The sequence below is a fragment of the Bos grunniens genome, chromosome 8, assembly GCF_055505025.1.
Source record: "Bos grunniens cultivar Pamir isolate PY7600 chromosome 8, Bosgru_T2T1.0, whole genome shotgun sequence".
In the NCBI taxonomy this organism is placed as follows: Eukaryota; Metazoa; Chordata; class Mammalia; order Artiodactyla; family Bovidae; genus Bos; species Bos grunniens.
In genome coordinates this window covers 18523149-18595237 of record NC_141172.1, presented here as the reverse complement: position 1 = coordinate 18595237, position 72089 = coordinate 18523149, and the positions used below count along the sequence as shown (strand labels likewise).

Below are 72089 nucleotides of genomic sequence, written 5' to 3'. Positions count from 1 at the left end.
AAATAGAGTCTTCACTTTGACTGCAAAGAAATGTGTCTAGGAGTGGAATTGTTGATGCTGTACATGAAGTGATACTTTAAATGTGGAGGTGGACTGGGATTTAGAAAGTGATGGAGTTAGGCATGTGTCCTGAAAACTTTGAGGTCCTTTGAATTAAAAATGTAGGTCTCTTGGACTCTGTGGGAGAGGAAGAGGGTGGGATGATTTGGGAGAATGGCATTGAAATACATATAATATCATATATGGAACGAGTTGCCAGTCCAGGTTCGATGCACGATACTGGATGCTTGGGGCTGGTGCACTGGGACGACCCAGAGGGATGGTATGGGGAGGGAGGAGGGTGGAGGGTTCAGGATGGGGAACACATGTATACCTGTGGTGGATTCATTTCGATATTTGGCAAAACCAATACAATATTGTAAAGTTTAAAAATAAAATAAAATTAAAAAAAAATGTAGCTCTCAAGTTAGAATAGGAACGAGGTAAGGCCAGAAAACCTTAAAACGTGCTTGCACAAGAGTGTAACTGTTTCCACACATCTGTTTTAGCACTAACAGTATTAGATATTAACTATACGTTTATAGATCTGCTTCACTCACTAAGTTCTGAGCTCTTGGCTGTCAGTAATGCCTAACGCGGCTAAGTGGCGCCCACAACAGGGGACACTGAAGAGTAAGTAATCTGAGATTGTAACGCGGGACGGTTAGGATTGTACCTGTGGGTGGCCGGCACCCCTCTGCAGTTTAGGCAGGGTGAGGAGGGTACAGGATCAATAAGAATATTCTCTAGAAGAATGGGTTTCTCTGCATCTAAGAATAGACAAATGTTTATTGAAATATTACTTCATATGTTAGCCCATAGAGGCGTTAAAGTAAGCATAGGAAGACTGTCTAAATTTCTACATTTGTTTTATACTTTGCATGGGCCACAAAATGTTCCTGTAGATGCCTTTGCTCTGTGGAATATGATTAGAAATGTCCTGGACCCCCGTCATGAGGCTGTTAGATAGCCTATGGGGGAGGCTATAACGGTGGATGGTGGGTCTCCACCTCCTGCGAAGATCATGTTTTCTGCCATTGACGAAGAAAAGGAGGGAGACTGTGCTCTACCTCCTGAGGAAGGAGAGGGCTTGCAGGATTTTTAAAGGTTTGAGTAGTCGGGGAGGGGAGTCCTGGGGAGCCCCCTCCCCGTCTACTCAAACCTTTAAAAATTTATCCACCACTTTCTGATTTAAGGCGATCGCCGCCACCTCTGCTTGTGCCTCCCAGGGCCCAGGAGCTCCCCACTTTGCCTCCAAAACCTCCCAGAGCATTGCCTAAGGCTGAGAAAGATAAAGAGTTTTTTGAAACAAAGGAGCTTTTAAAGCAGATGCATGCACAATATACAGAGCCTGCTCCTTGGAGGAAACCCCCTCAGGGGGGGCCTCACCCAGGCTAAAAAAAAAAAAAAAAAAGATTAATTCTAATGGAAACGATTCTACAAATAAAAAATGTTTCTCTTGTGGCCAAATGGGGCATTTTTGCCGGCAATGTCCTGCCAAGCAGGGACAACAAGCCGTGCCAATACAGACTAATACCAACCCCCCAAAGGCACTTTGCCCCTGATGCCAGAAATGGCATCATTGGGCAAAGGACTACAGATCTAAATTTCATAAGGATGGGACTACGCTCACCCCTCCAAGTACAGGGAGGTAATTTTTCCCAGTTTCAGGGAAACAGGCGGCAGGGGCAGCCCCGGCCCCGGACAACAGTAGGGGCACCCGCGTTGAATCCCTTTATCCCCTTTGTTCCCTCTCAGAACTCCTCAGAGCAACCCCAGGTAGCACAGGACTGGACCTCAGTTCCACCACCACAACATTAACTTCCGACACTTGGCTATGTGTAGATAGCACTCTAGATAGTCAATGTATGTCTATACAATTAAATAGAAAGGAATTATACTTTATTCTTCCCTCATGCTATAATTTATTTACATTTTGTTTTCTCTAATTTTTGCTTGTAAAGTTTCTTCAAAGTTTTACTGTGTTTTAGTGATTCTCAGTTCAGTTCAGTTCAGTTGCTCAGTCATGTCCGACTCTTTGCGACCCCATGAATCGCGGCACGCCAGGCCTCCCTGTCCATCACCAACTCCTGGAGTTCACTCAGACTCACGTCCATCGAGTCAGTGATGCCATCCAGCCATCTCATCCTCTGTCGTTCCCTTCTCCTCCTGCCCCCAATCCCTCCCAGCATCAGAGTCTTTTCCAATGAGTCAACTCTTTGCATGAGGTGGCCAAAGTACTGGAGTTTCAGCTTTAGCATCATTGCTTTCAAAGAAATCCCAGGGCTGATCTCCTTCAGAATGGACTGGTTGGATCTCCTTGCAGTCCAAGGGACTCTCAAGAGTCTTCTCCAACACCACAGTTCAAAAGCATCAATTCTTCGGCGCTCAGCTTTCTTCACAGTCCAACTCTCACGTCCATACGTGACTACTGGAAAAACCGTAGCCTTGACTAGATGGAAGTTTATTGGCAAAGTAATGTCTCTGCTTTTTTTTTTTTCTTGTAATATTATTTTCTTTCTTTTCTTTTTAATTTTTTTTTTTTCTTTACAATATTGTATTGGTTTTGCCATACATCAACATGAATCCACTACGGGTGTACATGTGCTCCCTGTCCTGAACCCCCCTCCCACCTCCCTCTCCGTACCATCCTTCTGGGTCATCCCAGTGCACCAGCCCCAAGCATACTGTACCAGCCCCAAGCATACTGTATCCTGCATCGAACCTGGACTGGTGATTCGTTTCTTAAATGATATTATACATGTTTCAATGCCATTCTCCCAAATCATCTCTGCCTCTCCCTCTCCCACAGAGTCCAAAAGACTGTTTTATACATCTGTGTCTCTTTTGCTCTCTCTGATCTGATACTGTATTGGTGTTTTTCTTTCTGGCTTACTTCACTCTGTATAATAGGCTCCAGTTTCATCCACCTCATTAGAACTGATTCAAATGTATTCTTTTTAATGGCTGAGTAATACTCCATTGTGTATATGTACCACTGCTTTCTTATCCATTCATCTGCTGATGGACATCTAGGTTGCTTCCATGTCCTGGCTATTATAAACAGTGCTGCGATGAACATTGGGGTACACGTGTCTCTTTCAATTCTGGTTTCCTCAGTGTCTATGCCCAGCAGTGGGATTGCTGGGTCATATGGCAGTTCTATTTCCAGTTTTTTAAGGAATCTCCACACTGTTCTCCATAGTGGCTGTACTAGTTTGCATTCCCACCAACAGTGTAAGAGGGTTCCCTTTCCTCCACACCCTCTCCAGCATTTATTGCTTGTAGACTTTTGGATCACAGCCATTCTGACTGGCGTGAAATGGTACCTCATAGTGGTTTTGATTTGCATTTCTCTGATAATGAGTGATGTTGAGCATCTTTTCATGTGTTTGTTAGCCATCTGTATGTCTTCTTTGGAGAAATGTCTATTTAGTTCTTTGGCCCAGTTTTTGATTGGGTTGTTTATTTTTCTGGAATTGAGCTGCAGGACTTGCTTGTATATTTTTGAGACTGGTTGTTTGTCAGTTTCTGCATTTGCTATTATTCTCTCCCATTCTGAAGGCTGCCTTTTCACCTTGCTTATAGTTCCCTTTGTTGTGCAGAAGCTTTTAATTTTATTTGAATATGCTATCTAGATTGGTCATAACTTTCCTTCCAAGGAGTAAGCGTCTTTTAATTTCATGGCTGCAATCACCATCTGAAGTGATTTTGGAGCCCCCAAAAATAAAGTCTGTCACTGTTTCCACTGTTTCCCCATCTATTTCCCATGAAGTGATGGGACCAGATGCCATGATCTTCGTTTTCTGAATGTTGAGCTTTAAGCCAACTTTTTCACTCTCATCTTTCACTTTCATCAAGAGGCTTTTTAGTTCCTCTTTACTTTCTGCCATAAGGGTGGTGTCATCTACATATCTGTGGTTATAGATATTTCTCCCAGCAATCTTGGTTCCAGCTTGTGCTTCCTCTAGCCCAGCGTTTCTCATGATGTACTCTGCATATAAGTTAAATAAGCAGGGTGACAATATATAGCCTTGACGGACTCCTTTTCCTATTTGGAACCAGTCTGTTGTTCCATGTCCAGTTCTAACTGTTGTTTCCTGACCTGCATACAGGTTTCTCAAGAGGCAGGTCAGGTGGTCTGGAATTCCCATCTCTTTCAGAATTTTCCACAGTTCATTGTGATCCACACAGTCAAAGGCTCTGATGTAGTCAATAAAGCAGAAATAGATGTTTTTCTGGAAGTCTCCTGCTTTTTCGATGATCCAGCGGATGTTGGCAATTTGATCCCTGGTTCCTCTGTCTTTTCTAAAACCAGCTTGAACATCTGGAATTTCATGGTTCACGTATTGCTGAAGCCTGGCTTGGAGAATTTTGAGGACTGGAGTGATTCCAAGTGAACCCAAATGTGAGATCTTTTAGCAATCTTAGTTCAGTGCATAAAAGAAAGAGAAGCACCTCCTTGAATGCTGCTTTTCTGGTTGTAATAATCTTGGTGGGAGAATCCTAAGAGGAAGATGAATCAGAGAATGGAAGCAATGGTCTCTTACCATTTCTAGAGAGAGGCATAATCCTTGTCCACAATCCTATATGGTATCCTTCTGCAATAAGAATTGGGAAAGAAGGGTTCAATCATACATCTGGACAGTTAGAAAACTGTTAAGAACTTTATGACTTTATGTTCTTTAAAGTAACCAATTTATTGTATTGTTGTGACGTTTTACGTGTTCTGACATTTTGACCTTAATATGATGAGCACCTCTGGTGGTGGTTGTAATTAAACATAGACTAAAAGGCTAAAGGATAAACAAGGATGGGTGTCCTCTAATTTTCCTGGAGATTAATCTCTCCCTCTCAAATATATAAAAGTAAACTTTTCCTTGGTTTGATCTTTCCTCCCAAAGTCTTTTCTAAGTTATAATTAGAGATGAAAATTAAGATATCAATGAAAAAATACACTCTGATTTATCACTTTTGACAGAAGAAGTCTTTTCCCCAGGCTGCTTCCCAGTTCCTTATTTTAGAGAAAACAGCAGGTGAGGGTGACTACTTCTCAGCTAGTGACAGCTTCCAAGAGAAGAATTATATTCAGGAAAATATTTGTGATTAAAGCACATCAGAAAAGAGACATCACATCATATCAAGATATTTTACTCAAATCAGCTCACTGCCCAGCTCAAATACCAATGTTTCAAGGTTGGAATGTTAACACCTTAAGCTCCTTAATAGGCAGATGACGTAAATCTCCCAGCAAGATTTCACTTAAATATAGTTCAGTTCAGTTCAGTCGCTCAGTCGTGTCCAACTCCTCGCGACCCCATGAATCGCAGCACGCCAGGCCTCCCTGTCCATCACCAACTCCCAGAGTTCACCCAGACTCACGTCCATCGAGTCAGTGATGCCATCCAGCCATCTCATCCTCTGTTGTCCCCTTTTCCTATTGCCCCCAATCCCTCCCAGCATCAGAGTCTTTTCCAATGAGTCAACTCTTCGCATGAGGTGGCCAAAGTACTGGAGTTTCAGCTTTAGCATCATTCCTTCCAAAGAAATCCCAGGGCTGATCAACACAGGGCACAGCATTTAATGAGCAGTTACAAGTCAAGTGCCTTATAGACTATGTATTTTTGCTACTTTTAATCTTCCCAAGTCTGTAGTGTAGGCATTATTATTTTTTGTTTTGTAGAGGAGGGATTGAGGCTGAGAGAGGTTAGTGCCTTGCCCAGAGACATGTAAAACGTGTGTTAGTTGCTCAGTCATGTCCGATTCTTTGTGACCCCATGGACTACAGCCCTCCAGGCTCCTCTCTCCATGGCATTTCCCAGGCAAGAATACTGGGGTGGGTTGCCATTTCCTCATCCAGGGGATCTTCTGACCCAGGGATCCAGTCTGTGTCCCCTGCTTGGCAGATGGATTTTTACCACTAAGCCACCTAGGAAGCACCAAAAGAGCAGTAGAAGAACCATAAATGTAATGTGGGTATCTTAAACCAATGCTTCTCAAACTTTTTCTTGCTTCCTTCCTAAGGGATTCCAATCCTCCCATGCCCACCTCTTTTTCTCTGCTTAGTTATGAAATATTTCTATTTCTGCCATCCTAAAAGATTGTTTCTGGCCTGCTTTCTTTCTCCCTCCCCTTTCCCCCTCCTTCCTCTTTACTTTCTCCCCTCCCTCTCTCCCTTCCTTGCTCCCTCCTCTTTTTCTTTCTTGTCAAGAAGCCAATAATTTAAAAAAATTTTTCAATATTGAAAAATATATTTTACCCATATTTTAGTAAATCTATGATGCCATTGATTGAAAGATACACAATTGAGCTATGTTCTACTGAGGAAAAAAATGCTATCAACTATGATGTAATGTTTTAAAGACAGTCCGGCATGACACATGAATCATTTACACCAGCCACTCATTGTTTTTCATTAATGCCAAGGCATTTAGCAATTTGTTTTAAGTTCCTCTGCTTGGCATGTCATAGCTAATTCCTTTGTATGCATCTTAATAACAAAACTCAACATATACTTCTGTGTATTTTCTTAGGTCTGTAAACACATGGTTATTATTAGTAAGAAAATATGGGGCTCAAGTCATTCCTGTACATTGAATGTTTGCTTCACTAAATCAAATTTATTCCCACTCTTCTATTTCTGTATATTTTTGTGTATATAATGACTTCTGCTCCGATGCTAAATCATGCAAGCCTATAGAAAACATTTTAAATGGTGAATAAACTAAACACTTGTAGCACCAAAAATACTTAAGACTCAGTGGAAATGAAGGCAATGTGAATAAATTTAATCAAGGCAGTGACCACCATGTCAGAACTGTCACGTGACTGGCAGTGGCTACAACATGCCACTAAGACTCAATTTCAGTGATATTAAAAGGTGACAAACTATACTTCTTAGAGTCAGTGAAATAAAGAAATGCTGAATATGCTTTCTGATAGCCTCTGTTTTCCGCTTTTCAGATCCTGATCAGGCCCCAGCTGTTTTCTTCTTAAGGCATGGCTTCTCCCGTGCTTCTCATCCTTCAGAGAAAGATTGCTGTGCCCTGTGCCTCTATCCACTGTGATTGTTCCTTCCCTACTCTAGGCAGCTTTTTAGTATTTACCCCAAGGCCTGTTATAAATGTTCAGAAAATTTAATTTTACTTTTTCCTCTTAGGGAGAAAAATCCCAACCACGTTTCCAACTTACAGCAGTATATGTTCCCTTTTTCCATTGTACCGTGATGATATGTAAGCCTTTGCTGATAGGTGCAGTGAGCATAAAAGGATTTAATTCACATTGATTAATTTAACTCTTCATGAAACTTTTAAAAGAACTCTATAATTTGGAATTATTTTCCATTGTTGAATATTTTGGAAACATTTTTATATGTAACTAATGAACAGTTCCTTTGTGCCTTGAAGAAAGTACATATGTAGTAGTTGATTTTTATTACATATTCATTTATTTTTCTTCATTCTTAATAATTTTTTCATTTTTGTGTAATGATAATACCTACTCACTGTACTAATCCAAACAATACATAGTCAAAAGTGACATTGAAAGTCTCTTACTTTCCCTTTCTAATCCCATTTTCTAATATAATCACTGTAAACTACTATTTCCTTTAATACAAACACACACACTCACACACACACACACACACACACACATATAGCAACTCCATGTAGGGACTTTGTGTTTCTACATATGTATATACATCTATCTATCTATCTATATATAGCTTATTAGCATATTGTAGGCCTGTTTCTAATTTAATTCATAATGATCTACATTGTTTTTAATAACTGCTTAGTATTTCATAGAATTAATATACCATGATTTAGGCAACCATTTCCCTGTATATGGGCATTCTAGTTGTTTACAGAGATGTTCATAAACATTTTAGAGTTATTTTTGACTAAGGTTTTAAGAATATTTAACATCGCTGATTATTTTCCTTTTCTTTCTTTTTCTCTGCCTTGTCAGTTAGAATCCCAGAAATGAAAATACTCAGGATATATACATATTAAAAAATTTTAATGTCATTATTTAAATTTTTCACAATATAAAAAGACACTAGTAATCAGTGAATATGTGGGTTCTTCTAGGTTTTCTAATGAATGTTATTAACATTGAATGTCATAGATTTTTAATTGTTATCCAATAGGCAAGATTTGATATCTTGTTTTAATGTGCATATTCCCTGTTTACCACTATTGCAGTGGTATAACTTTCATTATTTATTGATCATTTTGATTTCCATTTTTTGTGATTTGCTTACTCCTATTTTAACCCATTTTAGATTATCTTCTTCTTAATGATTTGAAATACTTCTTTACATTTTAATAACAGCAAACATCAAATGCTTACTATTTCAACTGACTTTGATTCTGAGTGCTTCATAAGCGATAACACAATAATTTGCACAACATTATGGGGTAGGCACAAATTATAGGTAAGAAAACTAAGGCAGAGAAAGGTTAAGTATATGTCCTAGGTCACACTGCTAGTGAGTGGCAGAGGTGACATTCAAATGAATGCACTGCGGTATGAAGTCATGTTCCAACTTCTGAACTACGGGCTGCTCAGCCAGAAAGGTAGATCACTTTGTGCTGAATGCACAGATGCGCTGTTGCCACATTCATAGGAGCTAGTGGCAGGCATTTTCAGAACATGTTGGAAAACAAATGTTTCTGTCTAGAGTCTGGTAAGAATGATACTTCTCATGAAGAAAAAATAAAAACTATAATGTTTCAAGGTTGAGTTTTGATGGTATATATTTTTGAAAATGAACTATGGAAAATACCAATAAAGCTGATAAGGTAGAAACTGAACAATGAAAGCAAAGGAGTGGAGGGGAAATTTTCTTAGTCAGACCAGGCATGAAAGGTCATAAATTCTTTAATGAAGTGGGATTAAAAAAATATAAGAAGTACTTTGTAATTTGTAGTTTGCCTAAGTAAATCATTTGTATGTAGTTTTCATTACATTAGCTACTCTTAATTAATCCCTTTGTGGTCTTTATAAAGTTCGTGGTTTAAGAAAACTAACAACAGGAAAAGCTTTGAGAAAATTCAGCACCCATTTATGATAAAACCTCTTCAGAAAGTGGGCATAGATGGAACATACCTCAACATAATAAAGGCCATATATGACAAACCTACAGCTACCATTATCAATGGTGAAAAACTGAAAGCATTTCCTCTAAGATCATATCTCTCACACCTAGAATTGTCAAAATGGATAGATTATGACTGTTATGATATTTATTTCAGCAAATTTAATAGTGCCTGGATTGTAACACCTTTTATTTTTTTTTAATTTAAATTTATTTATTTTAATTGGAGGCTAATTACTTTACAATATTGTATTGGTTTTGCCATACATCAACATGAATCCGCCACGGGTGTACATGTGCTCCCCTATCCTGAACCCCTCTTCCACCTCCCTTCCCGTAACACCTTTTAAAAATACCTCCATTTAGTTTTATTTTTGGAACCCTCATAGTACCTGATTGCAGCAGTGAAAAATAATCTTAATTCAAGATAAACACAGGCATGTTAGGGTTAAAGTCTTTTAAGTAAGGATTTCCTCTTTAACTTCTCCCCTTTTTTTCCCAAGAGTTAGTCTAAGTTCTAGAGGCTCTGGGGCATCAGATTTGGGAAAGATATTTGGTTCAGGGCCATTTGTCTTCTAAGTGGGTATCCGCAAGATGCTACAGTCCTGTAGGGTCCTGGAAAAGTGAAAAAAGTCAAAGTGTTAGTCACTCAAGTCATGTCTGACTCTTTGCAACTCTGTGGATGGTAGCCTGCCAAGCTCTTCTGTTCATGGGATTTCCCAAGCCAGAATATTGAAGTGGGTTGTCATTTCTTTCTCCAGGGGTCTTCCTGACCCAGGGGTGGAACCTGCATCTCCTGCATTGCAGGCAGATTCTTTACTGCCTGAATCACCAGGGAAGCCCTGTTTGGTCCATGGTCATGGCCAGACCTCCTCACTGGAATTTTCTGGTGGCATCACTTATAGATTGAATTTTTTCCTAAAAGATGAGTCGAAGTCCTAACCCCCACTACCTCAGTATGTGACTTTATTTGGAAATCGGGTCGTTGCAGATGTAATTAATTAAGAAGAGGTCATTCTAGAGTAGGGTGAAACCCTAATCCAGTATGACTAGTACCTTCTTAAAAGTGAAGACAGGAGAGGAGAAAGTCATGTGTCAATGGAGGCAAGAGATTGGGCCTATGCAGCTATAAGGCAAGGGATGCCAAAGATTGCTGATGACATAGAGGCTAAGAGAAAGTTATGGAACAGACTCTCCTCCAGAACCTTTGAGAAAGGATAGCTCTATGACATCTTGATTCTGGACTTCTAGCCTCCAGAACTTTGAAGAAATAAATTTCTGTTGTTTTAAGCTACTAGGGTTGTGGAACTTTATTATGGCAGCCTTAGGAACCTAATACAAAATCCAAACTCATGCTACTTCTGTGTTGTCTTCTTAGCCTGCGGGTCCACTTGCATTCAGAGGTGTATCCACTCAACTCATTTGGGAAAATGTTTGGCTACTTCCCATGCCCTGTCAAACTGCCCATCTGCCATAGAACTTCTTGTAGCTTCTCTGTACTATTGAAGGGACAGGTTGTCATGGACACTTTGTAGTGTTTGACAACTTCCAGGACAACCACAGAGGAAACCAGGCTTACATACTGTCTTACCTGAATCCCATAACCTTTCTGGGGTTGCTATAATTCTCTTATGCCTTGAGCTGACCTAGGAGTGAGGACATGGAGCAGGATTTCATGCACAGTTCCTACATCAGTGTGTCCTTCTTTCTAAGCCTTCCCATTTCCTACTTACAATTTCTACCCAATTCATTTTCCTACAGTTTCAAACTCCTGGGATTTCTATCTAGTTTGGGTATACAGATAATAATTGTCTCTACAACCTGAGTCTATCACTATCTATTCTTGAATTTTCTGTCTGACATCTAGGAGGAGTAAAAATTTAGAATTGACCCTCTTTTTCCCTCTGGTTTCTTTATTACATGCTCTCTTTGGACAATGAAACACTTTAGTCTTTTGGTTTGAATGGAAGTGAGTCACTATTAAAGGAAAAATGCAGATGCATAATGCTGGAAACTGTAAACTCCTAGAAGAAAACATGGGGGGAAGCTTCTTGACAATGTTTTCATAGAAATGACATCAAAAGCACAGGCAAGAAAAACAGAAATAAACAAGTGGGACTACTTCAAACTAAAAAGTTTCTGAACAACATAATAAACAATTAGCAGAATGAAAGGGCAACCCACGGGATGGGAGGAAACATTTTCAGACCATATATCTGATAAAGGTTAACACCAAAAATATATAAGGAACTCCTACAATTCAATAGCAGAAAAACCACACACACACACACACACACACACAATCCAAAACCAAACTGATATTTCAATTATAAAATGGGCTAAGGACTGAATAGATGTTTCTCCAAAGAAGGTATACAAATGGTCAACAGGTATATGAAAGAAGTCTCAATGTTACTAATCATCAGGGGAAAAAGTGCTAATCAACACTACAGTGACATATCACTTTACACCTTGCAGGATGGTTATTATAAAAAAACAAGAGCAAGAGATAACAAGGGTTGGCTAGGATGTGGAGAAATTGGAACCCTTGTGCACTGTTGATGAGAATGTAAATTGATGCAGCCACTTTGGAAAACTGTATAAAGTTTCCTTAAAAAATTAAGACAAAACTACCATATGTCCTAACAATCCCCCTTCTAGGTGTTTATTGCAAAATAAATGAAATCAGGGTTTCAGAAAGATATTAGCACTTTCTTTTTGACTGCACCATTATCCATAATAGCCAAGATGTGGAAACAACCTAAGTTCATCAATGGATAAATGAATAAAGAAAATGTGATATATAATGGTATATTCAGTTCAGTTCAATTCAGTCGCTCAGTCGGGTCCGACTCTTTGTGACCCCATGAATCCCAGCACACCAGGCCTCCCTGTCCATCACCAACTCCTAGAGTTCACCCAAACTCATGTCCATCGAGTCAGTGATGCCATCCAGCCATCTCATCCTCTGTCGTCCCCTTCTCCTCCCGCCCCCAATCCCTCCCAGCATCAGGGTCTTTTCCAATCAGTCAACTCTTTGCATGAGGTAGCCAAAGTATTGGAGTTTCAGCTTTAGCATAATTCCTTCCAAAGAACACCCAAGACTGATCTCCCTTAGAATGGACTGGTTGGATCTCCTTTCAGTCCAAGGGACTCTCAAGAGTCTCTCCAACACCACAGTTTAAAAGCATCAATTCTTCAGTGCTCAGCTTTTTTCACAGTCCAACTCTCACATCCATACAGGACCACTGGAAAAACCATAGCCTCGATTAGATGGACCTTTGTTGGCAAAGTAATGTCTCTACTTTTGAATATGCTATCTAGGTTGGTCATAACTTTTCTTCCAAGGAGTAAGCATCTTTTAATTTCATGGCTGCAATCACCATCTGCAGTGATTTTGGAGCCCTCAAAAATAAAGTCTGACACTGTTTCCACTGTTTCCCCATCTATTTCCCATGAAGTGATGGGACCGGATGCCATGATCTCAGTTTTCTGAATGTTGAGCTTTAAGCCAACTTTTTCACTCTCCACTTTCACTTTCGTCAAGAGGCTTTTTAATTCCTCTTCACTTTCTGCCATAAGGGTAGTGTCATCTGTATATCTGAGGTTATTGATATTTCTCCCAGCAATCTTGATTCCAGCTTATGCTTCTTCCAGTCCAGCGTTTCTCATGATGTACTCTGCATATAAGTTAAATATGCAGGGTGACAATATACAGCCTTGACGGACTCCTTTTCCTATTTGGAACCAGTCTGTTGTTCCATGTCCAGTTCTAACTGTTGCTTCCTGACCTGCATATAGGTTTCCAATCAGTCATAAAAAGAAGGACATCATTGTCATTCAGGATAACATGTATGGATCTTGAGGGCAGAAGCACTGGATTCGAGTGGTGATGGGAGGTGGAGAGAAGAGTAGAGAGATAGACAGGTTTCATGTATCTCTAAGCAGATAGATGGTGGAGGTCTTTTTAGCTGTGTAAGAAAATTTTAATTTCATTCATAGATAAGGGGAAACTGTTGCAGAATTTTACACAGGCAAATGATTAGATTTTAAAATGTTGGGTCTGTTTTTACTGAGAGAATTGCATTGAAATGATAACAGAAGACTCTGAGAGAAGTTAGTTTCATCATTGAGAGACAATTGTGTTCTAAAGTCATGTAGAAGATGAAGTTAATATCTCTAACAGAGTAGTGAATATCTAGTGGTAGAAATGATTATATTTAAAAATTAATTGGATTGAGGAAAAAGACTGAAAAAAAGTGAAGGATAATCTTGGGTTTCTGGCTAGGGCCACACTGTAGACAGAAATGCCATTCTGAAAATACGCAACGTAAGAGGATAAACAAGTACTTTGGAGATAAGATAAAGTAGTTTTTAGAAATGTAGGGTTTGGGAGTTCTACAGACATTAGAGCATGAAAATTTAGTAGGCAATTTTTTACTTGGACTTGGAATTTGAGGAAAGGTCAAACCAGAGTTTTGGATTTGGAGGCCTTCAGGCAGTGACAGGTACTGAAGCCATGGAAGGGATTGTGATTGCTTATGGAGCTGACTCTTTGGAAAAGACTCTGATGCTGGAAAAGATTGAAGGCAAAAGAAGCGGTGGCAGAGGATGAGATGGTTAGATAGCATCACCGTCTCAACAGACATGAACCTGAGCAAGCTCCCGGAGATTGTGAAGGACAGAGGAGCCTGGCGTGCTGCTGTCCATGGGGTTGCAAAGAATTGGACATGACTTAGTGACTGAACAAGAACAACAGTGGATGGTGTCGCAGTTAACTGTTGTGGCATAACAAGCCACCTCAAAACTCAGTGGTTTTAAACAAGGATGCCTAATCCTGCTCGTATTTCTATGATCTGGGTAGGGCATGGTTGGGCAGCTTGTCTCTGTTTCTATAATTTCTTTAAAATTCTTATTGATGTACAATGGATTTATAATGTTTTGTTAATTTCTTCTGTATAGCAAAGTGACTCAGATATATGTGTGTATATATATATATATATATATATATATGTATATGTGTATGTATATTCTCTGTCTCTGTTTCACATGGTGTTGGCTAGGCTCATTTATGCATTTACAATCAGCTTGTGGTGCATTTGGGACCAAGGATGCAGTGTAGCCTAACTCACGTGTCTGATACCTGTGTTAGGATGGTCGGAATGAATGTGACTGGCTAGACCTTTCTCTTGTCTCATGGTCTTTCATCTTCCAAGGACTTTTTCTTGACATGGCCTTTTATCTTCAAGGAAGATGGCCCCAAATTCCTTTCATGGCATCCCAGGGTAGCAAAAATGGGAAAGCAGGAGCTGTAAGATTATCACTGCTGCCCTAGAATTTGCAATGTCATTTCCACTCCGTTCTATTGTCCAAGGAAATCATAAGCCCATCCCATTGTGGGAGGGGCCTGGAATGTGATTTCACCAATTCACTGGGGGCAATTTTCCAATAATCTATCATAGAAGGTATGAGAGTAGGAAGAATCTAGAGCTCTGAAAGGTACAACATTTGAAGATGGGTGTAGACAGAGAAGCCCATGAGTGTGACAGAGGAGTGAAAAGTAAGGGAGAAGAATAGCATTGTGATAATTAGAAGATTCTACTTCCAGGAGGGAGTGGTCAGTAACTGCTGAAGTTAAGAAAATAATAGCTTAACAACTTCAGATTTAGTAATGAGCAGGTTGTTGGCACCTTTGACGGGAAGAAGTTCAGTGGAACAGAAGAGTTAAAGCCAGGTTGCAGGGTCAAGGGAAGGAAAAACAAGTATCAAGAAGGTGGTCTGTGAAAGGGCAGAGAGAACTAAGGAAATAACCAGGATATGACACATTTCTGTGTTAGTCTGTTTGTTATTAAATAAGGGAGGGATTTGTGCCTGTCTAAATGCTGCCATCAAGGTGGCAATCAAAAGGAAAAGGTTGAAGATATTTAAGAGACTAATATTAGGGAACTGAGTTCTACTTTCTTGAATTTACTGCTAGAAATTTGAACTCATTTTAGCTGCACAGAACAAAATATGGTTACCTTAAGCTATTACTTTTTAGCTCTTTTTAGTTTTTTGAAAGAATTTATGTTGAGTCAAAAGTCAAATGCATTAAAATGTATAAATATGTGATTCCTGCTTGCTCTTTGAAGTATCCAATTAAAATAATTTATCTAAAATGAATCCAATTGCAAATAAAAATGTTTACATTAAAATGAAATATTTTGAAAGTATATTGTCTTATAAAGGTAAACACTACATTTGAAGTATGCATTTTAGCACTGGATATATTTATTTTCTTCAAAATGCAAATGCTGTAACAAACGTTGCAAATGTAGAGAAATAAATTAACTTTACATCAAAGAGAAAACATCTTACAAATGGCAACAAGAGACCAGTTTTATTTAAGATGTCTGATATTGCTTTATGTCTGTATTAATAATAAAATATTTTTATGCACTATTTCTCCTCATGGAAAACCCTGCTGTCCTTATTCATATACAAATAAAGTTGAAAGGGGATCTAGATGCCTGTGTGTCTCCCACAAGCTTTTTCTGGAACTAATTTGATGAGAGTAAAATTTACACTGTCTCACCACCCTTTTATACAGATATGCTCTTCTCTATTTTACTCCTACAGCCCGAGTATTTCTGTAGTTTGTATAGAATTGATCAGACACACGTTTGCTCCAGAGCATTTAAACATACATTATTGATTCTATTGTTTGAAGGTAAAAATGCTTTTAAAAGAAACTTGGAAAACAAATTCTAAATGCATTGAATTTAAAGACCAAGAGAAGTCCCTCTGGAGGGTTTCCACAGCAGCAGTTTGAATGTTGTATATTTCTTTGCAAGCAACAGGTAGTCAATTAATGGCATCAACAAAAAATTTGGAACCTACTATGTGCTAGGTAGCTGAGAAGCAAAAAGAATTAGGGCAAACTATATCCTGTTCTCAGCTCCTCCTCTCTTACTGATCAGATCCATCACAGTCTATTCAGGGTGTCAGGTGAGTAAAGAATTTTAAGAATAATGTGATATGTGCTATGCTAAATGTGGGAAAAATGTACTTTGTGAGTACAGAAAGAAGAAACTAAATTTGTATGTTGGAGAAGGATGCAGACAAGAGAGATGTTATCACCTCCTAAAGCAGCAGAGAAAAGGCATTTGATTTTTATCGTAGAGAAGGAGTGTGGTTGGTAGGATGGATTGAGGGCTTGGCAGTTTGGGAGGAAGAATTACACTTTGTTTAGAGGAAATACTTTATAATGGCAAGGAACCATGTTAGGAGTTTTTGGCTTGAAGTGCTCCTTGTGTTTTTCTGGGTAGTATGGCAGAATCATAGGATGTGCTAAGGGCGTGGCAACTTATTATACTGAAAGAATAGGTAGAAATACAAATTAACATTTTCAAGACATCATAAAGTTTTAAACTTTATACCATAAGTGGTGGGGTAGGCTGAATGACCAGCAATTTATATATGCCATAAACATTAAAATCAGGAAAATCACAGCAAGAAATCATAGGACTTGTGTAACAAAAAGCAATTACTATTTCTCCCTCTCTGTTTTCAAGAAAAGCAATAATCAAACACTGTAAGGCATTTCTGGTAACTGTTTCTTTGAAGTAGAAGCCTCTGGGAGATGCCTCCTTGTAACCTGTGCCATTTCATAGTCTTAACCACCATGACATAATTCCACATATTAAATCTCACAGTTTGTTATTAAAGCTCATCCCTTTTGCTTTATCTTCTTGGTGTCGAAGATCTCTTTTCAGCAGCTTTTGATTCAGTTGAAGGCAATTTTAAAGTTATCTCTTGGACTTTCCACTTTAGACTACATAATTCTATCTCATTTAGTTTTTTTTTCCTCACAACTTCTATGCTACAGCCCTTTAAGCCATTTTAATTGCTATTTTCTGGATCTTTTCCAGTTTCTTGACATCTTCCTTATATGTAATGAATAAAAAGAAACATAGTAATTTTAAAGAGTCTAAGTGATGTTACACCTGGTATAAAGGATTATTTTCAGCCATTATACATTATACTGCTATTAGGATATGTCTGGTTTCATGTGAGAATTTTTTAAAGACAGCTCTGTATTGGTGGAAGATACAATTTTCTTTGCTGTTTTGGTCATTCTTTTTAGCTTTTCTGTATGTGCAGCTAAAAATATTTTTAAAGCAGTATTGTTATATTCTTTTTTGTTGTTTATGATTTATCAGCAGCTTTTAAACTCTATTCTTTTTTTTCAAACTTTATTGAGGCATAATTGACAAACAAAATTGTGAAGTATTTAAAGTATATGACCTGGTGATTTGACATGTGTATACATAGTGAAGGAATCTCTACACCATTTAAACACTATTCTTATATCAAAGCAACAAGATGTAATGGAAAGAAGATAAGTTGAGACCTGGATTCAAGCCATGTCCCTGTACGATGTGTTGGAAAAAACAAGTTAGGCTAAAAATGTTGTCCCAGAATAACTGTGGGGCATCTTCAAAAGTGTTCTAATTTAGATGGTAACTTGAATAGTCACCTCGGGCTCCATCAATTACTAGTGTGTGTCTCTCTGACTTTCAACTTCCTCATTGGTAAAAGGGGAAAACAATATCTAGCCAACACAAATATTAAAAAATTAAAGTTTCTACTATGAAACCTGATACATGGTAAATATTTTAAATAGGTCTTTCCCTTTTTCTTTTCCCCTTTTAATAATGATTCTGTATACTTAAATTATCTAAATAACTGAGATAAAAACAAGTTCCTCTAAATAGCATACTTGTGAAGGTCATCCTTTTAGATGACAGTAGGGAATTTGATGAGCATCCTTACTTATATCTACAGTTCAAGTCATTACTAATGACATCACATAGCACAGACATGCTTATACAATAGCTTGAGTTGTCCTTTAGCTTGACATACAACCAATACGAATGACCCCGTATTCAGTCAAGTTTCCAGTTTTCAGGTTGAATCCCATTAAAATAGGATTTCACCAAATGCCTTCTGAGGAACACTGTTCCCTGTGGGTAATTGATGGATATCATGGATGGAGGGGTATGGGGAGGGAAATGCTTTAGTCACGTAAATTGGGGAAATGGGAAATGCTGGAGTAAACAGTTAAAGAGATTTCTACTTTGCAGGATTTTTCAGAGCCTTTAGAATACTCATCTATACTGTGGTTCTGAAAGAGTATGCTATAGTGTACAGCATGTACAAAATAACTAATTGAACTTGAATTTTTTAGAAATAAAGTTCCTCAATGCTCGATGGAAATTACTTTGAAAATACTACAGTACTGATAGCTCAGTTTATCACAGTGTTTTCCAGTCTTGGCAGGATGTTCATCTGTTCATTCATCATTCATTGATTCAGCAAGCATGTATTTGGTCCACATTAGTGATTGAGTGCTTTGTGTCTAAGTAGCATTTCAAACCAAATTATATATCACACGTACGTGCGTGCATGCATGCTAAGTCGCTTCAGTCATGTCCGACTCTTTTCGACCCCATGGACTGTATAGCCTGCCGGGCTCCTCTGTCCATGGAATTCTCCAGGCAAGAATGCTGGAGTGGGTTGCCATGCCCTTCTTCAGGGGATCTTCCCAACCCAGGGACTGAACTCAAATCGCATGCACTGGCAGGCGGGTTCTTTACCACTAGCGCCACATAGGAAGCCCATTTATCACACAATTATAGTTTAATGAAAGCAATCTAAGTAGTATATAAAATATAAATATATTATCAAAAATATATCTTAAATTATGTAAATATTTATTTCATTCTCATTTGGTTGTAAGAATTCAGGGTTCTATGGCCTTCAAACCTTTTTGATTGTGCTCTCAGTTCTTCACACGTCAACTATGCTTAGTTATTTATGAATTATATGCATAGATTAATGGGTTAATGCATCATGTATTATAAATCATGCACAGAATTAGAACATTTTAAAAAGATGAGATGAGAAGGAAGCAAATTTAATCATGTTACAGACTTGAAGGGACTTTTATTTTTCATCCATTATATTTGTCCTCATTTATTAAGAGTAAATTTAGGTTTACACTATGGTGAACAGTTCACCAAAAAAAAAGATAAAGAAATATACATATTTCTCTGATCTTCATAAGCTTGCTCTGATTGAAGAGAATGGCTGTTAAATAGAGCAATATCAGTTTAGAAGTTGGGATTCTTGGATCCATTCTATTAAGATTATCAAATATTTGTAGAATATCTCTCTTATCTAAGTGCTAAACATTAGGAATAATGGAAATAATTCATGGCCCTCAATTTTGGAGAGTTTTTATCACCAAAGGAGTGATACTGAGTTTAACAGTATTTTCAGGACAGAAGGGAAGGTTACCCTGGAAAAGCACTTCTTAATATTATGAATATTATATTTTGAGTAGAAGCTCTTTCTATCAAAGGATTGCAGATAAAATGTCCTAATGTAAAAGAATTGTGAAGTTAGCTTGCTCGGAGGGACCCCAAAACTCTCTTGTGGCTTATGGTTCTTACTTGGTGCTTGTTCTCATGAATTCTAGTTGTTTCTGGGTACTCCTTTCTGCTTTATATCCATTTTAGTGTGTAAGACCTCTGCTATCCTGTAAGATGCTGTAGCTAGTGATTGCTGTTTCTCCTCATCACCTGCCCTTGGTCTCAGTGGATTCACCATTCTCACCTGTTTCCTTGTTAACTTCTATCGTATTGTTCAGCCACCAGTAGCCTGCCATTTCATCCTTTGTATCCTAGAATATTATTACTTTAGATTCATTATATTTCATCATGACTCTTAATTCTAGCAGATGTCCACTTACATTTCAATCACATGTAGTCTCCACTAGAATTATTTAAATGCACACGAGTTTAGAATGTTTCAAAATGTATTTGTTATCTTTGTTTTTTCATACGCTCACATTTTCACCCACATATAAAAGCTTCATTATTTGAGGGATGGATGTAATCCAGAGAAGGATTTCTCAGGTTTCTAGTTTTATTTTCCTGAAACATTTCACTTCAAATAGAGTTTTAATTGTATTGGCTCTAAGTGAATGTAAACCAAGTTAGTATTGAACCAGCAGATGGAAAAATCCTTATCATTGAACAATGAAACAACTTGAATTCTTTTTTCCCCCTTTTGCCATCTGGTATCTGTGCTCATATTTGAAACATTAACCATTCAGAAAAGAGTTGTTTTCTGTATCCAATCGTCAGAAGCTTTCTCTGAAGACTGGTGCTTATCTTTTTAGGAAAAAAAAAAAAGATACAATGCTGCAAATACAAATGGAGCCCTGAACTAATATTTGACAGTCACATAAAAGCTTAAGAAAATTCATAGTACAAAGTGAGTCTAAGGAGATACCATTTTCAATTTATTTTCATAATCTAATTCTGCATTACTTGTAAAGGTTAATCTAAATCCAGCAGAACAAAGCCTGTCCACTGTTTACTTGTTATAGGCACTCTTACCTTATTCTAAACACAGCAAAGTAAACATAGCCCACCTTTACAACCTATTGCTAGTTTTTCCAAATTGTAGCAGATATGATTTTTATCATGTGATCCTCAAATTATCAGTTGTCAAATGGTGTCTGTAATAGTAAAATTTTTCTAAGAAAACATCTAGAAGAGAATTTATAATACTCACTTTGAAAGTAATGACACAATACATTGAACCTCTAGTTATTCAAATAACCTTGCAGATCAACTTTTTCTGAATGTCTAGCCATATTTGCATTTCCTACTTGGTGGGGGATGAAAGCCAAAGGAGCTCGCATAGTTTAAATATTATTTGAAATATTAGCCTAAGGAAATATCTATATAACATTAAAAACTTCAGCCCCTGTGATTCAAGCATTACAGTATCTGGTAGGAATGATTTTAGATTTTTCTGGTGTTTCATTATATGTGAAACTTTATTTCTATCTTTTTCATGAGTTTTCTTAGTATAAACAAAACATGAGTAATTAGTATGGTATTTCTGTTGTACTTGAAGTTAAAGCCTTGGTCTAAGTCTAGATCTTTTAGCTTGTGAGATATTTACTATCACTTTTTGGATTGGTTTGTCTTTGATAGATTTTGAAGACTACTTCTGTGGTTGTGTTTTCCACTCGGGGACTACGATGATACCTCAGTTTGTGGCTGAGTGGACCAATTCCAGAAGTTTACTTTGTATGGACAGATAATACCATTCTATAAATTATGCTTTAGTTTTAGAAATGATTTTTCACAGACCGATCAGTCTCTGATCAACAATTTTAAGATTACAAATAACGTTCACTAGGTTAGATTTAAGTGTTTTCTTGTATAAACTTGGACCTTTATCCTTCTGCTTAATCTAACTCTGGCTCACTTGGATTTAAGACAGATAATTTAACTTTTACTCCCAACTGGTCTTTCAGGTGTTGAAGGGCTTTTGGGTACAGAGATGTGCTCAGCCTAATCATGTGATGTATAGAGAACTGAGATTTCTCTCAGTAGGTACAGAAAAGTCCTCGCAAGGAACCTAAGTTCCTTCCCTGCCCCTGGGAAGGCTGTACTCTCTCCAGAGCAACTCTGATCATTGTGAGTCTGAACTTTTCCCTCAGAAGAGGTGCCTGGTGCTCACTGCTTTTGTGCCCTGCCATGTGTTGTGCTTAGGTGCTCAGTCGTGTCCAACACTTTGTGACCCCATGGGCTGTAGCCTGCCAGGCACCTCTGTCCATGGGGATTCTCCAGGCAAGAATACTAGAGTGGGTTGCCATGCCCTCCTCCAGCGGATCTTCCCAACCCAGACCTGGGATCAAACCCAGGTCTCCCGCATTGCAGGCAGATTCTTTACCAACTGAACCACCAGGGAAGCCCGAGAATACTGGAGTGGGTAGCCTATTCCTTCTCCAGGGGTTCTTCCTTACCCAGAAATAGAACCAGGGGTCTCCTGCATTGCAAGCTGATTCTTTATCAGTTGAGCTACTAAGGAAGCCCCTGCCACGCACTAGTGGTAAACAGTCTATCTTCCGATGCAAGAAACTCAAGAGACACAGGTTCGATCCCTGGGTTGGGACGATCTCCTGGAGCAGAAAACAGCAACAGTTAATTGGATTAGAACAATAGCTAAAACCAGAGGCAGTACCAAGGACATTGTTATTGTTCAATGGCTCAGTCATGTCTGACTCTTTGTTACCCCATGGACTGCAGCATGCCAGACTTCCCTGTCCTTCACCATCTCCCAGAGCTTGCTCAAACTCATGTCCATTGAGTTGGTGATGCCATCCAACTATCTCATCCTTTATTGTCCCCTTCTCTTCCTGCCTTCAATATTTCCCATCATCAGGGTCTTTCCCAATGAGTCACTTCTTCACATCAGGTGGCCAAAGTATTGGAGCTTCACTTAGCATCGGTCCTACCAATAAATATTCAGGGTTGATTTCCTTTAGGATTGACTGATTTGATCTCCTTGCTGTCCAAGGGACTCTCAAGAGTCTTCTCCAACACCACAGTTTAAAAGCATCAATTCTTTGGTGCTCAGCCTTCTTTATGGTCCAACTCTCACATCCATACATGACTACTGGAAAAACCATAGCTTTGACTAGACTGAAGTTTGTTGGTAAAGTAATGTTTCTGCTTCCTAATATGCTGTCTAGGTTTGTCATAGCTTTTCTTCCAAGGAGCAAGTGTCTTTTAGTTTCATGGCTGCAGTCACCATCTGCAGTGATTTTGGAACCACTGAAAATAAAGTGTGTCAATGTTTCCATTGTTTCCCCATCTATTTGACATGAAGTGATGGGACCGGATGCCATGATCTTTGTCTTTTGAATGTTGAGTTTTAAGCTAGCTTTTTCACTCTCCTCTTTCACTTTCATCAAGAGGCTCTTTAGTTCCTCTTTGCTTTCTTCCATAAGCGTGGTGTCATCTGCATATCTGAGGTTATTGATGTTTCTTCCGGCAATCTTGATTCCAGCTTGTGCTTCATCCATCCTGGCATTTCCTATGATGTACTCTGGATATAAGTTAAATAAGCAGGCTGACAATATATAGCCTTGTTCCATGTCTGATTCTAACTGTTGCTTCTGGACCTGCATATAGGTTTCTCAGGAGGCAGGTGAGGTGGTCTTGTATTTCCATCTCCTGAAGAATTTCCCACAGTTTCTTGTGATCCACATAGTCAAAGGCTTAAGTGTAGTCCATGAAGCAGAAGTAGATGTTTTTCTGGAATTCTCTTGCTTTTTCTATGATCTAACAGATGTTGGCAATTTGATCTCTGGCTCCTCTGCCTTTTCTAAACCCAGCTTGAACATCAGGAAGTTCTCAGTTCATGTACTGTTGAAGCCTCACTTGGAGAATTTTGAGCATTACTCTGCTAGAGTGTGAAATGAGTGCAATATTGTGTAGTAGTCTGAACATTCTTTGGTGTTGCCTTACTTTGCGATTGGAACGAAAAATGATCTTTTCCAGTCCTGTGGCCACTGCTGAGTTTTCCAAATTTGCTGGCATATTGAGTACAGCACTTTCACAGCATCATCTTTTAGGATTTGAAATAGCTAGCTGGAATTCCATCACTTCCACTAGCTTTGTTCATAGTGATGCTTCCGAAGGCCCACTTGACTTTGCATTCCAGGATGTCTGGCTCTAGGTGAGTGATCACACAATCGTGGTTATCTGGGTCATTAAGATCTCTTTTGTATAGTTCTTCCATGTATTGTTGCCATTCTCTTAGGTCCATACTCTTTCTGTTCTTTATTGTGTCTGTCTTTGCATGAAATGTTCCCTTGGTATCTTTAGTTTTCCTGAAGAGATAGATCTCTAGTCTTTCCCATTCTATTGTTTTCCTCTATTTCTTTGCGTTGTTCACTTAAGAAGGCTTTTTTGTCTCTCCTTGCTATCCTTTGGAACTCTGCATTCAGTTGGGTATGCATTTCTGTTTCTCCTTTGCCTTTCTCTTCTCTTCTTTTCTCAGCTATTTGTAAGGTCTCCTCAGACAACCATTTTGCCTTTTTGAATTTCTTTTTCTTGGGGGTGGTTTTGATCACCACCTCCTGCACAGTGTTACCGACCTCCGTCCATAGTTCTTCAGGCACTCTATCAGATCTAATCCCTTGAATCCATTTGTCACTTCTACTGTATAACTGTAAGGGACTTGATTTTGGTCATACCTGAATGGCCTAGTGGTTTTCTCTACTTTCTTCAATTTCAGTCTGAATTTGGCAATAAGGAGTTCATGATCTGAGCCACAGTCAGGTCCTGGTCTTGTTTTTGCTGACTGTGTAGAGCTTCTCCATCTTTGGCTGCAAAGAATATAATCAATATGATTTTGGTATTGACTATCTGGTTGATGTCCATGTGTAGAGTCTTCTCTTGTGTTGTTGGAAGAGGTTGTTTGCTATGACCAGTGTGTTCTCTTGGTAAAACTCTGTTAGCCTTTCCCCTGCTTCATTTTTTACTTGAAGGCCACACTTGCCTGGTACTCCAGGTATCTCTTGACTTCCTACTTTTGCATTCCTGTCCCCTATGATGAAAATGAAATCTTTTTTTGGTGTTAGTGCTAGAAGGTCTTGTAGGTTTTCAGAGAACTGTTCAACTTCAACTTCTTCGGCATTACAAGTTGGGGCATAGGCTTGGATTAGTCTGATACTGATATTGAATAATAAACTAAGGACATCATTTATCTATTATTTAAATTACTCTATGAAAGAAATTTACATTACTGCTCATCTTAGCCCTGGAAGGTAGGCTTATACTTTTCCCTATTTTATAGGTATGGAAATCAGACTCATAGTGACAGAGGTAGGACTCAAACTCAATTCTGTCTAACTTCAAAATAATTCCTTTAACTGCTGCAATATGACAGAGGTTAGGTCTCAGGGTTATATTATTCAAAGCCCAGAGACCTTTTGCAAATAGGCATGCTCAGAATGGCACCGCAGGCATAGTTGCCCTGAGGCTTTTTTTGGGGGGGACATTTTCACCAGCATGCACTTTTCCACATGGCATACTTCCCTGGCAGCACAATCGAGACTTTAAACAAGATTTCTTGGTGGCTTGAAGATGTGAGTAAAATCCTATTAATAAACTTCAAAGCAATAACACATAAGGTACAGTTCAGTTCAGTTCAGTTGCTCAGTCATGTCCGACTCTTTGCGGCCCTATGAATTGCAGCACACCAGGCCTCCCTGTCCATCACCAACTCCCAGAGTTCACTCAGACTCATGTCCATCGAGTCAGTGATGCCATCCAGCCATCTCATCCTCTGTTGTCCCCTTCTCCTCTTGCCCCCAATCCCTCCCAGCATCAGAGTCTTTTCCAATGAGTCAACTCTTCGCATGAGGTGGCCAAAGTATTGGAGTTTCAGCTTTAGCATCAGTCCTTCCAAAGAACACCCAGGACTGATCTCCTCTAGAATGGACTGGTTGGATCTCCTTTCAGTCCAAGGGACTCTCAAGAGTCTTCTCCAACACCACAGTTCAAAAGCATCAATTCTTTGGCACTCAGCTTTATTCACAGTCCAACTCTCACATCCATACATGACCACTGGAAAAACCATAGCCTTGACTAGACGGACCTTTGTTGGCAAAGTAATGTCTCTGCTTTTCAATATGCCATCTAGGTTGGTCATAACTTTCCTTCCAAGAAGTAAGCATCTGTTAATTTTATGGCTGCAATCACCATCTACAGTGATTTTGGGGCCCCCCAAAACAAAGTCTGACACTGTTTCCACTGTTTCCCCATCTATTTCCCATGAAGTGATGGGACCAGATGCCATGATCTTTGTTTTCTGAATGTTGAGCTTTAAGCCAACTTTTTCACTCTCCTCTTTCACCTTCATCAAGAGGCTTTTTAGTTCCTCTTTGCTTTCTTCCATAAGGGTGGTGTCATCTGCATATCTGAGGTTATTGATATCTCTCCCGGCAATCTTGATTCCAGCTTGTGCTTCTTCCAGCCCAGCGTTTCTCATGATGTATTCTGCATAGAAGTTAAATAAGCAGGGTGACAATATACAGCCTTGATGTACTCCTTTTCCTATTTGGAACCAGTCTGTTGTTCCATGTCCAGTTCTAACTGTTGCTTCCTGACCTGCATATAGATTTCTCAAGAGGCAGACCAGGTGGTCTGGTATTCCCATCTCTTTCAGAATTTTCCAAAGTTTATTGGGATCCACACAGTCAAAAGCTTTGGCATAGTCAATAAAGCAGAAACAGATGTTTTTCTGGAACTCTCTTCCTTTTTCCATGATCCAGTGGATGTTAACAATTTGATTTCTGGTTCCTCTGCCTTTTCTAAAATGTGCTTGAACATCTGGAAGTTCATGATTCATATATTGCTGAAGCCTGGCTTGGAGAATTTTGAGCATTACTTTGCTAGCATGTGAGATGAGTGCAATTGTGCGGTAGTTTGAGCATCCTTTGGCATTGTCTTTCTTTGGGTTTGGAATGAAAACTGATCTTTTCCAGTCCTGTGGCCATTGCTGAGTTTTGCAAATTTTCTGGCATATTGAGTGCAGCTCTTTCACAGCAGGGTATGAATTAGTAGATCCTAGTTTTTGTGCCCAATCCTGGGAACTTACTGACCTTTACATTTTGGACATATGAATCAGTCTATTGCTTTATTCATCTTTAAAATTAGACAATCCAAACTTTAAAAGGACAATTGCCCAGACATTTTTAAAAGAAGATTAGATTATTTTGATAAAGAGTCTGTAGTTTGATAGGGTTTGAGTATGTTAATGGCTTGTTTCTTATTTTCCAAAGAAAGACTATATGTGGCTACTTGAAAAAATAAAAAAGAACCTCTTAATTGAAGTATAACACATATAGAAAAGTGCAGAAATAGTGTGTTTGGCTGAATTAACTATCTCAAAATGAACTCACTTGTGAAACCTCCTCTCTACTCAAGAAATAGAACATTGCCAGGAGCATAGAAGCCCCACTCATGTCCCTTCCCAATAACTGAAACCTCCCTCTCTCCCAGAAGTAAGCACTAATTTGAATTCTAACACCTTAGATTGGATTTGTATACTTTTTAAAAAACTTTGTGTAAGTGAAGTGTAAAGTGAAAGTCGATCAGTTGTGTTTGTCTCTTTGTCATGGACTTTTCTAAGCCAGAATACTGGACTGGGTAGCCTTTCCCTTCTCCAGGGGATCTTTGCAACCCAGGAATTGAACTGGGGTCTCCTGCATTGCAGGCTGATTCTTTACCAACCAAGGTATCAGGGAAGCCTGTGTGAATGAAGTTATAGATAATGTATTCTTTTGTACTTGGCTTCTTTTGTTAAATTATGTCTTAAGATTCATTATATTAGTGCATGTGAGTATAGTTTCTTCATTTTGATGAGTGCAGTATATTTTATTGTATGACTGTATCATAGTTCATTTATTTATTTTGAAGTTAATGGGCATTTGGGTTGTTTCCAGTTTTCAGCAATTATGAATAATGTTGCAAGTGTTCTTGCCTATGTCTTTTGGTTAATATTTGCACATATTGAGTTACTTGGTCATTCACTATGATATCTTTAACCTGAATAGATAATACCAGCAGATATCCAAAACTATTTTCTATTTCTGTCAGTAGTATGTGACTGCTTGTTGCTCCGAAGATTAGTTAGCTATTCATGTTTTCATTCAATTGAATTGTGACGAGTTTGTAGAGGTGTGTTTTTAACTTTTCTTCACTGCTAATGTGGTTAAGCCTCCTTGCCTATGTTTGTTGAACATTCGGATATCCTTTCCTATTAAATTCTTGTTCCTAATCTCTTGCCTACCTTTTCTATTGAGTTTTGACTATTTATTCTCAGTAAGAGTCCTTTGTTCCTGTATGGGTTGCAGATATTTTTTCCCAGCCTGTGGCTGACTTTTCACTTTCCTAATAGTATTTTTTAATGAAAACAAGTTAATTTTAATGTAATCATGTTTATTGATTTTTTTTTTTTTTCCTTTGGTTAGTGCCTTTGTCCTCTGTTTGGGAAATATTTCTTAACTTCAGAATCATCTAGAACATATTCACTTGCATTATCTTATGGTAGCCTTATTGTTTTTACTTTCATATTTAAAACTGCAGTCCTCCTGGAATGGATTTTTTGTCTAATGTGAGATAGAAATTTACTATTTTTTAAAATGCTTTTTTGATCTCATGTTTCTCCCCTTTATGGAAAGCAAATGAGATCATGGCCTGAGGAGGATATAACTCTTTCTTCATACATCTGTGTGCTCTGTGACTGTCCTTTGACATATTACTACATTTTCCCCAACTTGCTTGTTGTTTTTCTTCAGCATTTTGATATGTTGGATGAGTTTCACAAATAGCTATTTAGTACGCTAGCTTCCTGAGGAGGTTAGGACAAGCACATTCCATGAAATTCTTAAAGAAAACAGGGTAGTTATAGCAGACATATGGAGCGATTTATTCACAGAGATGCAGATCTTTCTTTCTTTTCAATATTCTTCTGACTATTCTCTGCCACTCACTCCTGAGCCCAGAATCACTATCAGTACCTGAATTTAATCAGCACTGATATCTCTTCCATTTGATATAATATGGAAGAAAGAAGGAGGCTTCCCCTATTTTATCAGAGAACTTTTGGCATTGTGAAAACATAGCAATGCTTCTTAGGGAGAACATGGCCACTTAGTGCTTGTTGGAATTTTTGTTTTGTGGAGAGCTTTTCCATGACTAGCTAAAACATAATGACAATAATGGTTGTATTGTCAGCAGATATTCCATTATGGAATAGGCATCTTTTAGATTTTTTTTTTTTTTTTTGGTGCTGCTACTTTACTTTCCAAATTAAATACTGCTGTGAACACAAACCTTTGGTTCAATGATGGAAACGTAGAAAGAATGCACAAATGGTGGCTTGCCCAGAGGCCTTGCACCCATTTCTCCTAGGCTGTGTTATTTTTGTCATCTTCTGTGCCTGTGCTATGGTAATACGGTGATTTTAATGCTAACATTCTTGTGTATCTCTGAACAGTGGCATCCTACTGTTTTTTAAAAGTTGTAGGTCAAATTACAATTTTTTTTTTCTTTGTTTTCTAGAGTTGAAAATAAAGGAAGAGCTACGCAAGGAGCAAGGTGTGAGTGAATATGCCATAGGCTAGAGCCATCCATGAGTTACATACGTTTCTAATTCTTTGGGAGAGCACTGTTTTCATGTCTTTGTGTAGTTCGCAGTTTTTGAAGGGCATGTTAATAAGGTGCACTCGAAAGAAGATAAGGAAAGGTCAACTAGTGCTTCTTAACTAGTTTTAAAAAACTTCTGACTTCTACAGTTGCGTGGGTATGTGCACAGACCTAATTGTTAAGGGCTCATCCTGCAACTTAGTCAAAAAATAATGTGCTTTTCCTTTAGCATTGGCCTTTTTAAATGTCAGTAACTTTGTTAATTCCAAACCAATTATTTTCACACTTTTCAGAGCATAAAGTCATACTGGTCATTTGTACCTCTATATTGGGATATAATAAAAAAACATACCTATGCACATACAGGGCTTCCCTGGTGGCTCAGAGGATAAAGCTTCTGCCTGCAATGCAGGAGATCCGGGTTTGATCCCTGGGTTGGGAAGATCCCCTGGAGAAGGAAATGGCAACCTACTCCAGTATTCTTGCCTGGAGAATCCCATGGACAGAGGAGCCTGGTGGGCTACAGTCCACGGGGTCGCAAAGAGTCAGACACGACTGAGTGACTTCACACACTCACACACATGTATATACAGACACATATGTATGCTCACAGATACTTATTACCTTTATCTGTAAGGATGATGCCATTTTCCTCACTATTTCGATTTAATGTGTGCAAAATTGGTCAGTGTTAAATACCAGTGGTGAAAAGATAAGCGAGACAAGGATCTTGATCTTAAAGAGATTCTTTTTGTATACTTACTAAGTCATGTCCAAACTTCCCTGGTGGCTCAGACGGTAAAGCGTCTGCCTGCAGTGTGGGAGCCCTGGGTTTGATCCCAGGGTTGGGAAAATCCCCTGGAGAAAGAGATGGCAACCCACTCCAGTACTCTTGCCTGGAAAATTCCATGGACTGAGGAGTCTGGTGGGCTACAGTCCATGGGGTCGCAAAAAGTCAGACACGACTGAGCAACTTCACTTTCAAGTCATGTCCAACTCTTTTGTGACCCCGTGGACTGTAGCCCACCAGGCTCCTGTCCATGGGATTTTCCAGGCGAGAATACTGAGCAGGTTGCCATTTCCTGCTCCAGGGGATCTTCCTCACCCAGGGATTGAACTCATGTCTTCTGTTTGGCAGGTGGATTCTTTACTACTGATCTAACTGGGAAGCCAAAATCTGGTAGTATGTGTGTGCTAATCAAAAGGTAAGCTTTGGTCTATAATTTTTTCACTTCGAATATTTAGAAAATAATATTTAGGATCTAAAAACTATCACCAGGCTATTCAGAAAAATCTCCCAGTTCTGAGTCTATGTGAGCATGTTCTATGTGCAAGTTTGTGGTAGAATAAAGAGAATATCTCTGCTCTCAAGGTACTCACAAGCCAACATGCTACTTTTTTACTTTGCATAGATTCAAAATCATGAGACTAGTGAGATGCAGTGGGTAATTTTAATTCTTATCTGCTTCTGCTTATTCCACTGGTTTAATTTATTCTTTTCCTTCATACCCTCTCAGAGTTAAAACACACCTGTATACAGGATTTTAACTATTTTTTATCCTGGTATTAAGGAACAATACCTCTTTTACTGGGATTGGAAGTAAAGTACTCATGCACAATAACTTTTTCATGAAAAGAATGCTGGGTAGAAAGTTCCTATTTCCATTGAATTCTGTGTAAGTATGACTTCCTCCAGCCAGTGAATTGTATTAAATATTTGATACCAAATTAAATATTTGATATCATAGGGCTTTACCTATAGGGATGTCAAATTAATGTGTATGTTATTTTGACATAGTGTGATATTTTTCCCTTTTCTTTGTTTTTTGGCTAATCAACAACCAAATGGATAGATAGTACATGTGAATATTTTGTAGAATGTGGAGATTTCAATACACTAATAAAAAGCATGGACACTGGTGCAATGTGCCTGATCATTTTTATTAGGCTTCATGGATTATTGTGCAAGGTCAAAGATGCCATTTATTCACAAATTAATTTATGGACTTGATGTAGTTATCCTAAAATCTCAATACCATTATCTTAAACTTGATGAAATAATATTAAAATTCACCTAGAAGAGAGAAAAAGCAAGAAGAGCTAAGAAAATATTGACCAAAAAAGTAATGGATAGAAGCTTTGACCTATGAGCTATTAATATTAAAAACTACATTATCTCAATGGTTAAAAACTATGCTGTAAGTCAATCCAATTTATGTATAAGTATGTGAAATTTTAGTAAGCATGTATATGGATATAATATTCAGATGTCTATCCACCTACCTACCTATATTCTACCTAAAACCTAATTCTAATATTCAAATCTGTGTCTATCCACTATACTATACTATATATACTGTACTCAGTGTATATTTGGTACATTTACCAAGAAAATATGCAGGAACCATATAAAAGGATCTAAGAATTTTATTGAGTAGTATAAAACATGATAAAGTTATGTTTCTACATGGGAAAAGGCTTGTAGGACAATATAAATTTCTTTTATGTGCCTTGTTATACACTGCCTAGCACATAAAGTGAATATTCAGTGAATGTTTCTTAAAGGAATGAATATTAAAAAGCTTGTGGTATTTTGTAATCAGTTACTGGAATTCTATCAGCATGAGATACAATCTAAGTAATTATTAATATATTGAAAATAATTGTCAAGATAATTGGGGAAAAGTTTCATCTTAGTTATCTGCTAAGAATATGTTTGGAAGAGGTAGGGGAATATGGATGAGAAAACTTTTGAGTTAGCTTCATTACATGTTGGTGAATGAATAGGGAAAAAACCTGTAAGAAAATAGTAGATTTGATCATCTATGTTCAGGTCCTGGATTAGATACTTTTTATGTATTCTAATTGTTTGGTACTTAGGGCAATACCAGACCAGAAAAATCTCATATATCAGGCATTACATTCAAAACAATAGGAAACTGGGAAGAAATGCAGATTTCTAAGGGAGAGAGAAACTTAGTTAAAATGAGATTTAATGTCTGTTCCTACATATCTTCCCTAGTGTCTCAGATGGTAAAGAATCTGCCTGCAATTTGGGAGACCTGGGTTCAATCTCTGGGTCAGGAAGATCCTTTGGGGAAGGAAATGGAAACCCACTCCAATATTCTTGCCTGGAGAATTCCATGGGCACTGCAGTCCATGGGATCACAAAGAGTTGGAAATAACTGAGTGACCAATACTTTCACTTTCAATTCCCATGATATATGATTTATCAAGTACATAGTCATATTTGTGTTTAAGAAAGACCACTTCATCTACATTTTCAAGGAGATTGGAGGTTTTTGCAAATAATTTAGATAGAAGAAGATATAAATTTTTGTAGGGTCCACAGGTTACATATTTTGGGATTCTCTTTAAGAAAGAATACAAAATTTTGAATGTAAAATCAGATACAAGGCTCTAGAAGGGACCTAAAGACTCATGAGTCTTCTTCTAGATCTATCTCTAGATCTAGAGAAGTGATTTTTGGTAGTCTGAACTATGCTGATGATAGAGGGGATGAAGAGAAATGAATGAATAAGGAAATTTGAAAGACTTGTGATTAGATGTGCAAGATGTGAAGAGGGAACCATCAAAGATGATGCTCACTTTTCTGACTTGAGCAATCCATTGGGTAAATAAAGAGTCTATTCACTGAGATAGGAAACAGGATAGGGAGTGGATTTTGGTGGCAGTAGAAGTTAAATTTTATACCTGTGTTAGGTTGAAGTGACTGAAACATTTGGGTGTAAAGCTCAAGTTTAATTTATCCTGATAGTTGAAATTATCCCTGCTCTGATGTGGCTCAGTCAATTTTGGCAACTCACACGTTCAGTATCCTGAGGATGAACATGCTATGCTATGCTAAGTCCCTTCAGTCGTGTCCGACTCTGTGCGACCCCACAGACGGCAGCCCACCAGGCTCCCCCGTCCCTGGGATTCTCCAGGCAAGAACACTGGAGTGGGTTGCCATTTCCTTCTCCAGTGCATGAAAGTGAAAAGTGAAAGTGAAGTCGCTCAGTCGTGTCTGACTCCTAGCGACCCCATGGACTGCAGCCTACCAGGCTCCTCCGTCCATGGGATTTTCCAGGCAAGAGTACTGGAGTGGGGTGCCATTGCCTTCTCTGGAGGATGAACATAATGCCCTATCAAATGTGAGTCCTAAAGTAGCCATAGATTTCAACCTGCATAATAAATAGTTAAATGATCATTGCCTTGCAGCACTATTAGCTAGGTCTGAAAACTAATGCTGAGTTATGTAGGACTTCTACTGTTTTTCTCACCTTTAATGTGGTTCTTTTCAGGGTGAGTTTTTTCCTGGTCCCTAGCAGTATAATATTGGGGCAGGTGCTGCCTCACCAGCAGGTTACCCAAAAGGTTTCAGTTCTCTGGAGATGATGAATTCATGGTTGTATGTGTAGGGTTTCTCTAATGTAGGTCAGTGTCTGAGCTCTCTTTGATTGTTAATCCATAGTCTTGAACTGATTATGCAACCCACGGAGGACCTGCTAAATATAATGTTTTAAAGTTCAATAGCAAATGTCCTTCCCCATTGTCCTTTAATTTGAAAATGGCTGAACAAATTTTCTTACACTTTTCATGAAAATAAAGAAAAATATAACTTTCAAAGAAAATAAAATCACCCTACTAGAAAAGTTTTAGACAGTTATCAAATGACTTAATACAGAAGATAATAATAGAGACTGCTTTGCAACCTAAAATACAGCAGTTTCTACTCTGAACACTGTAATTACTATTTATGGCTAGATTATAAGGAAATCTGTGGGTGTCATAGAATTCAGTTTCAGAATTATGGAAACTCTGTTTGCATAATTAAAGGGCTAGTTAGTAAATTCCCTCCTATTTTCTAACCTATTTAAGTAGATCATATATGTGCCATTATTTCTTTGCTAACTATGGTGAAGGAGACAGCCAACTTTAAATCTTTTATTGCTGAATAATACCCATAATAACTGTGTAATATATGGTTCATAATTAGTGAATATGCCAAGGTTTTTCCAGAAGTGCACTAGATATGGCATAGATACAAATTTCTGCTTCATTAAATGACTTTATAGACTGTATTTTGCTGCTTTTGCATATGTGATTTTTTTTTCTTGTTTGATAGTGAGATTACTTTACAGCTTCTTAATGAGAATATCTAGTTTTTATTGGAACCTTTTCTGAAGTTTTATTGAAGCTTTTGGTGACCTATTTCTAATGATTTTAGAGCTGTAAAATTTTCTCTCCCTTATTTAAGTAGCTTTAACTTATGTTTGATTAGTGGCTTTGGAAGTAGATTCACAATCTAATTTTAGGAAGGAAATCTTTTCTTACAGGAAACAAATTCAAAAATAACCTTGCACATCACAGGATGCCTATGAATTATGGAAATGGCTTACATTCCCACCCCACTTATGAGGTGAAGGGAGGGTGAAAGTCGGAGATGACGCCTCTTAGCTGCCTTTTGTTCTCAGTTGCATTTGTGCAGACAAATTTCTCTTTAATATCCTTTTTAATAAACATTGAGGACTCAAATGAGCAAGTTTATTAGTTGGTCTGAGGAGTGACTGTGAAGCAATGTAAAATGCTCTAATTTCATGGTCCTGTAGAAGCACAGATGAGATGCTGGTTTGGGGTGTTTGTGGAATGGGTGGTGGGTGGAAAGTTGGTAAGCATCCAAGTGTACCATACTCAAGTTAGTTTAGAGTTATTATTTGAAATTTAGAGTAGCTATGACTTATACTGGCTTCCCTGGTGGCTGAGGGGTGAAGAATCCACCCGCAAGGCATGAGACACAGGAGATGCAGGTATGATCCCTGAGTTGGGAAGATTGCCTGGAGAAGGAAATGGCAACCCTCTCTAGAATTCTTGCCTGAAAAATTTTATGGGCAGAGGAGCCTGGTGGGCTATATACAGTCCATAGGGTTGTATTGAGGCTATTCACATTGAGAGGATTCAGGTGCTAGATGCCTGATATAGGGCTGCTTCAAGACTCAGAAATGATCTTAAACTGGTCAAAGTAGGGGGTAAAGCATTGAAGCCTTTTATCTATCTAGGACATTTCCATCTCTTCCCTAACTCTTTATTATTGGATTATATCTTGTATCCATCTTTAATAGTGTAGCTCAGATTTATACCTCTAACAGAGGTATAAAGACCCTTAACTAATCTCCATTCTGTGTCCTCAATGTTCCCATAGATTCTTGGGATGGTAATGTCACTATGTCACCATCATCACCATAGTTGACATCATTATCTGATGCTAATATTTATTTAAATTACTATGTGCCAGAAATTTTGCTAAATAATTTATTTGGATTACTTCATGTAATTCTTACTATGAAATAGGTGATACAGTTATAAGTATTACAAATTTAGAGATACACATAGCACATTATTTATAACCTTTTTGACTTGCCTTCCTCTCCAAACTGTCAATTTACTGAGAGCTTGGACAATCTCTTTCATCTTGTATCTCTGCATCCCTGATAGTAAGAAGAGTGACAGTAAATATGGAATACCCAAAATATTTGAATGAATTTTGGCTGAGTCTGGGCTTCCCTTGTGGCTCAGCTGGTAAAGAATCTGCCTGCAATGCAGGAGATTTGGGTTTGACCCCTGGGTTGGAAAGCTCCCCTGGAGAAGGGAAAGGCTACCCACTCCAGTATTCTGGCCTAGAGAATTCCATGGACTGTATAGTCCATGGGGTTGCAAAGAGTCAGTTATGACTGAGCAACTTTCACTTGGTTGAATCTGGGTTGATCTACATTCTAGATGTCGCTTAGATATCATCATTTTTAAATAATTAAAATTTTTAAATAAAATGATACTTTGATCCTTATCATGCAATCAGTACATTTTTAGAACAATATTTTTTTTATTAAATTCAAAAAAATATTTGTCAAATTAAAATAAAATCCCCTTTGGATTTTAGTTCTCTCTCCTGAATGTGTGTTCAATTCACATTGGATGAAAGACTGGTAATCACAGATTTCTGCTATTGGAGAAAATGGGATAAAAGACTTCTTGGCAAAATAGTCACAGTTTTTCAACTTGCAAATTAAATTATAGTGTAGATTTGCTATCTTGCCCTCATTAACTTCTTGCCCTCTTTGGCTTTCTGAACCCTCTGGGGATCAGATTTCCTATGGCCCTGTATAACAGGCTATTGATCACCCTTTCTGCTTTGCCACCCTTACCTCTCAGTACAAATTGGCCTGTGTCACTTGGAAGGGGAAGGTAATTAATTTACACTCACATTGAAATTAGATGCATTCTAAAAGGAGACAGTCACCTAGGCTCTACCATTTGGGGATGTGACTTCCTGAGTTAACATTCTAAAGTAGTAAAAGTGTGGGTAAATCTAATTTTTGTATATCTGTGTGTACTGGGATGGGAAAGATTGGAAGATTTCCTAAAATAAATTCTAGTGCTGACTTTTCTAAAATTTTTACACAGAGAGCATCCCTTCTTTATAATCAAAGCTGTTATTATGAAATAAAGTGCAGGTAATGGAACCATTTATATGTTTATAAACAAGTGTTTTTCTCTACTACTTATAGCTCTACTTTTATGCTAAATAATATACTTGAAGCACTGAATTAGTAATTTTTACAAGCAGAGTGATAGGAGACTCCAAGAAATGGGCAAGGCTGGCCTTCCAGAATGCTTGTCACTTAATGGAATACAGATAAATTAACATATAATAACATTTCCAGGAAAAGTGATATTCATTTCCAACACTGGTACAGAAGAGATGAATAACTGTAATTTTTCCGGTGGGTTTACTTCTTAATTCATTCTGATCATAGCAGTGAAAACATTTTAAGAGGATAATGGATGTACCATTCTCCAGAACCTGGTGGCAATCCTCCTAAACATTATACTTGAAATGAAATCGCTAATGTTTATAGTTCTCTCTGAGAGTGATGTGGGGAGGATTTGGGCTCATTATTGAAAAGCAAAAACTTGTGCATCAGGAGTCCTTTGTTGTTTTGATCTTATACTCAAGTTATGTTTATCTCAGCAAATTCTGAGTAAACTCAGTAAACTCACAGTTTGGAGAGGAAGACAAGTCAAATATGTTTATCTCAGCAAATTCTAAATGATACTTTGTTCTTCAACTAATATGAATAGTAAGATTTGTATTCTTGGTCAACTCTTTCAGGAGGGAGGAAAATTAAATGGATAGATGGATTGTCTTAAATAAATAGTTTATTAATTTAGAGAAAAAGATATGTCACAAATAACTCTAGAACGTTTTCATTGCTAACACTCATAGATTACTTAAAGGGTGCTCAAAAAACATATTTTAAACATGAAACAATATATTAAGGTCTGAGTCAGTTCAGGTGACTTTCAGGATCAATTACCTTAGGTCAGATATCTTCCTGGATGTGATAAAAAATCTGCATATAAAGGGAAAGTTCAATCACCAATACATATATTTTTAAACTATATAAATCACTTCAACAGTCATTGAGCACTTGCTGTGTGCCAGGTGCATTGAGGGTAATTGAAATAAAGAAAACTTGGTGGTTGACCTTAGGCATTATTAATGTATACAAGCTGGATAAATTTTACTTGAAGGAGAGAATTCTAGGAAGCCATTTGGTATTTTAAAATAGGAGACTCAGAAACAGAATAAAGCTTATAAAGAGACTATTATTAGCTTTATGGCCATTAGAAAGGAGAAAAGTAAGTGGATATTTTGCCCAGTTTTCCTGTGATAGGTGAGCTCGATTTGAATAAGCTAATATTGTTTGAAGTTACTGAGTGGTACATTATAATCAACTTAATAAATAATGGTGTTATAATGAGATCCTTTGGCTTAATGTGATGGTTTCATCTTCTCTGAACCATTGTCATTTCCTTTGGGCCAACATAGACTGGAAGTGACCGGATGCAGCATACTAAATCCTGTCTAGGATTTGTGCCTAAATGTGGAGGTAAAGAAATGCTTCTTTTCAAAACCCAGATAGAACAGGGTTTGCTATCACACCTTCTAGAGGAAGAAGTCAACTGATAATTTGAAGCTACTTAATCTGTTTAGCTATTCTTTGGTTTGGGGGTTCTCGTAATGCTTTAGGTAACCATATCAAACAATTCTTAGTGATCAGCTCATTCAGTGCATATACCCAACTGTATTTCTCAAGGCACATTATAGTGGTTGTACTAGTATCAGCCAAATGCTGCAGAGCAGCCCTTCCTTACAACATTCCAGAGCCTGAGGTTGGCCTCATTGGCCAGTACAGAGTATCACATTATTTTTCTAGGGGATTTTCTCTTTGGACACCTATACTTTCCCATGATCTTGCCTTTAGGTATATTCCAGTAACATTAAATATCCTAGGGAATAGATTCTTCTTTTAAAAGTCTTATTGGTCCTACATAAAGTTTTAGGGCTTCCCAGGTGGTACTAATGGTAAAGAACTTGCCTGCTAATGCAGGAGACAGATGTGGGTTTGATCCCTGAGTTGTGAAGATCCCCTGGAGGAGGGCATGGAAACCTATTCTATTATTCTTGCCTGGAGAATCCCCATGGACAGAGAAACCAGGTGGGGTATAGTCCATAGGGTTATACAGAGTCAGACGCTACTGAAGAGGCTTAGCATGCATGCACATGGCTTTGTGGGAGAGAGGTACTGCCTAATTCCACCAATTACTGGTATTTTAAATCCTAGCAACTCATACGATTTAAAAAACCTTCCAGAGTCTTGTGTGGGATGCTTGCTGTTTTATATTGTATACTGAAGTGTCATTCATTTTACCCGCTCCAAACTAAGGTTCTCTCTAGCATAACTGATGTCTTTACCAAGGAACTGCTATGAAGTTATACAGAAAATGTTTCTCTCTTAAAAATTATAGACTGCCTCACTGAGCACACTGCTACACTCGCATACAAGGTGGAAATATTCAGAGGTCTCAAAATAGAATAATGACTAAGTAAACTGGTTGGTATACTTATTCAACTGGACATTATTCAGGCATTAAAGTCAGGGCTGTGAAGGCTATATAATTATATTAAATATGCTCGTGTTGCTAAATGACAAAAGCAGAGGCAAATCACAAACTTGTACGTATACTTATATGTTTGATATATATGTATATATTTATTCTTAGTCTCCAAGATAAATTATATAACCGCTTTGCCATGCCCTTAATTTTTGGAAGGGCATTCAATCTGTTGCAACAAAGCCTAAGACTATCAAATGCACACACAAGGGCCAGAGAATGGTGCAATACACTCCTTTGCTTTTTTGCCTCAAGTCACTTTTAGGTTCATTATGAGTCTATTTGGATGTAGAACAAGGAGTGTATTCTGTCCAGGCTGCTCTCTTCTCCCCCTTCCTTAATGTCTCTTTATCTACCCTGTGGCTATTCCCTCAGGTTAGGTTCTTTCCTCTTCAGTTCAGTTCAGTCACTCAGTTATGTCTGACTCTCTGCGACCCCATCGACTGCAGCTCGCCAGGCTTCCCTGTCCATCACCAACTCCTGGAGATTGCTCAAACTCATGTCCATTGAGTTGGTGATGCCACCCAATCATCTCATCCTCTGTTTCCCCTTCTCTTCCGGCCTTCAGTCTTTTCTAGCATCAGGGTCTTTTCCAGTGATTCAGTTCTTCACATCCATTGCCCAAAGACTGAAGTTTCAACTTCAGCATCAGTCCTTCCAATGAATATTCAGAACTGATTTCCTTGAGGATTGACTCCTTGCTGTCCAAGGGACTCTAAAGTGTCATCTACAACATCATGGTTCAAAAGCATCAATTCTTTGGTGCTCAGCTTTCTTTATAGTCCAACTCTCACATCCATACATGACTACTGGAAAAACCACAGCTTTGACTAGATAGATGTTTGTTGGCAAAGTAATGTCTCTGCTTTTTAATATGCTGTCTAGGTTGGTCATAACTTTCCTTCCAAGGAATAAACGTCTTTTAATTTCATGGCTGCAGTCACCATCTGCAGTGATTTTGGAGCCCAAGAAAATAAAGTCTGTCACTGTTTCCATTGTTTCCCCATCTATTTGCCATGAAGTGATGGGACCAGATGCCATGATCTTAGTTTTTTGAATGTTGAGTTTTAAGCCAACTTTTTCACTCTCCTCTTTCACTTTCATCAAGAGGCTCTTTAGTTCTTCTTCACTTTCTGCGATAAGGGTGGTGTTATCTGCATATCGGAGGTCATTAATATTTCTCCTGGCAATCCTGATTTCAGCTTGTTCTTTCTTCTTGGCCCTTAGAATCAAATCAGTTTGTTTTTTCATAAAGCTGTTGTGTGTGTGTGTGTGTGTGTGTGTGTGTGTGTGTGTGTGTTAATGACATAGGTCAGTCCTGCTTCACAGATAGGCAACCACAAGACAAAATGTTAGTGCTCAATCATGTCTGACACTTTGTGACCCCATGGACTGACCCCATGGACTGTAGCCTGCTAGGCTCCTCTATCTATGGAATTCTCCAGGGTATAATACTGGAGTGGTTGCCATTCCCTTCTCCAGGGGATCATCCCTACCCAGGGATCCAACGCAGATTTCCTGCATTGAAAGTGAATTCTTTACCATCTGAGCCACCAGGGAAGCCCCAGGCAAAGAAACCTAAATAACTAAGATAAAGAGAACTCTTAGAATGTCATTATTCTCTTTGTCTCTCTTCTTTTATTTTTCTAATCTGGTCTGGGTCCCATAAAGATACGACCACTTATTTTTCTTTAAAATGAAGTGACACAAGAAGGAAACTTTACCTTCCTATGTACCAGAAAGGAATCTTAGCAAAATATTTATGGTGCTTTTATTAGAGTGGCATATTGCATTTCCCCTTCATAGATTACAGACTTGTCATGGCGAAGGGGCTTGTATAACACAATGAAGCTATGAGCCATGCCTTGCAGGGCTACAAAAGAAGGATGGGTCATAGAAAGTGTTCTGACAAAACGTCCAGTGAGAGAGGAAATTGCAACTCACTATAGTATTCTTGTCTGGAGAACCCAAAGAACAGTATGAAAAGGCAAAAAGATATGACAGCAGAAGATGAGCTCCCCAAGTCCAAAGGTGTCTAGTATGCTACTGGGGGAGAGTGAAGGGCAGTTACTAATAGCTCCAGAAAAAACGAAGCAACTGGGCCAAAGCGGAAATGACGTTCAGTTGTGGATGTGTCTGAAAATAAAGTCTGATTCTATAAAAAACAATATTGCCTAGGAACCTGGAATGTTAGGTCTATGAATCAAGGTAAATCAGATGTCGTCAAGTGGGAAATGGAAAGATTGAACACTGATTTATTAATCAGTGAACTAAAATGGATGGGCTTGGGCAAATTTGGTCCAGATGACCATTGTATCTACTACTGTGGGCAAGAAGCTCTTAGAAAAAATGGAACAGCACTCATAGTAAACAAAAGAGTCCAAATGCAGTGCTTAGATGCAACCTCAATAACAAGAGAATGATCTCAGTTCATTTCCAAGGCAAATCATTCAGCATCATACTAATTCAAGTTTATGCCCCAACTACTGATGCAAAGAAGCTGAAGTTGATTGATTCTATGAGACCTACAACACCTTCTAGAACTAACACTGAAAAAGATGTCCTTTTCATCACAGGGGATTGGAATGCAAAAGTAGGACGTCAAGAGATGCCAGGAATAAGGCAAGTTTGGCCTTGGAGTACAAAATGAAGCAGGACAAAGGCTAGCAGAATTGTGTCAAGAGAACATGCTGGTCATAACAAGTGCCCTTTTCTAACAACCCAAGAGATGATTCTACATGTGGACACCACCAGATGGTCAATACTGAAATCAGACTGTTTATGCTCTTTGCAGCCAAAAATGGAAAAGCTCAATACTGCTGCTAAGTCACTTCAGTCATGTCCGACTCTGTGTGATGCCATAGATGGCAGCTCACCAGGCTCCCCCATCCCTGGGATTCTCCAGGCAAGAACACTGGAGTGGGTTGCCATTTCCTTCTTCAATGCATGAAAGTGAAAAGTGAAAGTGAAGTCTCTCAGTCGTGTCCGACTCTAGTGACCCCATGGACTGCAGCCTACCAGGCTCCTCTGCCCATGGGATTTTCCAGGCAAGAGTACTGGAGAGGAGTGCCATTGCCTTCTCTATACAGTGAGCAACAAAAAGACCTGGAGCTGACAGTGGCTCAGATCATGAGCTCTTTATTGCCAAATTCAGGCTTAAATTGAAGAAACTAGGGAAAACCACTAGGCCATTCATATATGATCTAAATCAAATCCCTTATGATTATAAAGTGAAAGTGACAAATTAATTCAAGGGATTAGATCTGATAGACAGATTGCCTGAAGAACCAGAGATGGAGATTCATAACAATGTACAAGAGGCAGTGACCAAAATCATCCCAAAGAAAAAGAAATGCAAGAAGGCAAAGTGGTTATCTGAGGAGGTTTTATACATAGCTGAGGAAAGAAGGGAAATGAAAGATAAGGGAGAAAGGGAAAGGTATACACAACTGAATGCAGAATTCCAGAGAATAGCAAGGAGAGATAAGAAGGCCTTTTTAAAGGAACAATGCAAAGGATAGAGAAAAACAATAGAATGGGAAAGACTAGAGATCTATCTCTTCAAGAAAATTGGAAGTATCAAGGGAACATTTCATGCAACGATGGGCATAATAAAGGACAGAAACAGTAAAGATGTAATAGAAGTGGAATAGATTAAGACGAGGTGGCAAGAATATATGGAAGAAGTATATCAAAAAGGTCTTAATGACCCAGATAACCACAATGGTGTGGTCACTCACCTAGAGCCAGACGTCCTGGAGTGTGAAGTCAAGTGGGCCTTAGGAAGCAGTACTATGAGTAAAGCTAGTGGAGATGATGGAATTCCAGCTGAGCTATTTAAAATCCTAAAAGATGATACTCTTAAAATGATGGACTCACTATGTCAGCAAATTGGGAAAACTCAGCAATGGCCACAGGACTGGAAAAGGTCATTTTTCCTTCCAATCCCCAAAAAAGGCAATGCCAAAGAATGTTCAAACTACTGTACAACTGTGCTCACTTCACATGCTATTAAGATATACTCAAAATCCTTCAAGCTAGGCTTCAGCAGTAGCTGAAATGAGAACTTCCAGATGTACAAGCTGTGCTTAGAAAAGGCAGAGAAGTCAGGGATCAAATTGCCAACATTCATTGGATTATAGAGAAAGCAAGGGATTCCAGAAAAACATCTACTTCTGCTTCATTGATCACACCAAAGCCTTTGTGTGGATCACAACAGACTGTGGAAAACTCTTAAAGAAATGGAAGTACCAGCCCACATTACCTGCCTCCTGAGAAACATGTATGCAGGTCAAGAAGCAACAATTAGAACTGGACATGGGACAATGGACTAGTTCAAAATTGGAAAAGGTGTACAACAAGGCTGTATATTGTTACCCTTGTTTAACTTCTATGCAGAGTACATCATGTGAAACGCTGGGCTGGATGAATTATAAGATGGAATGAAGATTGCTAGGAGAAATATCAACAACCTCAGATATTCAGATGATACAACTCTAATGGCAGAAAATAAAGAAGAACTAAACAACCTCTTGATGAGAGTGAAACAGAAGAGTGAAAAAGATGGCTCATCTTTTTAAAACTCATCATTCAAAAAACTAATATCAGGGCATCTGGTCTCATCGCTTAATGGTAAATAGAAGGGGAAAATGTGGAGGCAGTGACAGATTTTATTTTTTAGGCTCCAAAATCACCGTGGACAGTGAGTGCAGCCATGAAATTAAAAGACTCCTGCTCCTTGGAAGGAAAGTTATGACAAACATAGTGTATTAAAAAGCAGAGACATAATTTTGCTGACAAAGGTTTGTATAGTCAAAAGTATGATTTTTCCATTAGTCATGTATGGATGTGAGAGTTGAACCATAAAACTGAGCACTGAAGAATTGCTGCTTTCAAACTTGGTCCTGTAGAAGACTCTTGAGAGTCCCTTGAACAGCAAAGAGATCAAACCAGTCAATCCTGAAAGAATTCAATACTGAAGATTCATTGGAAGGACTGATGCTGAAGCTGAAGCTCTAATACTTTGGGTACCTGTTGTGAAGAGACAACTCATTGGGAAAGACTCTGATGCTGGACAAAATTGAAGGCAAAAGGAGAAGAGGGTGGCAGAGGATGAGATGTTTAGCTATTATCACCAACCCAGTGGAACATAAATTTGAGCAAACTCTGGGAGACTGTGGAGGACAGAGAAGCCTGGTGTGCATATTCCATGTGTCCTAAAGAGTGGGACACAACCTAGTGACTGAACAACAACAGCAATATTGCATTTAGTTTTTCCCATTTTGTTTCTAATTTCCAATGTGCATATAACGGGCTATCATACTTTTGTAGTATAATAAATTATGAAAACAGTAGGGGAAGACACCAGTTATTTTATTGATTAGGAAGATGGATTCCATTTGAGGTGAGATGTCCAAGAAAAATTAGTGAGTAGCAGAACCAGGACTAACACCAGGGATGAACTCATACTGGTGGCAAGCAGATAAGCATTGATGATACACCTAAATTCTTAACATGGGCCCACCATCTTCTGACTGCATTACTAGAGAAGTCTTTTCATTTCTTGGAGCCTCAATTTCCTCATTTATAAGATGGGGGTAACTGGTTGGATTGTAATTTCCATGGGCTTTACGCATGCTAGCACGTGTGAAATATGTAGTACCACAAAACAGAGGAGGCCTGAAGTGGCAGCTTTCCTCTCCTGGTTGCTCATCAGCATCTGTTCTGTCAGTGATGCCAACATGCAGAAGCTGATTAAGTACATGATGACTTTTATTGACGAAGTCAAGGAGGAAGCAGAATAGACAGGAAAGCAAAAGAAGAGTTCAACATTGAGAAAGATCAGCTTGTGCAAGCGTAAAGAATGAAGATTATGGAATGTTATGAGAAGAAAGAAAAGCAGATTGAGCAGAAGAGGAAAATTCAGATGTCCAGTCTGATGAGTCACGTGAGGCTCAAAATCGTCAGACTGAAAGATGGATGATCTTGTCACAAACCTAAAGACACTGACTCAGCAGAATGGTAAAAGATAGAGCCAGGTGCCAACTGCTGCTGAATGGCCTGATCCTCCTTGGCTTGTACCAGTTGTTGGAGCCCTGAATGGTCATTTTTGCAGAAAAACAAGATTTCCTGCTGGTGAAGGCAGCAGTGCAAAAGCAATGTCTGTGTAAAAAATCACCACCAGAAGAGATGTTAATGTCTACAATGATCCGAAGGCCTACCTGCCTGAGGAAATAGCTGGCAAGGTTGCAATCTATAGTAGGGATTGCAAAATCAATGTTCCCAATATCCTCAAAAGCTGGCTGGACCTCATTGTCTAGCAGATGATGCCAGAAGTATAGGGAACCTTGTTTGGTGCAAATGCCAACAGGAAGTGTTTGGACTATGCCTATGGGAGGTAGTGTCCATCTACTGCTGTGACATGGATGCTTCTGACATTTGAAGAAACAAGATGACCTCTGTAATTTCCTCTTTGCTGTTCTCATATTCTGTATTTATTGGTGGATAGAAGGAAATGGCAACCCACTCAAGTATTCTTTCCTGGAGAATTCCATGGATAGAGGACCCTGGCAGGCTACAGTCCATGGGGTTGCAAAAGAGCAGACACAACTGAGTGACTGAACAACAACAACCCTTCTGTAGGTAATACCCCTGGCTGATTGGTAACAATGGGAGAGTTTTACTTAATATGATCAGGAAACTTTCCTCTAGCATATCTGAGATTTCAGCTTCCTGCTGGCTCTGCAGTAAGAAGGCAAGGGGTCAGATGGTGGGTGCATGAATGTCTCTGAGTCTCCTGTTCTCCTCTGGTCCAGTGTCTAGCCTGGAAGCGCCAGTATATGGTGGGCTCTGGTGGAGTCAGGTCTTTGCTCTTTGGGCTTGAATTGCATGTGAGGCCACATTCCTTCCAGCAGTAGCTGCTTCACTGTTACCTGTTTTGGCCTATAAATGTTTGTAGTGTGATTTAAGATCTACGCCATGAATATGCTTTATTTATTAAAACAAAATGCATACCTGGAAAAAAGTATGTAGCTGTCACATAATGGGTAACCAATAAATACCATTTCCCTTCTTTCCAATTGCTCATTGCTTGTTATCAGTTCAGTTCAGTTCAGTCGCTCAGTCGGGTCCGACTCTTTGCGACCCCATGAATCCCAGCAGCCAGGCCTCCCTGTCCATCATCAACTCCCGGAGTTCACCCAGACTCACGTCCATCGAGTCAGTGATGCCATCCAGCCATCTCATCCTCTGTCGTCCCCTTCTCCTCCTGCCCCCAATCCCTCCCAGCATCAGAGTCTTTTCCAATGAGTCAACTCTTCACATGAGGTGGCCAAAGCACTGGAGTTTCAGCTTTAGCATCATTCCTTCCAAAGAAATCCCAGGGCTGATCTCCTTCAGAATGGACTGGTTGGATCTCCTTCAGAATGGACTGGTTGGATCTCCTTGAAGTCCAAGGGACTCTCGAGTCTCCTCCAACACCACAGTTCAAAAGCATCAATTCTTCGGCACTCAGCCTTCTTCACAGTCCAACTCTCACATCCATACATGACCACAGGAAAAACCATAGCCTTGACTAGACGGACCTTTGTTGGCAAAATAATGTTTCTGCTTTTGAATATGCTATCTAGGTTGGTCATAACTTTCCTTCCAAGGAGTAAGCATCTTTTAATTTCATGGCTGCAGTAACCATCTGCAGTGACTTTGGAGCCCAAAAAATAAAGTCTGACACTGTTTCCCCATCTGTTTCCCATGAAGTGATGGGACCAGATGCCATGATCTTCGTTTTCTGAATGTTGAGCTTTAAGCCAACTTTTTCACTCTCCTCTTTCACTTTCATCAAGAGGCTTTTTAGTTCCTCTTCACTTTCTGCCATAAGGGTGGTGTCATCTGCATATCTGAGGTTATTGATATTTCTCCCGGAAATCTTGATTCCAGCTTGTGCTTCTCCCAGTCCAGTGTTTCTCATGATGTACTCTGCATATAAGTTAAATAAACAGGATGACAATATACAGCCTTGATGTACTCCTTTTCCTTTTGGAACCAGTCTGTTATTCCATGTCCAGTTCTAACTGTTGCTTCCTGACCTGCATACAGATGGTCAGGTGGTCTGGTATTCCCATCTCTTTCAGAATTTTCCACAATTTATTGTGATCCACACAGTCAAAGGCTTTGGCATAGTCAATAAAGCAGAAATAGATGTTTTTCTGGAACTCTCTTGCTTTTTTGATGATCCAGCAGATGTTGGCAATTTGATCTCTGGTTGCCTCTGCCTTTTCTAAAACCAGCTTGAACATCAGGAAGTTCACGGTTCATGTATTGCTGAAGCCTGGCTTGGAGAATTTTGAGCATTACTTTACTAGTGTGTGAGATGAGTGCAATTGTGTGGCAGTTTGAGCATTCTTTGACATTGCCTTTCTTTGGGATTGGAATGAACACTGACCTTTTCCAGTCCTGTGGCCACTGCTGAGTTTTCTAAATTTGCTGGCATATTGAGCGCAGCACTTTCACAGCATCATCTTTCAGGATTTGGAATAGCTCCACTGGAATTCCATCACATCCACTAGCTTTGTTCGTAGTGATGCTTCCTAAGGCTACTGGACTTCACATTCCAGGATGTCTGGCTCTAGGTCAGTGATCACATCATCATGATTATCTGGGTCATAAGATCTTTTTTGTACAGTTTTTCTGTGTATTCTTGCCACCTCTTCTTAATATCTTCTGCTTTTATTAGGTCCATACCATTTCTTTCCTTTATCGAGCCCATCTTTGCATGAAATGTTCCCTTGGTATCTCTAATTTTCTTGAAGAGATCTCTAGTCTTTCCCATTCTGTTGTTTTCCTCTATTTCTTTGCATTGATCACTGAAGAAGGCTTTCTTATCTCTTCTTGCTATTCTTTGAAACTCTGCATTCAGATGCTTATATCTTTCCTTTTCTCCTTAGAAATGTACCCGCCAATATCTTCTTTTGAGTTACTCTAATGTCATATGCTTTTTACACTTATATATTCATACAATACCTTGTATTGTTCATATGTTGATGTCTTAACCACTAGTACCACAGAATGTGACTATATTTGAGATGGGGCCTTTGAAGAAGTAAAGTTAAAATGAGGTCTTTAGGGTGGGTCCTAATCCAGTCTGACTGGTATCCCTATAAGAAGGGGATGTTTGGGTAAATGGAGATACACCAGGGATGCATGTGCAATGAAGAAAGACGCTATGAAGATGCAGAGAGGTTGGCTTGCCACTTGCAAGCTGAGGAGAGGACTTCGAGGCCTCAAGAAAAACCTAACCTGGGGATATCTTGTTCTTAGACTTCTAGCCTCCAGAGCTGTGAGGAAATAAATTTCTATTGTTTAAGCCACATAGTTCGTGATATTTTGTTATGGAAGCCCTAGCAAAGTACTACCTCTTCCATCTTTAAATAGAAGCTAAGCTGCTCGAGGGCAAACTGTATTGTACTCCTTTGTAATCAGAGCAGATGATCAACAGTTTCTTGATGAATACTATGATTTTTATGTAGAATAGATTTTTATTAAGGATATTACTTGAATTTGTTTTGTATTTCTTTTATGTCTCCCATGGAGGCCCAGCTATTGAGGTTACAAACAACTGTAATATAATAATGAGGATTATATACAATCTTTTTTTTTTCCTGTTGCAAATAGCAACTAGAATTGTCCTTTTTATGAAGTCATAGGAGTAAATGCAATTAAGGCTGAAAAGATTATTCCTTGTTGCCTGTCTAGACATAGGAAGAGAGAATTAAATCTTCAAATGTAATTTCTGAAATTAAGATTAATGACCAGTAGTACATGATTCCCTTATATGTTCATGACCTCATGTTGTTTGAGACTAAATGTGGGGGCTTCCCACCGTCTTTGTATTAATGAATATGATTGAATTATTTTAAATATAGCTAGACTATAGCATTAACTTGTCTGTGTTTGAAGTTGCCTTGTATTTTTCAGAGGATCAAAAACAGGCAATCATAAAAGAGAAAGTCAAAGAGCTTTTTACTGAATTTTAAAAATTACATTTAATTCTCATTTTCTGGATTATGAGGAATGTGGGAGAAAATGAATTATCTTAGTTAATTTATGGAAGGGACATCAAGAGATAAAAAAAAATTTGTAGATTTTCAATGTTTGCCAAGTGTAAGAGTTTAAAGGGGGATTTAGTGATAAACAAGAAATCTTATGAACAGTATGGTAGCAAGTTTATTACTGGGAAAAATGCAGAAAATAGTTTTTAAGGAAGTGGAGGGGGCTTCCTCCACTTGTTTTTGAACCAACATGATCTTTGTGTTTTCCCTCATGACTCAGACGGTAAAGCGTCTGTCTGCAATGCAGGAGACCTGGGTTCGATCCCTGGGTTGGAAAGATCCCCTGGAGAAGGAAATTGCAACTCACTCCAGTATACTTGCCTGGAAAATCCCATGGACAGTGGAGCCTGGTAGGCTACCGTCCATGGGGTCGCAAAGAGTCTGACACGACTGAGCGACTTCACTTTCACTTTTCAGCACATATATGTTTACATACACATAGGGAATATTTTTCTAATGTCTTGTCATTGTCATTACCTGCTGAGTAATGTTCGGATGTTAATTAAAGCTTATGGCACTCATTCAGACATCTGTAGATAAAAGGCATTAGAATAGATGATCTAGAAAAATTAACATACTTTTAAATTCTAGGATTCTCTCTGTAGTATATCTGGATATATAGGAAAAAAGGGAGAGGATGAAAGCAATTTGTACTTGTTCTGTGAGTCTCCTAAAGACAGTCTTTGCCACGGGGCATTGACTGGCTTCTGAGTTCAAACACCAAGCCCTGTGCTTTAAGACCATGGGGTACTATTCACTGCTGAATCTCCAGAACTAGAAGAATGCCTGCAACATAAAAGACAGTCAAAATACTTGTTGGAAGAAGGAGTAGATTAATGTTTCTATTGCTGTTTTGAATATAATCTTTCTATTTTAGGGTAACCTGCCTGTATTTTTCAGAGTTATGTTGACACATGTCCACTCAGTTATTAGACATCTGGATTAGAGGACTAGAGAATTAGAGAAAGATAATCACATGTTGCTGCTAAAGTAAAGCAAAAGTAGCAGCAAAATTTTAAATAATGTTTTCTTCTGACATAGAAAAACAATAGTTTGCTTTATTTCTACCCCTTCCTTTTTTGTGTTTTGTTCTTTTTTTGTTGTTGTTGTTATTAGGAGAAATTATGTATTTTCTGAAACTCCAGAATGAGCATCTTACGTGAGGGCAGGGGACACTGTCTGTTTTTTTTTTCATGGACCTAGCAATACTGAGTCACAAAAGTGTTTATTTAATTTTTATTTATATTTAGTATGGGGCTGCAGGAAGCTCCCTGGGCCAACTCTACTACCTGTGAGCATGGAGCTCACGGGGGCTGTCAGCGGGAGCAAGGAGAATGTGAGGAGCAGGGAGGGCGCCGAGGTGGGGGCTCTGATCATGGTCAGGATAGAAGCTGTGGATCAGAGAGACAGAGCTGAGGAGTATCCTCCCATCGAAGGCTTAAATGGAGCTGCAGGGAGAGGTCCTGGAGTGGCATCTCTCCAGGCCTCTACTACCTCCTGGCTCTGTGACCTTGTGCAAGTTTCAGGGCTTCAGTTTTCTCACCTTAGCCTCAGCTGAGGATCTTTAAAAGTGCTAGTACTTGAGCCCCACCCCAGAAGGTCTAATGTTACTGGGATGTGCCCGAGTGTTGAGGACCTGAAAGCTCCCCTATTGATGCTTCTGTGCAGCCAGGGCTGGGCACAAAAGTATTGAATGGATGAATGGATGCTGAAAATGGTAAATGGTTGCAAAAGTCATGGTATTTGGCTCAATGTTCATTAGAAGTGGGCAAAGGTAGTCTGGAAAGAAGGGAGTGAAGCATGCTGCTGCTGCTGCTGCTAAGTTGCTTCAGTCGTGTCCGACTCTGTGTGACCCCATAGACAGCAGCCCACTAGGCCCCCCTGTCCCTGGGATTCTCCAGGCAAGAACACTGGAGTGGGTTGCCATTCCCTTCCCCAATGCATGAAAGTGAAAAGTGAAAGTGAAGTCGCTTAGTCGTGTCCAACTCTTCACGACCCCATGGACTGCAGCCTACCAGGCTCCTCTGTCCATGGGATTTTCCAGGCAAGAGTACTGGAGTGGGGTGCCATTGCCTTCTCCGTGAAGCATGCATATATATATATATATATATATATTTATAGAAAAATCAGAGAAATATACTGATACTTCTGTTTTAACAAAACATAAAAGCTCTGTTAAGTCTGTTGATTTTCTCGGTCAAGTTCAAGGGAAGATTCTTGAGTGAAAAAAGACAAAATCAAAAATATTGAAACACCTGGCCATTATTTTGAAAAGGCTTGGTGACTTTATAAGAGAGAATATTCTAAATATTAGCCATATGGCAAGAAAGAATTAGAGAAAACTGAGTTGTCTTGTAGTATGGCTTGTCTCAAATACTAGTCTTCTAGCAGGTAGCTTATCATTATCCTACTCTCCAAGTCATTATGGCAGCATTTCTCTGTGTGTCTGAGTTTGGTGTACACTTTCTGTGACTTAGGAGTCTAATGTCACTGAAAAACTCTGTAAGGACAATCATCAGCATGGGAATCAGCCCATCATTCTGACTCAATAGAGATAAAGAGGAAATCAGCTGTCTAATGAAGCTCCTTCTCTGCCCCCTGCCATTGTAAAAAATAGCAGCTACAGTATTTCATTATGAAATCCGTGTGCTTCACTTCTCACCCTTCCTTGGTTTGAGAATCAAAGGCCATTTCTGTCAGATCTCACCCTTGGAGTTCTCATCGTCACTCATGACTTCAACTATCACCTCTACGAAGGTATCTCCCCAAATCTGTATTGCAAGTCCCACTCCCTCAGCCCTTGCTACAATCCTGCCTCCTAATGAAACAAGTTTTATTTCTTAATTTAGACAACTTTGACCTTATAGTTGCATGTTTTAATAGAGTCAGAATCACAATATTTTATTCTGCTTTTTCCTTGAAAATTAAATCATTAAACCTTATGGACTGGACTTTTATATTTTTCTTCTTAACAGATATGCTGCAGGGACTGAAACAATTTTTTTTTTTTAGGATTAGGGAATGTCAGAGCTATTTGCTGCCTTCCTTTTTTATTTTCTGAATAAAAGCACTGAGTAAGTGTGACATGTATATCACTTTAAAGTTGAGACTGCAGAATAAAATTTAAGAGATTTATTCTCTCCTCGAATTTGACTCTGAAAATAACTTGTACTAACATCAGGAACCGTGCATCCTCATCTTTGTAATTGCATGGTTCCCACAGTCAAATTAAAGACACAGAAGTGATTGCAATAGAAAAAAATATTTAAAGAATGCAGTAACTCTGTATTAAGACTGTTCAGTAATTAATACATTCAAAGTTTATATTCAAAGAGTATGTTTTTTGATTAAGTATGTCTAGGCACTATTTGTACATCTCAGAAAACCTTGAATATATATGTCTCTGAAATTCTTACATTTTACAAACTACAACTTAGTCATTCTAGTCTTATATCAACACTTACTGAGATATCTCCATGACTTACCCAAGTCCCAGATTTGAAATAAAATTACATCTATCCATCTACAATATATAAATTAATTTTGTTTTTAAATAATTTATTTATTTTTGGCTGTGCTGGGTCTTTGTTGTTGTCAGGCTTTTTCTGGTTGTGGTGAGCAGCAGCTACTCTCTAAGTGAAGTGCACAGGCTTCTCATTGTGGCGGCTTCTGTTGTTGTGGGCGTGGGGCAGGGGCTCTCGGGCACGCGGGCCTCCATAGCTGCGGCACATGGGCTCAGTAGTTGCAGCTCCCAGTCTCTAGAGCACCAGCTCAGTGGCTGTGGCTCATAGTTGCTCTGCGGCATTATGGGATCTTCCTGGATCAGGGATTGAACTGAAGTCTTCTGCATTGTTGACAGGTGAATTCTTTATCACTGAGCCAGCAGGGAAGCCCCCAGATATATACATTTAAAATGATATATGATCCATGGTGCTGAAAGTTTACTCCAGCAGGGAATACCTTTCTTCTGAACAGGACTTTATCATTTACAAGGTGCTTATCTCCACCACACCTATTAATTCTCCATTAGACAGAGGAGCCTGGTAGGCTGCAGTCCATGGGGTTGCTAGGAGTCGGACACGACTGAGGGACTTCACTTTCACTTTTCACTTTCATGCACCGGAGAAGGAAATGGCAACCCACTCCAGTGTTCTTGCCTGGAGAATCCCAGGGACGGGAAGCCTAGTGGGCTGCCATCTCTGGGGTCGCACAAAGTCAGACACGATGGAAGCGACTTAGCAGCAGCAGCAGCAGCAGCCTCATAGTAATACTGATAAAGGAAAGCCATGAATTTGCCTTTCTAGGCTTAAATATTCTAGAAATGGATTTCCTTGTCGATAGCCATATAAAGGAGATCTTCTTCATCACCATCTCTATACCATAAGCATTCAGATTCTGGATTTATTTTTGTCTAATTGCATGGTTCCTCTCTACTTACTATTCTATTTCTTTATGCACTCTGGTGTCTCTTCATGAGGTATCTGCATTACATCTATGTAGAATGAGTACTTCTTGCCTCATGGTTTCTTGCCATGTAGTTTGACCCTTATTACCATCAGAAACTTATAAAACTTGCCTATGGTTTAGCTGAAAAACTTACAGACTTCACCCATCAAATATATATTTTTAAAGTATTATATTTTGAAACAAAATTATTAAAATATATTAAAACTGATTTTAGAATAATTTCATGAAGATGTTTGACAACAATGTTTGGCAATTTACCCAGGGAGAGACCAAAGTGAAGAATTCCTCCACACTGCTTTCTTTGGAACCTTAGATTTTCTCTCTTGTGCTATATTTAGATGTGTAGAATGTCTAATTTTCTGCCGTTGTGCCTCCTTGTGCTTCTAGTACTTATCATAACCAGCTAGAGTGTCAGGGCAAAGCGTGAAGAAAATCTTACGTTCTTACCTGAGTAAGCCAGCTTACAGCAGTATGTGGACCCTCTGTGCTGGGTCCCTCTCATTCTTTTTTTCATTCATGTGTTTCTGACATAGCAAAAAAAGAAGTCAACAAACTGTCTTCTCAGTAAAGTGGTTCTAAAAACTTAAAAGTTGTTTACTAATTCAGCAAGACTTGAGATGTCAATGATATAACCAGATTAATCAGATGGTAACAAATGCCAATTAAATTTAAATAAATTCAGTACAGTTCCACTCAAGGCAGGCCAATCCAATATAATTCAATTCATTTCAAGCATATCTGAGTGTACAAGCATAAATAAAATGCACTCACTGTGTACATTCTAACAGTGAGAGTAAGCATACAAACAAAATAAATTGCAATGTTCAATAAGTAGAATAATGAAATTATGCACACTATCCTGAAGGACTTTGAAAGATGCCCAAGATGTCAGAGTGGGGTCAACTTTAGACAGAGGGAAGACCATTGGATACCTTGGTCCATTCCCTATGACCTTGGATAGGCTCTTATGCATATAATAATGATCTCAGCTATTTTCACACAAATACTTTTCACTTCAATTATTTTATGAAACATGAATGTTTTACTACAAATATATTAAAAACAAATGCATAAACCAAAAGATAAATGGCTTTTACTTGAGATTCTATACTGTGATATGAACAGTTTTGGATTTGTGAAATGTGGTGAACTTGGTTTTAACCATCATTTAAAAAGATAGCAAGGATATAGTGGGAAATAGGAAAAATACAAAATGCATATGAATTGAGAGGTTGTTTAATTTCCCATTCTAACACCAAGAGACTTCCTTGGTGGCTCAAATGGTAAAGAATCCACCTGCAATGTGGGAGACCTAGGTTTATCCCTGGAGGAGGGCGTGGCAACCCACTTCAGTATTCTGGCCTGGAGAATCCCCATGGACAGAGGAACTGTCCGGGCTACAGTCCATGGGATGGAAAAGAGTCAGACATGGCTGAGTGACTGAGCACAACAGCACCAAGAAGCCTTTGATTTAGATTATATTACAAATCTGCTGAGGGTTTAAAATTTCTTGTGTGTAAACAGGAAAATGTTATCAAGGAAATCTCTGTGGTCTCTGCTGGCTCTTAAAGCATTCTCTGATTCTACAGGATGATCGGGCCAGTGCAAATATCCCAAGGGATGCAGAATGAGGAATGGAATGAGTACAGTCTTTGCAGCCAGCAGAGCTCAGACTGAACCCTGGCTGAACTTCATCCGGTTGAATGATGTAGGGCACGTGGGCATCACTTCATTAGTAATTCTCGTTTGTAGAACACGTATTTTATAACACTGTGAGGATTAATACAATAACATGATCAAAATACTGCAGAGCTCTTGGCACATACTAGGTACTTAAATGTTAATTTCTGTTTACATCTTCTTTTGTTCTGATTAACAGAAACAAGTCAATCTCTTTTACAGGGAGCCTCAAATATTCAGGTGTTAATGTTCCATTATTCTCAGAATCATAGGTTGTCTGAGAATATGTACTATGGCCAAGACATGATAGATCAAGTGAAGCAGAGAAATGGATTAAGGTATCATGTAGCCAAGATATTTGATAGCAGTGTTGTTGTTTTCTTTAAAGAGAAAGTCATTTAACAAACTCATGCCATAGTGGCCTTGCTGCGTTTCTATCTCTCATGATCTTTCAGTTGTGCCTGATTATTCGCTGATACCATGCAGCCTGACTAGTCAGCACATTTGCTGATAAAGGGACACTGCTTACATAATATTTCTCTTGCATTTCACTTCACAGCCAAGATTTATTAACTTTGTTGGTAGGAGTCTTCATATGAAAACTTGGATGCTTTTATGGGGACACACTGTGCTACACTTACAGAAAGATCCTTTCATAAGCATTATTATAAAAGGCAGTATAGCTCTGAAATAAGCTGAATGCAGAGTCTCTAAGATCTAAGGTGGATGTTGCTGTATCTCTGTTCGTCCTGGGGACATTCTGTTCTTGTTTCATTCTCTTTGTCCATCAGTTCAGGCCCAGTTTCACAGAAGCTTAAATCTTCTGTTTTTTTGGTAGAAGATGTGAGGAGAAGCAACTCTGGCTGGAATGGGAAAAATCCTTCCATTTCTTATCAAATGCTATGATAACATGTGATAGCATGTTTCTAACAACCCCTCAGTAAAGAGCATTTACTAAGGGGTTATTAGAAACAATGATGTATATGTCTGCTTGGTATCCTGAGAAGACTGGGATCTTTCAGATCAGACAGGTACAGTTTCAAATATCAGGTCATCACTTAATAACTGGGACTTTCAATGATGAACTTATTTTCTCTGAGACTTAGGCTAATAATAACTTTTGTATGGGATGATGTGAAGATAAACTAAGACAGTAAATTCAAAGTTCTAAGCAGTATCTCTTGCATGAAGGTATGCTGCTGCTAAGTCGCTTCAGTTGTGTCTGATTCTGTGCGACCCCATAGATGGCAGCCCACCAGGCTCCCCTGTCCCTGGGATTCTCCAGGCAAGAACACTAGAGTGGGTTGCCATTTCCTTCTCCAATGCATGAAAGTGAAAAGTGAAAGTGAAGTCACTCAGTCGTGTCCGACTCTTAGCGACCCCATGGACTGCAGCCCACCAGGCTCCTCCGTCCATGGGATTTTCCAGGCAAGAGTACTGGAGTGGGGTGCCATAGTGGCCATTAAATGGGGGCATCATAAAAACAAAAACTGAGTACAAAGTGACAAATGAAAAGTGTCTTTATAGAAAAGTGTCAGTCACCTCAGTGATGGTTCTATTTCCCAAGCGAATGACTATCACACATGTCCGATAAGAATAAAATCTTTTTTCTGAACAGATGACATTTCAACTTTCACTCTTTTGTTTGTAAAATAAACAGGAAACAAAAAGTAACCCCAAACTAGACTTTTTTTTTTTTTAAGAGAATCTATGACAGCATCTTTTTTCAGAACTTGGCAAAAGTTTTCTGGTTGTTATGTGAAAGGTAACTCCTGAGAGAAGGCAGGAAGATTTATAGGGCATAAGTAACAATCTTTCAGCACAGTAATAGTATGTTGCAAGCAAACATAAGGGAAGCCATTATAAAAATGGAAAAGGATGTTACTTTTCACATCTAGGGTACATTTTCAGGGGAGCATGTTGCTATGAGTGGCCAGCATGAATATCTGTGATTATATGAATATGCTGTGATTACCTGACTGATAGTGAGCCTGCTAATGTGACTGACTGGGATGGAGAGTGCTGGTGCAGAACGGGAGGGATAACATTGCAGTCACTGACACAATAGGCTTTTATCCTGCTGTACATTTCCCACAGAGTCAAGTGGCTGGTGATGTTGGTCTTTGGAAAAACAGCCAGTGACTTTCTATGCTAATAATCTTAATCCCAAGCCCGTAAAATTGTTATACACACTCCTTAAAGTAGTAGTCAAAGGTATTCCACGAAAAAAAGGGCTTCTGCAGTCAAATAAGTTTTGAAGTGCTGAGTAGTATGTCCTCCTTGCTGTGGATCAACACAGTATAAAATATTATATGAAAAACTGAGAAGTCCTGCACTGAAAGAAAGTTAATTAATTAGGGAATAGTTCAATCATTCCCCCATTTTAAACTGGTATCCTTTATCAAGAAAAGTTTATAAACATCCTGTTGAGCAAGTGATCTGGAAAACATACTTTGGAAAATCCTGTAATTGGCATTCAGGGAAAAAATTATATATGTGATAATGTGAAGGAGTGAGTTGTTTTGGAGAGATGGACTTTCACAATTACACATCTCCTGAAACATACTCCTTGTGCTTTCTCAGTGAAGGTGTTTTAGAGTCATCTGTGAAGAATATATTGCAATCTTTGTTGTGGCTTATGAATAGTTTTCTTGTCCAGGGAATATCTCGAGGATACTGTGGGTTGGGTTCCAGTTCAGTTCAGTCATTCAGTCATGTCCGACTTTTTGAGACTGCATGGGCTGCAGAATGCCAGGCTTCCCAGTCCATCACCAACTGCCAGAGATTGCTCAAACTCAATGTCCATCGAGTCAGCGATGCCATCCAACCATCTTATCCTCTGTCATCCCTTTCTCCTCCTGCCTTCAATCTTTCCCAGCATCAGGGTTTTTTTTTTCCAATGAGTCAGTTCTTCACATCAGGTGGCCAAAGTATTGGAGCTTCAGCTTTAGCACCAGTCCCTCCAGTGAATATTCAAGACTGATTTCCTTTAGGATGGACTTGTTTGATCTCCTTGCAGTCCAAGGGACTCTCAAGAGTCTTCTCCAACACCTCAGTTCAAAAGCATCAATTCTTTGGTGCTCAGCTTTATGTTCCAGCTCTCACATCCATACATGACTATTGGATAAACCATAGCTTTGACAAGATGTACCTTTGTTAGCAAAGTAATGTCTCTGCTTTTTAATATGCTGCCTAGGTTTGTCATAACTTTTCTTCCAAGAAGCTAGTGTCTTTTCATTTCATGGCTGTAGTCACCATCTGCAGTGATTTTTGGAGCCCCTCAGGAATAAAGTCTGTCACTGTTTCCATTGTTTCCCCATCTATTTGCCATGAAGTGATGGGACTGGATGACATGATCTTAGTTTTTTGAATGTTAAGTTCCAGAATGTTGGGTTCCAGACTGCCACAAGAAAGCAAATATCACCATAAAGTGAGTCACATGAATCTTTTGGTTTCCCAGGACACATGAAAGTTATGTTCATAGTATACAGTCATCTACTGAATGTGAAATAGCACTATGTCTAAAAAATGTACACACTTTCATTAGAAAATACTTTATTGCTAAACAAGGCTAGCCATCATCTGAGGCTTCAGAGAGTCATATTCTTTTTTCTGGGGAGGTTCTGTCTTAATTTTGATGGATATTGACTGATCAGGGTGGTGGTTGCTGCAGGCTGCATGGCTGTGGCAATTTCTTAAAATAAGACTCCAGTGAAATTTACTGCATCGATTGACTCTTCCTTTCACAAATGATTTCTCTGTAGCATACAACCCTGTCTGATTTACCCACAGTATTTACCCACAGTAGAACTTTTTTAAAAATGGAAGTCAATCCTTTCAAACCCCGCTGCTGCTTTATCAACTGAATTTATATAATATTATAAATCTTTCATTGTTATTTTGACAGTCTTTTATAGCACCTTTGCCAGGAGTAAATTCTATCTCAAGAAATCACTTTTTTGTTCATCTGTAAGAAGCAACTCCTCTTGAGATTGCAACAATTCAGTCACATCTTCAGGCTCTACTTCTAATTCTAGTTCTCTTGCTATTTCCACCATAATGGCATTTACTTTCTCCACTGCAGTCTAGAATGCTTCAAAATCATTCATGAAGGTTGGAATCAACCTCTTCTAAATTCCTGTTAATGTTGATATTTTGACCTCTTCTCATAAATCCTGAATGTTCTTAATGACATCACCTTCCCAGAAGGTTTTCCATTGACTTTGCCCAGATCCATCAGAGGAATCACTATCTATGACAGTTATAGACTTATGAAATGTATTTCTGAAATAATGATTCAAAGTCTAAATTACTCCTTCTTTCATGGGCTGCAGAATGAATATTGTGTGAGCAGGTATAAAAACAACACTAATCTCATTGTATACCACTATCAGAACTCTTGGGCGACCAGATGCATTGTCAATAAGCAGTAATATTTTGAAGGGATGTCTTTTTCTGAGCATTATGTCTTAACAGTTGGGTGAAAATATTCAGCAAGCCATATTGTAAACAGATGTGCTATCACTAGGGTTTGTTGTGCTATTTAGAGAGCATAGTCAGAGTAGATTTAGTAGACTCATTACTAAGGGGCCTAGGATTTTCAGCATGGTAAAATGAGCATCAACTTGAAGTTGGCTCTAACAAGAGAATCAACTTGTCCTTCGAAGCCTTGAAACCAGGCATTGATTTCTCCTCTTCAGATATGAGAGCCTCAGATGACATCTTCTTCCAATAGAAGACTGGTTTACACTGAAAATCTGTTGATTAGTGTAGCTGTCTTTATTAATCACCTTAGCAAGATCTTCTGGGTAACTTGCTGCAGCTTTTGCATCAACACTTGCTGCTTCACCTTGCACTTTCATGTTCCGGAGATGGCTTTTTTCCTTAAACCTCGTGACCCAACCTCTGCTCATTTCAAGCTTTTCTTCTGCAGCTTCCTCACCTCTCTCAGCCTTCAGAGAATTGAAGTGAGTTAGGGCCTTGCTCTGGATTAGGCTTTGGCTTAAGGGAATGTCATGCCTGGTTTGACCTATACTGCTGAAACTATCTCCGTACTAGCAGTAATACTGTTTCACTTTCTTATCATTTATGTGTTCCCTGGAATAGCACTTTTAATTTCTTTCAAGAACTTTGCATTCATAACTTGGATAGCTATTTGGGGCAAAAGGCCCAGCTTTTGGCCTATATCAGCTTTTGATTAGCTTTTTGATTTGCTCCCTCCTCTTAATCATTTCTAGCTTTTGATTTAGAATGAGAGACCCGTGGCTCTTCCTTTCGCTTGAACACTTACAAGTCTTTGTAGGGTTATTAGTTGGCCTGATTTCAACATTGTTGTGTCTCAAGGAATAAAAAGGCCCAAAGAGAGGAAGAGAGACAGAGAACAGTACGTCAATGGAGCAGTCAGAACACACCAGAACATTTTTTGATTATGGTTGTGGTCTGTGGCACCTCAAAACAAGTACAATAGGAACATTGAAGATCACTGATCACAGATCATCATAACATACAATAATAACGAAATAACTTGAAATATTGTGAAAATTACCAAAATGTGATGCAGAGACATGAAGTCAGCAAATGCTGCTGGAAAAATAGCGTCGATGGATTTGCTGGACACAGGGTTGCCACAGACCTTTAATCTGTAAAAAGGCAGTATCTGTGAAGCTCAGTAAAGCAAAAGCACAATAAAAAGAGGCCTGCCTGTACTGTCGCGTTAAACAGCAACTTTCTTTTTAACTAAAAATATTTTCTTAATTTAAGCAATCCGCCACATTGAAGAAAACTTGTAAGCACTGTTCGTACTTGTCAGGAGTAAATGGGACTCTGGAGAGTTCTATGAAATAGGAAACATTTGAACAGAGTATCATCTTTCTTTCAGCTGTTTGTATAGATGCAATTTCTGCAATTCTATACCCCACAGCTCTAATTCCTCTTCATCTGTGTCTCAGGCTTCCATCAATAATCCTTCTGCTGAAACACATTTGACAAGAGAGGTAGAGTGGATACCCTTGCAATATCTTCTGAATGTCACTCAAGAGCGATTTGTAATCGAGATCATAAATTTTAGGAAGAAAAATGTAAAACTAAGTTGGGGGTTCAATCTGTATGAATCTGGATTGGATAAGGGTATGGTTAGTAGCATTTTCTGAAAATCATCTTTTGATTAGTTGGTGGGGATTTTGTAAAACATTAAAAAAATCAGTGATTATTATGGATATATTTCTTAAAAAATAAACCACTCTTGCAATGTACCTTAATAAATGAATGAACTGGATGTTTTCCGGATCCAGTTATATTCACCTTACACACTGTGATTTCTAATATATCTTCCCATCCTAGAAAGTCTATAGTACAGTTGTTATCCCATCTCATAACATTTGTATTGAAAAAAGGATCTAGTCTGTTTGTATGTGTTAGGTAAGAGACTGAATTTCTGCTGCCCTTCTGAAATTCAGGAGAAATACATGCTATTGCCTACAGTAATATATCATTAAAAAACTGAGTAAGAAAAAATGAGATACTCTGTTTGGACAGTTAAAAATGTTAAATTAATTTTATTGATTTGGACCTTTCTGTTTATTAGGTGGAGCTATTAAAATTGTTCTAATTGTTTTTGAACAAAATTTTGAAAATTAAATATGAAAGTCATGTAGTGTATTTTTCTCTTAATTTGTTCAAGAGTGCTATACTCATATAAACTTTTCACTATTTGTTTATATCATAGCATTATATAATAGAACTTTGGGAGAAATGTACTATATTTAGGTATATTTATTCTGTACTATTTTTCTCTCAACTCTATTACATTTATGTGTTCTGCATATGTTTAGTTACAAAATGAAAGAACATTGTGTATTAAGCATTTAGTAAAACGAATGATGAATTTAAAATAACCTTGTCTAAACATATGAATTCATACTGTTCATGGGGTTCTCAAGGCAGGAATACTGAAGTGGTTTGCCATTCCCTTCTCCAGTGGACCATATTTTGTCAGAACTCTCCACCATGACCGTCTGTCTTGGGTGGCCCTACATGGCATGGCTCATAGTTTCATTGAGTTAGACAAGGCTGTGGTCCATGTGATTAGATTGGTTAGTTTTCTGTTATTGTGGTTTTCAGTCTGTCTGCCCTCTGATGGAGAAGGATAAGAGGCTTATGGAAGCTTCCTGATGGGATAGACTGACTGAGGGTGATACTGGGTCTTGTTCTGATGGGTGATTTACTCAGTAAATCTTTAATCAAATTTTCTGTTGATGGCTGGAGCTGTGTCACCTCCCTGCTGTTTATCTGGGCCCAAGCTATGGTGGGGGTAATGAAGATAATGGTGACCTCATGCAAAAGATCCCATGCATGTACTGCTGCAGTCCAGGCCCCCAACCTTGCAGCAGGCCACCACCAACCCATGCCTTTGCTGGGGACTCCTGGACACCCACAGGCAAGTCCAGGACAGTCTCCTGTGGGGTCACTGTTCCTTTCTCCTGGGTGCTGGTGCACAAGGTTCTGTTGTGCCCTCCAAGGAGGACAGTCTCCTGTGGGGTCACTGTTCCTTTCTCCTGGGTGCTGGTGCACAAGGTTCTGTTGTGCCCTCCAAGAGACTGTTTCCCAGTCCTGTGTAAGTTCTAGCAGCTCTGTTGTAGGGTCAATGGCAACCTCCTCTAAGAGGACTTATGCCATATCCACACCCAGAGCCCCTGTCCTTGAGGCAGACCGCTGATGACCTGTACCCCCACAGAAGACACTCAAGCACAGTTCTGTCTCAGTCTCTGTGAGGTCCCTGGGTCCTGGTACCCACAAGGTTTGTTTGAGCCCTCTGAGCATCTGTGGCAGGAATGGGATTTGATTCTAAATGTGAATTTGCACCTCCTACCATCTTGCTGGGGCTTCTCCTTTGCCCTTGGGTGTGGTGTATCTCCTCACAGATGCTCCAGTGCCCACCGTCTTACTGGGATTTCTCTTACCTTGGACATGGGGTATCTATTCAGGGCTGCTTCAGTGAAATGCAGGTGCCGCTCCTGACTTTGGATGTCAGGAATCTCCTCTTGGCAGCTCCAGTGCTGCGTAGCTGCCACTCTCTGCTCCAGTGCTGTGCAGCTCCCGTATGAAAAGGCAAAAAGATAGGACACTGAAAGATGAATTCCCCAGGTCAGTAGGTACCCGATATGCTACTGGAGATCAGTGGAGAAATAACTCCAGAAAGAATGAAAAGAAGGAGCCAAAGCAAAAGCAACATCCAGTTGTGGATGTGACTGGTAATGGAAGCAAGGTCCAATGCTGTCAAGAACAATATTGCATAGGAACCTGGAATGTTAGGTCCATGAATCAAGGCAAATTGGAAGTGATCAAACAGGAGATGGAAAGAGTGAATGTCGACATTTTAGGAATCAGCGAACTAAATTGGACTGGAATGGGTCATTTTAACTCAGATGACCATTATATCTACTACTATGGACAAGAATCCCTTAGAAGAAATGGAGTAGCCATCATGGTCAACAAAAGAGTTTGAAATGCAGTACTTGGATGCAGTCTCAAAAATGACAGAATGATCTCTGTTCATTTCCAAGTCAAACCATTCAATATCACGGTAATCCAAGTCTATGCCCCGACCAGTAATGCTGAAGAAGCTGAAGTTGAATGGTTCTCTGAAGACCTACAAGACCTTCTAGAATTAACACCCCAAAAAGATGTCCTTTTCATTACAGAGGACTGGAATGCAAAAGTAGGAAGTCAAGAAATACCTGGAATAAAAGGCAAATTTGGCTGTGAAGTACAGAATGAAGCAGGGCAAAGGATAATAGAGTTCTGCCAAAAGAACACACTGGTCATAGCAAATACCTTCTTCCAACAACACAAGAGAAGAGTCTACACATGGATATCACCAATGGTCAACACCTAAATCAGATTGATTATATTCCTTGCAGTCAAAGATGGAGAAGCTCTATAGTCAGCAAAAACAAGACTGGAAGCTGACTGTAGCTCAGATCATGAACTCCTTTATGCCAAATTCAGACTTAAATTGAAGAAAGTGGGGAAAACCACTAGACGATTCAGATATGACCTAAATCAAATCCCTAACGATAATACAGCGGAAGTGAGAAATAGATTTAAGAGACTAGATCTGATAAACAGAATGCCTGATGAACTATGGACGGAAGTTCTTGACATTGTAAAGTAGACAGGGAGCAAGACCATCCCCAAGAAAAAGAAATGCAAAAAAGCAAAATGGCTGTCTGAGGAGGCCTTACAAATAGCTGACAAAAGAAGGGAAGCAAAAAGCAAAGGAGAAAATGAAAGCTATATACATTTGAATGCAGAGTTCCAAAGAATAGCAAGGAGAGATAAGAAAGCCTTCCTCAGTGATCAGTACAAAGAAATAGAGGAAAACAATAGTATGGGAAAGACTAGAGATCTCTTCAAGAAAATGAGAGATATCAGGGGAACATTTCATGCAAAGAAGGGCTCAATAAAGGACAGAAATGGTATGGACCTAAGAGAAGCAGAAGATACTAAGAAGAGTGGCAAGAATACACGGAAGAACTGTATGAAAAAGATCTTCAGGATCCAGATAATCACAATGGTGTGATCACTCACTTAGAGCCAGACATCCTGGAGCATGAAGTCAAGTGGGCCTTAGGAAGCATCGTTAGGAACAAAGCTAGTGGAGCTGATGGGATTCCAGTTAAGCTATTTCAAATCCTAAAAGATGATGCTGTGAAAGTGCTGCACTTAATACACCAGCTCATTTGGAAAACTCAGCAGTGGCCACAGGACTGGATAAGGTCAGTTTTCATTCCCATTCCAAAGAAAGGCAATGCCAAAGAATGCTCAAACTACTGCACAATTGAACTCATCTCACGTGCTAGTAAAGTAATACTCAAAATTCTCCAAGCCAGGCTTCAACAATACATGAACCGTGAACTTCCAGATATTCAAGCTGGGTATAGAAAAGGTAGAGGAACCAGAGATCAAATTGCCAACATACACTGGATCATCAAAAAAGCAAAAGAGTTCCAGAAAAACATCTTCCACTTTACTGGCTATGCCAAAGCCTTTGACTGTGTGGATCACAATAAACTGGAAAATTCTGAAAGAGATGGGAATACCAGATCACCTGACCACCTCTTGAGAAATCTGTATGCAGGTCTGGAAGCAACAGGAAGCAACATGTTCCAGTGGACATGGAACAACGGACTGGTTCCAAATAGGAAAAGGAGTACGTCAAGGCTGTATATTGTCATCCTGCTTATTTAACTTATATGCAGAGTACATCATGAGAAACGCTGGGCTGATGAAGCACAAGCTGGAATCAAGATTGCTTGGAGAAATATCAATAACCTCAGATATGCAAATGACACCACCGTTATGGCAGAAAGTGAAGAAGAACTAAAGAGCCTCTTGATGAAAGTGAAAGATGAGAGTGAAAAAGTTGACTTAAATCTCAACATTCAGAAAGTGAAGATCATGGCATCTGGTCCCATCACTTCATGGCAAATAGATGGATAAACAGTGGAAACAGTGTCAGACTTTATTCTTTTGGGCTCCAAAATCACTGTAGATGGTGACTGAAGCCATGAATAAAAAGGTGATTACTCCTTGGAAGAAAAGTTATAGCTAACCTAGACAGCATATTAAAAAGCAGAGACATTACTTTGCCAACAAATGTCTGTCTAGCCAAGGCTAATGTTTTTCCAGTAGTCATGTATGGATATGAGATTTGGCCTATAAAGAAACCTGAGCACCAAAGAATTGATGCTTTTGAACTGTGGTATTGGAGAAGACTCTTGAGGTTCCCTTGGATTGCAAAGAGATCCAACCAGTTCATCCTAAAGGAAATCAGTTCTGAACGTTCATTGGAAGGACTGATGTTGAACGTGAAACTCCAGTACATTGGCCACCTGATGCGAAGAGTTGATTCATTTGAAAAGAGCCTGAGCTGGGAAAGATCGAAGGCTAGAGAAGAAGGGGATGACAGAGGATCAGATGGTGGGGTGGCATCACTGAGTCACTGTACATGAGTTTGAGTAAACTCTGGGAGTTGGTGATGGACAGAGAGGCCTGTCATGCTGCAGTGCATGCACTCTCAAAGAGTCAAACACGACTGAGCGACTGAACTGAAACATATGAATTAGAGAAATTAAAGCATATGCCTGCAGGCTATCACTCTACTTTCTCTATAATAAATTGCACTGTTTGAGGAATTCCTTTATGCTCACAAGTTGCAGCAGATAAACATTATGCAATTCATAAGAAGATCTATAGTGAATAATGAAACAGACAATTTTAAAACTGGTGCAAGTGGTGAGGCCTAAATGCCCATTAAACATGAATTCTACATTTCCCTCTGTTTATTTGAAGTCATTCTTCTTTCATTCAACTCTTTGGGGATTACAGAACTCAGCCTGTCCTGGAAGAAGTCTCTGTCGCCGTGAGGAAGGCTTCTGTGCTCTCTGTGTCTGTTTAGCTTTCAGCTGCCCTGAGACCCTGCCAAGTGTCAATCAGGGCTGATTGGACACCAGTGTCCAGGGACTGGGACAGAGCAGCTCACCTCACTCAGGTCATCAGACCATCTCCAGATGCCAAAGAACCCCTGAAATTATGAACAAATTTGCTTATGATGCAAATTAGTGACCTGCACCTAGATGCTTCATTAATGCTCTGTCTCCCCTGAGCCACCAAGGTGTCAGAAGTTGCACTGTTTGCTCTCACATTTTTTTCTCTCTGTAATATATGTTAATAACCATTTATTCTCATAGAAATGGTTTTATCAATTACTAATGGCTAGTTGACAAACTATCAAGGTGGAGATGAAAATTAGATTCCATTTAGAAAAACAAACAATATTTACCTTTTCCCATGGAAATGTGTGAAAAAAACTTCAGAAAATTCTGTTATTATATGAGGTCTCTGAAAAATCTGTGATTAAAAACAATGAAAGAGGAGAAATATGAGTTTCTATCTAGATCACTGTTTTGTTTTTGTATATAAAAGTGATGAGAAAAATTATGCGAACCCATGCATTTGCCCTGAGTTATAATTGTATTATATTAACCTCAGCTGACAATATTCTGTACAGACTTTTGTTTACTTAAAATTCTGCCTGTTGGGTTTAAACACACATCTAAAATTCACTCAACTCATTTCTTTCTTGCTGAAGTCACTTTATCATTTACTCTCAACTACTGAACTTATTTTATGTGTTCCCGTTTTCCAATATTACATTCTGAAACTTTTGGCACCTGGGAATTTCTCTCTGTGATGGTTTTATTACTGAATTCAAGATTTGTAGTTATTATTAATTATTTGGCTAATAAGATGAGTTGATAGGGTCTTGCTGCTTCTTTTGCTTAATATTAATGGAATGATACTGACTACTGTGGACAATGCCCAGGCATTTGCCAGTTAAGTGGGCCCATGAAGAATGAGTTGTTTTTTTTTTCATGAATTACCTCAGCAGAGAAAACAATGCTTGACAGTTTCCTGTGGCTGTGATCTTTGGTTTTAGGTAGCTCATACAGTAGAATGGATTTTAGCAATATTTGAGAAAGATACTTCCAGAATTTCACCACTAAAAAGAACAGGCACTAATAATAAATATATGGAAAGAGTAAATATTTGAGAATCTGTTTTATGTCCTTGAGGATCATTTGCTTAGTTGTTTTGCTTTTCAATAAGATATGTTATGTCATTTAGTGCCAGATTATGAAACCGTGGAGTGTACTTTCTATAAAAAATGGGAAGGTTCACTTTCTGCTCAAATTGAATAAATTACTTCCAGCAGATATTCGAGTCCTGTGGAATTATCCTTTATTGTGTATCAGGTGGAGAAAAAGGAAAGTTTCAGAGAAAAGAGGCATGAGTCGTTATGTGAGTTTTGGGGAAATGTGAATACTGGCTAATTCTTTATTCTAGTATGAGCAGTACTTTGAAAGATTAAGACTAATCCTCTTCAAAAGTTCATAAGAGCAGAGGCTTGGGGTTGTAGTTCTATCAATGAAAAATCATTTTTGTGTAGTTCTAAAAATTGCCAGTATAGAATCTGAAAATTATGAAAACAACAGTTTAGCTAGTATCCATGAATGAATTCAGTATGCTGTTAGATACATGCTTATTTTTATTTTCTTGACTCACTAATCATAAGAAGAGTCCTCTAATTGTTAGAGATGAGCTACTGGATTATGATACTGGTGCAGTTTCTACAATTAATTTGATAAAATGGATATACTAAGTTAAGTACAACTTCAGGTATATGGAAATATTAATTTTGTTGACAGACATTTGAAAATTAAACTATTTCCTAAATGTCATTTGAATATTTAGTTTTATAAAGTTCCTATTTAGCATGGAAGACTATGAGGGTTAGATTCTCTTGATCCCTGTACAGATCAGTGAAAATTAGATATAATAATGTATTAATTCAGTTGAAGAAAAGCTTTTACTGGAAGCTTAGAAGTCATTTGAGTTTTTAAATTTTGAAATAAACATTGTAGTTCTTATTCATCTTAAATTATATATACCCTAAGGAATTTCCACAAGTATAAATTTAAGTTAGGAAATATTTAGCTTCACCTAAGTCGGAGAAGGCAATGGCACCCCACTCCAGTACTCTTGCCTGGAAAATCCCATGGACGGAGGAGCCTGGTAGGCTGCAGTCCATGGGGTCGCTAGGAGTCGGATATGACTGAGTGACTTCACTTTCACTTTTCACTTTCATGCATTGGAGAAGGAAATGGCAACCCACTCCAGTGTTCTTGCCTGGAGAATCCCAGGGACAGGGGAGCCTGGTGGGCTGCCGTCTATGAGGTCGCACAGAGTTGGACACAACTGAAGCAACTTAGCAGCAGCAGCAAGTCAGAAAAAGTGAAGTTTTAAGAATAAAAATTGATGACATGGAAAATTAATTGAGCTGATGATGTACAGTACATTTCAAAGCAAATGCTTTTGAGGACGACAGAGGATGAGATGGCTGGATGGCATCACTGACTCTATGGACGTGAGTCTGAGTGAACTCTGGGAGTTGGTGATGGACAGGGAGGCCTGGTGTGCTGCGATCCATGGGGTCACAAAGAGTCCGACATGACTGAGCGACTGATCTGATCTGATCTGAATCTTGATGCTACTGTATCAGTGTTAAAAACTTTAGCTGCTACCAGGTAAGAGGAGAAAAGGGTGAGGCAATTTAATATACAAAGTATCTGCACAGAATGTCCTCTAAGGTAGCTTGAATTTTTGAAAGATGTGACGGAAGGCAGGACAAATACCTGAGAATGAACTTGGAAGAGCAATGCCATGGCCAAGTGGTAATTAACCATGTAAGAAGATTTTTAAAAAGAACTGAAAATGATTTCTAGATCGTTGACTAAGAAAAATTACTTTCTAGGGATAGTAAACACAGTTGGGAAGAGGGGAGTTGCCTCTTATTTACAGAGTCTCTATTATGCTTAAGGGCTTTAGTCTGTTTTTTCATTTAATCCTCAGAGCAATACACAAAGGGTGGGTATTTAATAGATAAGAAGGCAGAGGCTCAGAAAGATCAATAAATTTGCCTCAGTTAATATAGTGAGGATCCAGGTTTGTTTGGCTCTAAGCTAATGTTCTTATTCATGGCACACAAGAGAGGTACATAGCTGAAAACTGTTGCTCCTAAACTTTTAAAAGTTTTACTTTGCTTGAATTATGTTTACATTGTTTATCTTCTCATTTAAGAATTATTTCTGAATTTTCAGTTGAGTTCACTATGTAATTTTTTGATACATCATTTGTTTAAATAGTAGTATTGCTCACTGTAGGGTCTTATATCCCCAGATTTTTCATGATTCAGCTTTCTTTTGATTCTTGGTCGGATGAGTGTGTCCTGGGTAGGTATTTCAAATAAGGGTACTTGGATAATATATTTTGAATCTTTGAATATTTAATAATATATTTTTTGTTGTCTTCTCAAATAAATGGCAGCCTGATGAAAACAGATTCTTTGGGAAATAATCTTTCTTCCACTCCCCCAAGTCTGTAATCATTATCCCACTGCCTTCTAGGTTTTAATGTTGCTTAGAAGCCTGAGGAAAACCTGATTTCTGTCCCTTGCAAATAATCTTTCAATGTTCTTACTAATCTTCCTTGATATTTACATAATGTTTACCCCTGTATCCTTTGAATTAGAAATTGTCAGTATATGTTTGACATTTACTGTTTGACCCAACCCCACACCTACTGACCTAGGAGAGATCAAACTGCAGATCCTGTGATTTTAATTTAATTTTTAATCTATTAAGTTTTTTGCCAATTGTATATTTAGTTATTCCTTTTACCTCATCTTTGCTTTTACTCCTGTATTAAAAAAATCTATATATTGCATTTGTTCTTCGAATTGCCACTAAACTTTGCTAAAACAAAAATATTGGAAGAAGCATCAGAAAAACTGCAAATAATTTTCAAAAAGAAAAACTGACTATAGAAATTATTAATTGATCAATTTAACATTGATAACTTTTTGCCAATATGTAGGAGGGTTTGAAGAAACTGATTATTAAAGGAAAAATTGATTAATGACAAAGAAACTGGTTATTAAACATTTGCATTTAAGAAAGAATAGGTTGATGACTTCTATCTATCAACATGAGCCCATGTTAACATCACACCAAAATTACCTCATTTAAAAAATCAATGTACTAGAAAAGTTTAGTAGATTTTAAAATGATGATTTTAATATACATTTTAAATGTATATTATACATACATTATAAATGTATATATAAATGTATATAAATATACATTTATACATTAACATACCTGTAGAAAATTGCAAAAATTATATATCTTTGAATAACCTAGAGAGAATATATTCTTATCTAGAAACAGAAGGTGGGTGGTGACCCCTCTCTATCACTGTCTTTATCTTCCTCTCCCAAGTTAACTGTCCTTCTGACTTACATAGATTAATTTTGCTTGCTTTTGAGTTTCTAAAAGAAATGCTTGCATTTCTTTGTACCAAGTTTCCTTCATTCAACATTGTGTTTATGGGATTCTTCTATGTTCTCATGTGTAATAGAAGGCGATGAACTTTCATTTCTGGACACAATATTCTATTGTGTAACTCTATGATTATTTATCTATTGGGTTTAATACTGGGTTTCTTCCATTTTAGGGTTATTATGAATACAATCGAAACAAACTTTGTTAAACAGATCTCTTGGGGTATGTATTTATATATACACCTTCTGTTAATGTCCATTTGAGTTACACATGTTCAACTTCAGTAGATAAGGCCAAATGGTCTGGCAGTATATGAGTTCCAGTTGCTCTGCACCTGCTGTGTGCTGAATGTTTGTGTCCTCCGCCACTTCAAATTCATGTATTGAAATTCTAATGTCCAAAGTGAGTGTGTTAGGTGGTAGGTTTTTGAGAAATTATGAGGGTGGAGCCCTCAGGAATGGGACCAGTGCTGTTATAAAGACTACTCACAGCTCTCTCCATTCTTCTATCATGTGAGGATGCAGCTAGAAGACACAAAATATGAACAAGGAAGAGGGCCCCTTCCAAAGGTGACCATGTTGGCTCCTTGATCTTAGAATGCCCAGCCTCTAGAACTTTGAGAAATAAATGTTTGTAGTTAATAAGT

General features: G+C 38.6%; 1 pseudogene; it reads left to right on the top strand.

The window, feature by feature from the left end:
- Nucleotides 1–44819: 44819 nt before the first annotated feature.
- Nucleotides 44820–45629, top strand: LOC147366717 (V-type proton ATPase subunit E 1 pseudogene; annotated as a pseudogene).
- Nucleotides 45630–72089: the final 26460 nt, after the last annotated feature.